The sequence below is a fragment of the Hakea prostrata genome, chromosome 4 (genome assembly GCF_041222555.1).
Source record: "Hakea prostrata isolate BN-2017 chromosome 4, UWA_Hpros_2, whole genome shotgun sequence".
Taxonomy (NCBI): domain Eukaryota; kingdom Viridiplantae; phylum Streptophyta; class Magnoliopsida; order Proteales; family Proteaceae; genus Hakea; species Hakea prostrata.
The window spans coordinates 44,698,850-44,770,938 of record NC_142603.1 but is presented as its reverse complement, the minus strand read 5'-3'; the positions used below and the strand labels follow the sequence as shown (position 1 = coordinate 44,770,938).

General features: G+C 37.2%; 3 protein-coding genes across 3 annotated transcripts; 1 reads left to right on the top strand and 2 right to left on the bottom strand.

Moving 5' to 3' along the window:
• The first annotated feature begins 20,877 nt into the window (after positions 1-20,877).
• Positions 20,878-23,729, top strand: LOC149019071 (putative auxin efflux carrier component 1d). Its single transcript, XM_089153155.1, has 6 exons — positions 20,878-21,974; positions 22,096-22,324; positions 22,450-22,535; positions 22,628-22,785; positions 22,877-22,953; positions 23,079-23,729. Exons 1-6 carry the CDS (start codon positions 21,185-21,187, stop codon positions 23,143-23,145), a joined length of 1,407 nt encoding a protein of 468 aa, XP_089009281.1. The 5' UTR covers positions 20,878-21,184; the 3' UTR covers positions 23,146-23,729.
• Positions 23,730-23,798: 69 nt separating this feature from the next.
• LOC149019070 (uncharacterized) lies at positions 23,799-40,037 on the bottom strand. The gene is made up of 15 exons (XM_089153156.1): positions 39,711-40,037; positions 37,961-38,080; positions 37,349-37,408; positions 37,144-37,245; positions 33,825-33,902; positions 33,618-33,736; positions 33,392-33,493; positions 29,004-29,120; positions 27,412-27,471; positions 27,230-27,296; positions 26,455-26,508; positions 26,281-26,370; positions 24,954-25,016; positions 24,824-24,862; positions 23,799-24,405 (listed from the first exon to the last, which is right to left on the bottom strand). Exons 1-15 carry the CDS (start codon positions 39,726-39,728, stop codon positions 24,295-24,297), a joined length of 1,200 nt encoding a protein of 399 aa, XP_089009282.1. The 5' UTR covers positions 39,729-40,037; the 3' UTR covers positions 23,799-24,294.
• An 8,774-nt stretch (positions 40,038-48,811) lies between these two features.
• On the bottom strand, positions 48,812-54,401 carry Z-ISO (15-cis-zeta-carotene isomerase). The gene is made up of 4 exons (XM_089153154.1): positions 53,867-54,401; positions 51,112-51,258; positions 50,705-50,914; positions 48,812-49,944 (listed from the first exon to the last, which is right to left on the bottom strand). The coding sequence occupies exons 1-4, from the start codon at positions 54,272-54,274 to the stop codon at positions 49,609-49,611; spliced, it is 1,101 nt and encodes a 366-aa protein (XP_089009280.1). The 5' UTR covers positions 54,275-54,401; the 3' UTR covers positions 48,812-49,608.
• Between the last annotated feature and the right edge of the window lie 17,688 nt (positions 54,402-72,089).

Below are 72,089 nucleotides of genomic sequence, written 5' to 3'. Positions count from 1 at the left end.
ATTTCTTTCTGAATGAAGGACACATGTCCATCAGTCGCATCCAAAAGTTCAAATTAAATTAAATTAAAATAAAATAAAAAATTATATCTTCTAAATCTTACATCAACCTTTGTATGTGACTGATGGACATGTATCATTCATTCAAAGGGAAATTGATGGTTCATTTCTTTTGTCAGAAATAGACGTGATAAAATTTTTGCCTTCAACCCTAATTTAGGAACAAAATCTTAAGACTAGACCCTACTTAAGCTTAGAATAAATCAGGGCTACCAAGTCCAAATTTACATCCCTACCTACTATTAATTAATTGGGAGTTGGCATGAATTGGAATCAAGAAACAAAGTCGATTTTTATTCGATGAATTCAAAGGAGCTTTATCTAAGCTGGGTGTCCATACGAGTTTAGGTTATTAGTGGGCTTCTAGTGGGCCGAACTGAATGTTCATGTAGGACGTTAAAAAATAGAAAAAAAAAATAAAAATTTAGTGTTCCTAACCTAACCTTCATTTATCAGTCATGGCCTTTATAGGAATTAGTCATAATCTTTTCCATTTTAATATGGAATTACTTGCAGTACAAATAAGTATTGACTTGACTCTGATATACTTAAATGACCTGTATTTTAAGATCTATGAAGAAGCAGAAGGCATGAATCTACCCGATGGATCAACCCGTTTATTTAAGAGTTGTGATTCTGTACAAATTTACCTTTGTTATGCCAAACAATGAATTATATCAAGACCTCTTCAGGAGAAGAGAAAAGAAGAATCTACAACAAATTAACCAGGGAGGAACCTGCCACCAAGTCCTAAATAGTGATAACTATTTAGCTCCGCAAGCTAGGAAATCCGCAAAACATTCAAGGATTATTTACAAAAGCAAAAGTGTAACTCCTAGATCTCTGGCCAAAAGGATTTCATCCCATATTGCTTCAAGTTCAACCAACATTGCTGAAGAACTCCTACATGGTGTTGCCTCTGCAGCCATAAAACTGCCCTTTGGATCCCAAAGAAGACATCCGTGACCTCCCTTGCCATCCTCTTTGCTCGAAGCCCCATCTGTATAAAGAAGAAAACAACCTTCGTGCTCATCAAATAACTCAACAATGTGCTACACTTCAAACTAACCCGAATCAGACTTCACATGATATTGGTTTCTGCGCCTAGAGGGTGACCATAATTTAGGACATAAATAGGAGCCCTTAATGTGCTTTCAATTATTTCGAATGCAACAACACAATGTGCTCCGTAAAGCATCCTCTACATGAATATCACCATAATCCTTAAGGTTTTACTTACAAGGGTAAAGGACTTACTCTCCTCACACCCTTCCACCATATATTTATAAGGAGGGTCTATTTTTAGTATACCTTGTCGATGCTCAAAGATAAGTCCCTCTTCTAAATATATGCCAAAGTGTAAGGAAAGTACAGACTTTTATTCATGTGGATAAAAGATTCGGACTTTTTACCTAGTTGAAGCTGTCTTCATATGTCTTGTTCTTTTCAAAGTCAATGTGAGACATAAGAACGTTTAACTTGGGTTTTTCTTGTGAAAATTTGCAAGTCATGTTTGCATGTGGTAATAGGAGTAGATTTTAATCTTGTTCTATACATAGATAAAGTTTCAGTTTTACCTATAAACACAGCTTGCATACCACTTCAGTATGTAAACTATGTCAAATGTCTGTATTACCTAGTTTTGTTTCTAAGTAATAGCATTATATCCCTGTGATCTTTCTAACAATTTTCAAATATTCTGAAGCAAGACATTCTCTCTCTCTCTCTTATCGTCTCAAATAATGTTATAAACTTCAACATGACTTTGTCTCTGACAGGTGACTAGGTGAGACGAAGAGGAGAAAACAGACATGATCGGGTGTTTTCTTCAAGCCCACATGCCCATTTGTTCTCCATGAATCCTCGTGTTCAAAATTAAGGAGGGGTGGCAAGTGGGGACTGGTTGTTGCTTATTAATTTCAATTTTCAACAGATAGTGTTGCACTTTTCCTTGTCAAGCTAGATCTGTGAGAATTAATGCTGAAGAACACAACAAAAAAGCGCAAGCAATTTATATTGGCGTTTCTTCGTTTTTCAAACTTCAGATTAAATTAAATACAAATCAAAGGAAAGCAAGTCTTCTTCCCTGCCACTGCCCCTCACACCCCCAAATTGGGATTACCTCGATCCGGATAAGAGAAAAAAAAAGTGGAGAGCCTCTTCACCTAATCTGTCTCTTTCACTCATACTCACATGAATGTAAAACTTACACTGATTCTTGACTCCTTCAAAGAAAAGGTCTTTCAACAGTCCTGGCATGCTTTCAATGGAAGATCATACGTGTAGTTTACTGAGCTCATCACTAACAGCAAAAGGTGTTAAAGCGCCAAAAGAGTAAGATACTGAGGAATATAATAGGTAATCAATACATATACAACACAATGTATTAAGTAACATGAGGGGTATTTTGGTCACTCCAGTTTGAAAATTGAATATATTTAATGGCGACTAAAAGCATTAGTAGAATTGGGACTCACACGTAGTATGTTACACTATGAGGATCCAACATTAGTTTATGGTCCACTAAATGAGGATCCAACATTAGTTTATGGTCCACTAAAGAGACTCACAGTTTAAAAACTCAACTTTAAAAGCACTAGAATTAGATTGGAGGACTCTTCCAAAAATCAAAAGTTTCATTAAAAGCACTAGAAGCATTAGCGGTCATGTATATCGTTTGTTTGCTTGGGAGCTTCTTCGGGCCAACTTGGCGCACCCTTGATTATATCCTCGGGGGCTTGTTATATTAATGCATTCTTTTGCTTCGACCTCCCCTTTGGGGAGCTTTGTTGTCCACAAGTGTGGAACCCATGATCTCTCCACTGAGAATTATGGATCTTACCACTCTAGTACTCTACCAACCATGCATCAACTAGCGGTGCACCACGATTACATCCTTAAGGGAACTTTTATATAATTAATGCAGCCGAATGAGTGCGAACCCAAGAGCTCTCCTAGAGAGTTGGGCCTTTAACCGCTTTACTAACCCATCATTAGCGGTGCCAATTGTTACTTCTACAATCTAGATTTGTGCAATCTAAAATATTGTGGATGTGCTGCCAACCATTGGATTGACATATTGGAACTAGACAATTGAGGGCATTCTTCCTAGGACATTTATAGGGATGTTCCAATTTTCCTAATGGTAGCTAAGGGAATGGAATAATGTACGATCAAATTGTCGACAACTGAGTCAACATTTATACTGGTTTGATGTACCTAAAGCCAATGGACACATAATGCAAGAACAAAGTGAGGAAGTAGACAAGCTCAATTCAATGGTTACTAAAATTTCAATCCCTTTCAGCAATGGGAAACCAAATTTCCAAGTGGTCTAGTGCCCCATGCGGCCATGCCAACTATGAGAATGCTTCTTCTTTTTCAAAAACATTGATGGTTCACATCTATATGGGCAGGCACCCTTCTCATGTCTCATGCGGGTGGAAGATCTGAACTCATTGTAGCATCACTAGGTCGAGTGAAAGATACAACTATGCTACACATATTCTCAAGAGAGACACGTAAAAGAGATAGCGTGTTGTGATGGTGCTTCTAAGCATTAAAAATTAACATGTACATATATTCTCAAGAGAGACACGTAAAAATAGCGTGTTGTGATGGTGCTTGTAAGTATTAAAATTAAGATGTGATTGTTCGTCTTATGTTTTAAATTTCATGAAAATCTAAGGTACACGGTTTCTGTCACATTGCCGCCCATGACAACTCTCTACTTTATTGGATTCTTCTTTTCGTGTTGCCAATTTTGGAAAGGAAATGTTGTCGGATGGGTGCGAACCTAAGACCTCTTCATGGGAATCGGGCTTTTCAACCGCTCTATTAACCCACCATTGACAAATTCTTACGATTTTTACTTCATTACTCTTCTTTAGTTGATCGACTTGAAGTAGTGAAGAATCTAGTCCATCTAAATATTTTAAAATTCACAATATCCTTTTAATCCATTACATCTTAATTTTATTGGAATAAATAATTAAAAAATGAGAATAATTTTTCTATTTTTTTGGAGTAAATTATTAAGAAATTTCTAAAACTTATAACAATATTTTATAATTTGAATTTTTGACAATATTTTTTTTATTTGTTATTTTTTCTTCTTAGTAAATTATCAAAAATTAAAAAAAAAAAAACGAAAAAAAAAAAAACATGAGGACCGGTAACAACATTGTAGGAATAAGTTATTAAAAAAATATATTTAAATAAAGCATGAGAACTAAAATTGTATGAATAAACTCCTTGAAAAATCTTTTTAAAAAGTTACTAAATTTAGGACTAAATTATTGAGGAGAAAAAACTTTAAAATGATATAAAGTAAAAACTATTTAAAACCAGGGGGAAGCCAGGATTCAACGTCAAGGGGAGGGGGGCGAATAATGATTATATAATTTGTGCGAGAGTGGAACTCGACGATCTTTGATTTCGCGAAAATCTTTAATGATTGATTTTGTATTAATTTTCTTTACAATTTTCCTTTCAATATATAAAATCATTGAATCTGTCAGAAAATCATCTTCCATCATGTTCCGTAGTTCAGTTTTAGTAATCCTCGTGACAAAAAATGTTCGTTCTGAAGTTGCAGTAGAAATGGGAAGAGTAATCAAGAGTGTAATTGAATATATAGCGTCAAATCTTGTTGTCTTCAAATTGGGTTCCCAGTCTACCAAATTTCAGAGTATCATCAGATAAACCCAGTTGGTGTTCTATTCAATGGGTAGCTGAGCTAATTGATCCCATCACAGGTTCTTGGAATAGGCCTTTACTATACCAATTGTTTACATCTCAAGAAGCTGTGGCTATTCAGAAAATTCAATTAGGGAGATTACCAACAGAAGATAAAATCGTTTGGGGTGGAGCTGCTAATGGAGTATTCTCAGTGAAGAGTGCATATCATCTGTTATGCAATAATAGGGATGCTCGAACTTCACTCTCTCCTTCAACATCTCGGAGGCATAAGTGGGAAGAGGTATATCCAAAGACTTGGAAGTTAATCTGGAAAGCTCAGTGCTATCCAAAAATACAAACCTTTGTATGGAAGGCATTGAATCAGGCGATTGCTACAGGGGAAAATTTGCAAATAAGACAGGTTAAGATTGATCCTACCTGTGGAAGATGTTGCAAAGGGATTGAATCTATTGATCACATTCTTTTTGATTGTGAGTCGTCGAGAGCAATCTGGTTTGGAATGGGTATTTCGAATATCATTGAAACCAACAATCAGAGGTCCCTGATTCAGATCTTGAACAGATGGGAGAACCTGAAATTTCCAGATAAAAAAACAAACAGGGAAGTTCTAAGTCTTTTCTTGTTTACCTGTTGGTCAATTTGGTTAGCAAGGAACGACCTTAGCTTTAAAGGTTCGCTATGGAAGCCGGATCGCATTGTTGAGAGAGCTTGGAAAACGTATACGGATTTCTGGAATTCTCTAGGGCCGATGTGCCTTCCCTTTGTGACCGTGCTCAGATACTGGACTCCTCCGATTGTAGGAAGGTTGAAGATGAACACTGATTTCTCTATGGCAGATGACGAAAGCACAGCTGGTTTGGGGTTCGTGCTCAGGGATTCAAACGGTTATTGCCTCTCTGCCATCTCAATCCCTGCTGAATGCTCCAACATCTTCACGGGTGAAGCTTTGGCTTTAAGGGAGGCGATCTCGTGGTGTTTAAATGCAGGGTTCAAGAATGTTGTGTTTGAATGTGATTCTCAGAGGCTCACGCATTGCTTTTTGGATCCTTTCATTCCTGTGGAGTCAGATGCTTATCGGGTGGTGGAGGACATTCGCCAACTTCTTTCCTGTGAACCGTCTTGGTCGGTTCATTTTGTTTCTAGATGGGCTAACTCGGTAGCCGATTATCTAGCTAGGAAGGCCCTGTCTTTGGCAAGTAGGACGGTCTGGCCTAATTCCATTCCTTGGCTTCTTGAAGCTTGTAATCAGGATGTCTTGGCTTTTTCTTGCCACTCTTCTAATTAAAGTTTCGGTTACCAAAAAAAAAAAATCTTGTTGTCTTCACCAACCACTGACACAAACTATTGATGGTTGACATATTCTAATAATATGAACTTTTGACTACATCAACCTCATAGTGTCACAGTTATACTTTCAAACGCTCCTTCTAGTGCTCTGTAAAATCTTGGGAATAATTTTTAGCCACAAATTTGCAAACGTCATCGATTTGAAAATTCTAACAACCACTTCTAGGATCCAAACAAGAACTAAGAGTAAGCAAATCCTTTGTATGCTCATTGAATCTACTATTTAGCTCATTCAATTGGCTATCAATTGTAACATAAAAAATATTTGTTCCATAGTATTTTTCAACTGTAAAATCATCTTGTTGATGGCGAGCTCGACATTTCCTTCCTACAAACTGAACACTCATGTTAGGGACATCAATGTTCCGATTTTGACAAAAAGCAATCACCTTAGCCAATAGCTCTTCTCATCTCATCCAAGAAATAAATAAGAAAAAATTTTCAACTAGGTCATTGTTTCTAAAAAGAATAACAAAAAAAATAGAGAAAGAGAAAAAACAACAATAATACATACAAACAGAGAAGCAGAGAGAAAAATATAAAAAAATACTAACGAAAAATTGATACAAAGAAGAAAGGGAAAAGATATATACCTTGCTCAAAAATAACCACCCCCCCCCCCCCCCAGAAAAAAAAAAGATATAAAACAAACAATACAACAAATAAATTGAGAAAGAAAGAACAACCAAATAAATAAATAAATTCAATTATGCCTTCAGAGTTTTTTGAAAATAAGATTAGAAAAATAGTGAGAGAGAGAGAGAGAGAGAGAGAGAGAGAGAGATAATTTGAGAAAGAAAGAGTGAATATCTAATAATTGTGAGAAGATTTAGGAAACTAATGCCTGCTAACTACTAACTACTCCAATGTCTACTAGACATTTGTGAGACATGCGAACACAAAAAAAAAAGAGGAAAAAATAAGGAATAAAAGAGAAGATTCATGAAAGAATAAATATAAATGAAAATATGAAAGGATAAATAAGGAGAAATTCATGGATCATGAGTTAGTTTTTAATTAGGATTTAACTTTTTCTTCTTTAAAACTAGGGGTTTAATTAATGGTAACCATTAGATATTGACTAAGAGTGACATCTATGCCCATCATCTTTACCTTAAAATTTTATTTTTAATATTGGGTTGGGGAGAAAATAGTGATATTTCATATATGAAGTGAGAGAAATAAGGAGAAAATATAGGGATATTAAAAAAAAATTAAAATCGGTAGCCCCCAGCCCAATGTGGCTCCACCACTATTTAAAACAAGCTTATGAAGTAGATATTTCTTAAATAAAATAAATCAAGGAAATCTTCCAAAGTAATGGCAAAAGATTAAGAGCAATATTATCAAGTCACAAAGTATTAAGAGCAACTTTGGAGTTATGAGATTATCTAATCATGATTTAACGAAATCTACTAATAAATTGTGCAAATTTAAGTGACATTTTGGAATGTCTCTACTAACTTGATATATTTTTTTGGGTGTCTATGCTTGTTACTATTTATTTTAGGATGTCCCTGAAATTTTCGTAATTACTAAAATGTCTTCAACTTAATCTAGAAGAATGCACATTTCCACTAGCAAATAATTGTTAGATATTTTTTTTCTCCTTAAATTTTTGCTAGAAAATGGACTCATGCATAGTAGAATTAAATTGTGTTTTCTCCTATGGAATGACTTGATAATCTATTGTTTGATTAAAGATTTAAAATATTTTAACTTATCATCAACGCATTTTTTTATGGCATTGGAAGCTTTTTATATTAGGGGCTTAAAGGTTATTATACCATCAGAAACAATCGAATGCATGACCTCTCACTGAGAGGTGTTAATCATTGCCAACTGAGCAACCTATGATGGTCATCAATAATATCTCTTTTTTAAGGCATCAATACAAGAGTATGGTTTTTTCATGTATATAAATGCATTTGTGCCATATTTTGACCCACCAATAGCAGAGTTTGTCGAGCCATTATCTACCTTCTTGTTCTTCTTCCACTTTTTTCCCATCACTAATACTTGCAATCATCAAACTGTACCTCTCAAAAAGGAATAGACCGATGACATCGAAGTATGTTGGATCAATAGATTTTGTAAACCAAAACAAGGGCCCCGGAGAAGATGGAATAGACTAATGGGTTGCTGGAAACAAGGGCACAACAAGGGTTAGGGCCAGGGTTTAGAATAAAAAATCTTGTTTTTGTGAACAGAAGAATGTTCATCTTATTTTGTGAACTTAGCATCTTAAAAGAGTTCTTAGAGAAAAGAGTAATGTTTTATGGAGGGGGTTTAATTTTAATCTAGAAAGGAAAAATTACAAACAGACCCCCTAGATCTACAGTCAATTACATCTACTATTCCTGAAAAGAAATCAATATTAAACACCCCCTTATTGTTAAATAGTAAAGTTGAATGATGATATCAACAGTAAGGGGTACTTGTAATTAATATCTTTTTATGGGTAGTAAATGTAATTGATTGCAAATTCAGGGGGTCTACAAAAAATAGTGAAATGAGAACGAAATTGCTTCAGTTATGCACATTTAATCCGCATGACTGTCAAGAGAAATTTCGGACCGTCGAATCGAAAAATTTGGTCAAGATTTCAATCTCAACTATTGAATCTCAATGGTCAAGATTTTGATCCGACAAACGGAGATTTATTGCATGACGGTCCAGTGCATTAAATGTGCAAGACTAAAGCAAGGTCCGAATTGAGAATCCCTTCATCATTCTACACCCAAAAAAAATCCCTTCATCATTTTGTAAGTGTATTTTGATGGTCTCTCGCTATATTTCTTCAACTCTACTAGTATTGAGCCTACCCAAAAAATAAAACACTCTACTAGCATAACGTAAAGGGTTACAATAAATAGTAAACACCCTTTACTCCTTTTTTTTCAATCTTACAGGCATTGTACAATATTGTCACCTTATGTGGACGAAAATTTATCCAATCCATATACTTGTCATAAATGGACCATTCATTTCCTTGCAGATGTATGACATGTGTCCCAACATCACATCAAATGGTTGAAATTCATTTATAAGTCACATCAAAGAGTTGTGATTATTTTTTTTTTAAATAATATTACTTGTAAATGGACCTCAACCTTTTGATGTGATGTTGGGACACATGTCACACATCTACAAGGAAATAGACAGGATATTACGTAGAGATTTTTCATGTATATAAATGCATTTGAGGCATCCTAGTAGAATCTAGTAAAAGTAGGTCGAGCGTCATGGATTCCATCTGAATACATCACATCTTCATGTATGCTCACATATGGTGATTCACTTGAATCTTAGTGTAATACCAATATGATACCTAAAAGACTCTATTGTACCACTGGGGGTGGGGCGGCCGCCCCCGGGGGCCCGTCCGGCCCCGCCCCCGCGGCGGCCTGGCCGGGCGACCCGCTTGGCGGGCCGGGGCGTGCGGTGCCCGAGTCCGCTGCGGGGGGCGCGGCGCCGCCCCCCTTTCTCGACTCTTAATTGTGTGAGGCCAACGTGTGACCTAATTCTTGATACTAATCAATTACTTGATTCATTTCTATCATAATACAACCCTTGCCTCCATTTAGACCCACACTAGGCATCCCCTCCTCTTTGACACAAGTACTTCTAGGTAGTTCAGTCTTCAGTGGTTCGTTGATTAGCAACATCAATGGCAAGCTAGTTTTGCCAGGTTAGAATGTAACCTATGCAGATGGTCTACCTCTTTAGATTTGATTCAACAAGCCATATGTAAATATGCTAGTTCATGTTCTATTGGTCATCCCCAAATCATTTATTGACTCTCCAAGAAACAAACATATTGTTGTTAAGTGGGGTGTAGTACTCTCTCGTCCATCCATTGGCTACCTTAGCTAATGTGCACCCTTCATTTCCTTCTTGTATCTTCTCTCGGCCCTGTCTCTCAGATCCCATCACCTTAAATCCCAACAGCTCTTCAGGAGTACTCCTCCATTTGCTCCTTCTTCCTTGTACTCCTCCCCATCTTTCAATATTTTGACCCACCAATAGCAGAGTTTGTCGAGCCATTATCCACCTTGTTCTTCTTTCACTTTTTTTCCGTCACTAATACTTGCGATCATCAAACTGTATCTCTCAAAAGGAATAGATTGATGACATTGGAGAATGTTGGATCAAAAGATTTTGTAGATCAAAACAAGAGCCCCAGAGAAGATGGATTGCCGGAAACAAGGGCAAAATAGGGGCTAGGGCCAATAATCTTGTTTTTGTAAACGGAAAAATGTTCATCTTATTTTGTGAACTTAACAACTTAAGAGAGTTCCTAGAGAAAAGAAGTGTTCTATGGATTGTAATTATAATCTACAAAACATTTCAAACGTAATTAATTATTGGATTTTCTAAATGACGCATGTCATAATCTAACACATGCGCCAACAAAAAAATCTCCCCCTCTCTCCATTCATCCCATATAATTGCACTTCATTGAAAAACAAAAAATAGTTAATTGACGGTCCTTCATCATCTTTGAGTCCGGATCTTCACCCCGTCGGGCTTTGTGCTCTCGGACGGCTTTCCAACCACACAAACACGTGGGGACAATAGGTGAAAATTTAAATTTTTTTATTTTTTCAAAAAGTGTTTTTCACTTATGGGCCCCACGTATTTGTGAGGATCCGGACTCTTCATCTTCATCATTCTACCAGAAAAACAAAACCCTTAATCATTTTGTAAGTCTTATTTGTTTGTCCCTCATTATATTTTCTTCAAATTTTCAATCCACCGGTAAATAAAATTAAGCATTTTCAAAGGAAGTTTGTTTAATTAGTAATGACTTAACAACTATGTCAATGTAAGATTGGTAGAGTGGTAAGATCTATACTTCTCAGTAGAGAGGTCATGGGTTCGACCTTTGTGGACGATAAACATCTCCCTGAGAATGTAATCAAGGTGCACGCAAGCAGATGAACCTCAAACAACAACAACAACAACAAACAACTATTAATGAGAAAGTCTTCAATTCTACTCTTTGCTGATATTTACATAATATCCCAGGCACTCATATCGTCATATGTATAAAAAACTCTTTCACTCCTCACTCTTAAAAATAAATAAATAAATAAACAAATAAACAAGGACGATGAGATTCTCTACTAATATCAAATATCGTTTACTCCTCTTTTTCAACCTTGCAGGCATTGTACGATGATGATTTTTCAAACTTGCAGGCTTTGCATGATGTTGCCTTACTCAGACCCTGCCACATTTCTCTTCACTTTCTGATGTTTATCTACCAAAAAGAAGAAAAGGAGGCCATAAAATGGGTTCTGTATAGAGAATCATTGTTCAATTGGCACCTGTAGCGGCTGATCCAACTGGGTATGTAACCAGAGAAGTCGAACCCCACCTCTTGAGATTTTCTACTACCTTTCTGTTTTTCTACTTCATAGACTTTCACTTGGACTTTGTAGATAGGAACCAATGATGTTAACATTCAACTGTGTGCTTTGAGAGTGAAGTCTTCATTATTTTCCACCTGCAAGAGTGAAAGAGTGTGAAGGACTGAAGGGAAAATAATCTCTGTATTGCCTGGTTTTGTTTCTATGTGCGACCATTATATCTCTCTCTCTTATCGTTTCAAATAATGTCATAATCTAGAACATCAGTTCGTCTTTGACAGGTGAGACGATCGAAGAGAGAAGACATGAGTGTTTTCTTCAAGCCCACATGCCCATTTCTTCTCCATGAATCCTCGTGTTCAAAATTAAGGGGGGGTGGCAAGTGGGGACTGGTTGTTGCTTGTTAATTTCAATTTTCAACGGATAGCGTTGCACTTTTCCTGGTCAAGCTCTGTGAAAAATGCTGAAGAACGCAACAAAAAGTGCAGGAAATTTATATTGGCGTCTCTTCATTTTTCAAACTTGAGATGAAAGTGAAGACAAATCAAAAGAAAGCAATCATTCTTCTCAAACACTCCCCACAAGACGAGTTAGGATCATATCTAGATAAGAGAAGAGAAAGTCACGTTCTCATCCTATGCTGCTGTCTATACTCTCTTTTCTCTTTTTTTTTTTTTTTTTTTTTTTTTTTTTTTTTTTTGCGTAGGAATGGTATTAGGGATACATCTTGAAAATCAACCAACATTCTAGCTGCCACTTCATCTCATGCATATGCAGCTAAGATTGCTTCCAAGAGTTTCACTGCTATTAGAAGTTCCACAGCTAATCAAACTTCATTCTAAGAGTTCTACTGCTGTTTGAAGTCTCACAACTGATCAAACACAGTTATTACATACAAGAAGAACTCTACAATTGGTACTCACAAAGACACTAGGCAATTCTAAGGAGAGTTTGACATTGATTGGTACAAACTCCTAATCAATATTTTATGTAATTTAAAACACTAGAGTCCTAGTACCACAGCCACAAGATTCTTAGATCTCTATAAAGAAGGACTCCAAGAACACTAAGAAGAATGACTCCAAGAACACTAAGAAGAATGACTTTGTTTCTATATAAAGTTATGTACTAAATCATTGTAAACTAATGTGAATAAGATAAATATCACTTACCTCCCCTCTTAGCTGGACAAATAGCACTTACACCCCCTCTTAATTGGATAATATCAATTACCTCCCCTCTTGCCTAGCAAATATATCAAACACCTCCCCCCTCTATTAACTTTCTCGATTAAATTTAACTTTTACCGTTCAATATTTTTCTAAAACCCCAAACTACCCTTGGCTAAAAATATTTTTTATTTTAAACCCTAAATTACCTTAATCACCTTAGCAGCTAAAATACTAAATTAGCCTCAATTAAAATAACTGTTAAAACCAAAACACCATATTTAATCCCAAATTATTTTTAATTATTAAAAAGCCCAACATACCCTTTTTTTCTAAAAAAGTTATCAAACAATTAAAAAAACCCAAAATAGTAGTACATGTTTAATTTTAATTGCATTTTTTATTTTACTTGATAGTAGTACGTGTTTTTTTAATTGTTTGATAATTTTTTTAAAAAAAAGGGGTATGTTGGGCTTTTAATAATTAAAGATAAATTAGGTTTTAACTATGGTGTTTTGGTTTTTAATAATTATTTTAAATTGAAAGTAATTTAATAGTTTAACTGTTAGATTGATTAGGGTTTAAAATATAAAAAATTAGCCAAGGGTGGTTTGGGGTTTTAGAAAAATATTTAACGGTAAAAGTTAAATTTAACCAAGAAAGTTAACAGAGAGGAGGAATTTGATATATTTGTTAAGTAAAAGGGGAGGTAAGTGATATTATCCAACTAAAAGGGGGATGTAAGTGCTATTTGTCCAGCTAAAAGGGGAGGTAAGTGATATTTACCCATGTGAATATTATTTTTGTGCTCTCTCACACGCACACACTCTCTCTCTCTCTCTTCTTCTTCTTCTTCTTTTCTCTTGCTCTCTTCAACTATTATTACTTTCAACATGGCATCAGAACACCAGGTTTTTTCTCCCCCCTGCTTTGCTTCCCTCCCTCAACATTTTACTAACCATCAAGCTCATGGACAATAAATTACTTACTATAGAGGTCGCAACTTTTTCCTCTCTTGAAGACTTATGACTTATTTTTTTTTTGTGGATGGATCCTCGATCCATCTGCCCTCCTACAACTACAGTCATTGAAGAAGACTCCATTCCTCTATGCAAACCGAATCTTGCCTATAATTCATGGATTTGTCAGGACCAACTTCTCATGTGTTGGCTTATTACTTCACTCACAGAATCCGTCTATGCTCAAATTGTTGGATGTTCTACAGCCAGAGCAGCCTGGCTTCATCTTGAATCTACCCATGCTACACCTTCTGCCGCAAAGATTATGCAACTTCACCTTCAGTTACAAAACATGAAACACGGTAATAATACGATTTATGATTATCTTCTTCATATTAAACATACTACCGATCAATTAGAGGTTGTGAAATCCAGCCCAAACCTAGCCTGGACACCCTATCTATTTTGGGTGAAGTAGGGCTTGTTTAATGTTTGACCTAGAGTTGGACCTTAAGTACAGAGTTGTTATCCTTGGAAAGTCTTAGGAAGACATGTCAAACATTCCCTTAGGGTAAATCCAAGGTCCCTAAGTGAAGGAAGAAGTCTTTGTGGGCCCTCTCGATAGAAGACATGGTGTGTGACCCAAAACCCATGGATATTATTGATGGTGCTCCATACTTTGAAGCATTGTCAGTGTTTAGTGAGAAACTACACATCGAAGAGGGGTGAATTATTTTAAGTACCTAATGAACTCCCGTGCTCAATCCAAAGGTATTTATGGAAACTGGACTTCTTGATTGACTTGTAGGAGAAAACCCCACTCAATTTGACCCTGTATAGCCCTCCGAATCCCTATCCGAAGTTGTTGAACTGTGCTTGGTCGACTGGTTGGTCGATTGGGGCCAGTAGACCAACCAATCGACCAATAGGGCCAGAAATCCGAGAAAATCCTTTGTTTAAGGTTTTTCACTTTCTATTTAAGCACACTTCGTGTTTCTTAGTATCCTCCGCCTCCAAACTCTTTGAGAATGTGGGAAGACTCTCTCAAAGCTTTCCTTGGTGTATTCGAAGAACTTTTGCAAGATCTCAAGCCTCTCAACTCCGATTCTTCAGATCCAAGGTTAGTAATCTCTCCTACGTATTCAGATCTACTTCTTCTATGGTTAATCTTTGTGATGAGACTATGAAGATGATGCTGCATTCTCTGTTAGCAACCATCACTTCATTGATCTCCTTCCAATCTTAAGGTTTTATGATCAACATAATGACCTTAATCCTAACCCTGGTAAATTCTGCAGGGAACCCTTGGGTAACCTCCCTTGTGAGAGTAACCACATTGGTTATATTTGTGTTAATCTAAACTCTTTCAATGACTTTCTTGTTATCAAATTGCTAAGCAAATTATTCCCTTTCATTTTGTGAACCTACCTTGGGTTATCTGGAGACCTAATCTAGGTTAACCTTCATGGGAGGATATTCAATTGGAAACCTTAACCCTTTATTGATTTTTGAATCATCCTCAAAGCTTTTCTTGATGTGATTACTTATTCTTTATTCCCTAGGGTGAATCCTTATTGCACCCTAGCCTTTCCATGAGAACCATGGTCAAGTATATGTGAAGACCCTAAATCTTCTTGGTTCAAATCAAGAACCTATCTTTTGACCTTGACTTGATGCTTTGACCTTCCTAGATAGTTCTAATATGTTCTAGGAAGCTCCCCTTTGAATTTGGGATCAATTGGACTTCAAATGAAGAAGTTATGACCGATTTGGTGTTTGCAGTTCCGTACTGATTCCATTGGTCGACTGGTTGGTCAATTGGGCCGGTAGATCAACCAAGCCAGTAGCCTCAGTTTTACTCTGTTTTGCTTCCGTTTCGTCTCCGATTATATTAGGGTTTGTTCCTTATGTTCAATACATGTTTGTTTAAGGTTATTTTGGTGATCTTGGACTTGCCCATTGATCTCTTTCTCGAAGTTTACAAAGTCGAATACGAGGTGAGTATTCCACTTACAATATGCATATTTACATACCTTGTTATGATATGATTCAAATGCATGATTTAGCTACTGTTGATTTACTTTCTTTATATTATGTTACCTCTACAATTATAGTAGGTTGTTAATATTGTGATTTACATATTGGAATGAATCATGAATGATGTTGAATGTGATTTGGACTATGGTGTAACATGTATGATTGTGATGTGATGTGATTGATTAAGTATGATTTGGGATTGGAAGTGTCCTTTTGACATTTCTGTCCTTGGACATCGGAGGGAATAGTATGGGATGTTCTCTGAAGTACCCATCGACGCTTTTTCGAATTATTAATTGTCATACCTAGGGCTGTCTAGCAGTGTTTGGCTAGGAATACCCCGTTATATCAGACCCGATTCGGAAGGGTATTGAGACCGAACGACCCGTGGCAGCAATAGGGATTCACGGGCGCTCAAGGCCGGTAACCAACCCGTGAGAGGACGTGAATCACATTGTGGGGGCCATTTATTGGTAGGGTTGCATTTGGATAGACTTTGGCTCATGGGCGCTCAAGACCTGTAACCAACCCGTGAGGGGACATGAGAGCTTCCCGTTTACTATATGTGGATGACCAATAGGGTTGATGAGTCCATAGTCAGGGACTATGAGGACTCTAGTGTGAAGGATACTGGAAAGGATCGCCAAGGGCGAGGAATGGACGTATCTGGAACTGAATTGATATGACTAAGCAGAAGACTTGCATTTGGCTAGGCTTAACCTTGACATGCGCCAATACTTATACCAAATGGTGATGTGAGAGAGTGGTGACTTGAACCCCAGCCAACGTTGTCCGGAAGGTGTTCCTACCCACTACCAAACGGCGTTGTGTGATGAGACCTACCCAAAGAAGTATGGTACTATGACTTAAAGCATGTCTGCCAATAGAGACCAACATACATATATAGAGTTAGAAGCATATTTGCATATATTGTTTCATATCATTGCATATATGTTTGCTTGTGAATGCATGTGAAGATGCTTATTGTGTTTGAATTACTTGCTAAGTTCTTTTGAGTTTACCCTTCTTGGGACTTGTTTTTAGATGACATTGCATGATCGAAAGAGAACTCGTGCCTCAGTACGGAGGACCTTTCCGTACATGGTACAGCTTTGGATGTCCTTGGACAAGGTAATGAACAGCGAGGCAGCCAACACCCGGATTTGCACTGCACTGACGGCTCTTATTGACGGTAGCCGGCATCATCTTATTCGCCGATGGGATCGTGCGCTAGATACTAATCTGAAGCTTCAAGAGCATAACCTAAAGGTGAAGAAGATGAATATTGAAGAAGAATAAGGGCCGACTAAAGATGTGGATTAGATTCTCTCATTTCTTCCAGACTTTTTATTTTGCTTATATTAGCTTAGAGCTTTACTTAGATTTCGATCTACCTTCCGCATATGTTTGTAGGGTATATTTCCACTATACTCTACAATTGTCTTTTGATTTGGTATCTTATTATTCCGCACTCTGATATTTTATAGTGATCCTTCTGAGATCCTTTCTTGACTATTATTATTAATTTATTAGAATACAATGATTTGTTCTTGCTTTTGATTATGTTATTGTGCTAAATGGATATGATAAGTCCTAAACTTGATCTTTGGGCTGTGGATCACTCTCCCGGGTAATTCAAATTAGGTATAGGCTGGGTGGATTTGGCGGGATGTGACAACGACTGCCGGTAAGTCTGTTTCAGATGATGATATTTGTCTTCATGTTTTCAATGAGAGCCCTGATTATTCAACATTTGTTACTTCTATTACAACTCGTGGCATCCTTGTCACTTTTGTTGAGTTAAAAGGAATGTTACTCACTCAAGAAATTTGTCTCAATGATGACTTAGCCTATGACTCATCTTTCCCTTTAGCTAATACATATACTATAGAGACTGTTGAATTCGTGACCTATTTACTAAGAGGCCAATGCCGATCATTACCTTTACTTCCTAGATATATGCAATATAATGTTATAATCTTTTATCTAGTATGGCCTCAAACAGAACTGATTGAAAAACAAGAATTCACGTAGCCAACCCCATTTAATTGGAATAAGACTTATTTTTATTGTTGTTGTTGTTATACGGGTGGTTGGTGTGTTGCTGACCATTGGATTAATTGGCATATTTTTAAAATGGTGCACCTATAGTCGGTGGACATAAAGAACTAAATAATAAAAGGCATTCTTCGTGGGACATTCAAGTAGTCTTCCACTAAATGGGGGCAAAGTTTTGTCTCTACACAGGGATGTTCTAATTGTCCTAATGGTAGCTAAGGGAATTGAATAATGTACGATTGTTGACAACTGGAGTCGATATTTATACTGATTTGATGCATTCATAGCAAATGGACACATGATATAGAAGAACAAAATGAGGAAGTAGATGAAGAGCTCAATCCAATAGTTAAAATTGCATTCACTTCTAGCAACATGAAATCAAATGTCTATCAAGCGGTCCTGTGCCCCCATGCCTACTATGAAAACGATTCTTCTTAGTTAAGAAGATGGATGGGGGACATCATATGAACATGCACCCTTGTCATGGCCCATGGGAGTGGAAGATTTGAACTCATTGTAGCATCACTATGGCAAGTGAAGGATATTTCTATGCTACGATGCATTTCTATGACCAAATTTGCACACGCACTAAGTTTTAGTAAAAATTTTAATACGACATCAATCTTAAGGAATAGAAAGCACATTTTCACTAGCAAATTATCGATAGGAAATCTTCTTCTTTTTTCCCCTTAAATTTTTGCTAGGAAATTGACTCGTGCATGGTAGGATTACATTGTATTTTCTTTGATGGAATGATTTGTTAATCTAGTGATGGAATGATTTGTTAATCTATTGACTTTTGACTATTTATCACTAAATACATATTTTTTTTCTTTTCTTTTTTTTTTTTTTTTTCGTTTGTTTTTGGAGGAACTAATAATTTTGTAAATTAAGGGATGAAAACTATTATATATATCATCAGAGAGTCAAACCCATGACGTCTCACTAAGAGGGGTTAGTTATTGAAAGCTGAAAAACCTTGTTATAGTCACTAATACATTTCTTATTTTTAAGGTATCAATATGAGAGTAGAGATTCTTTGTGTATATACATGCATATGAGGCATCCAAATGGAATCCACCAAAGGGAGGTCGAGCATTTTGGATTCTATCTAAATACACCACATGCATTCATGTATGCTCAGGTATGGATGATTCACCCTAATCTCAATGTAATACCAATATGATACCTAAAGGCCTGTTTGGTTACATGAATCAAGAGATTTCAAATCTCTAGATTCATGAATGCAAGATTTATACCCGTTTGGTTGTAAAAATCTCTAGATTCATGAAGTCTAGATATTCATTTTTTTACACTAAAAGTGTGAATCTGTATATTTATGAGTACGGGGTAAAATCCAAAGATTCCGTCTCTACTATAAAAATGCTAAACATTTGTGCATTCACAAAAATCACAGAGGAATCCACAGATTTCATTCCACATATTCAGTTAACCAAACAGTTAATTTTATAAATTATGACTCCATAGATTTGAAATCTATAAATTTGAAGTCTCTAAATATTTGAAATCTCAAAACTCATGTAATCAAACAGGCCCTAAAAGACTCTTAATTTTCTATGGCCAACATTTGACCTATATGCTCGACACAAATCAATTACTTGATCCATTTTTGCCAAAACATAGCCCTCGCCTCCATCTAGCGCCACATCATTCCCCTCCCCTTTGACCACGAGTACTCTTGTGTGGTATCAGTGTTTAGTGGTTTGTTGATTAGCGATATCACTGGCAAGCTAGTGTTTTTTCAAGCCACAATTTCTCACAGATGCAAGGTCAGAATGCAACCTATGTAGATGGTCTACCTCTTCAGATTTGATTCAACGAGCCCTATGTAAAGATGTCAATTTCATGCTTTCTTGGTCATCCCATCATTTATTGTCCATTCATTGGCTCCCTTAACTGAGGTGCACTCTCATTTTCCTCTTGTATCTTCTCTTCGCCTAATCTTTCAAATTTCACTGCCTTAAATCCCAGCAATCGTTCAAGACTACTCCATCTGCTCCCTCTTCCTTGTACCTTTCTTATCCTTCTTCCACTTCTCTTTCCAGTCACTGATAGTCTGATACTTGCAATCACAAAACCATGTCTCTCAGGAAAGATCAAATCGACATTAGAGAATGTCTATTAAAATTAATGTGGATGGCTCCTTTTTCAAAGACAAAAACTTAGGGGGCTTTGGCGGATTAGCTCGCGATTCCTCCTGAAAGATGCTGTTTGGTTTTGGGAGTGGCTCCCAATGTCACAATATTCTTACCTTGAAAGCCATGGCAATGCGTCAAGCTTTCATACGGGTGAAGGAGTTTGAATTAACAAATCTTGAAGTCGAAAGTGACAATCAAACATTGATTGCGATCTTAAACAAACCGCTTAATGAAGCGCCCTGGAAGATTCACCCCATCATTTCAGACATCTTACGGCTGCTTCAATCTTTTGCCTCTATATCTTTAGCACATGCACCCCGTGAAGCAAATATGTCGGCTGATTCCTTGGCCAAGAAAGGTGCTTTAACACAGGATACTTTCTTTCATCGTTAGATCCCCTGTTTTTTAGTTGGTTTTTGTTGTTTGATGTGTTGCAGTTTGGATGTAAGCGTGATTTTTCGTTTCAATAAAAATTTCTACTATTACCCAAAAAAAAAAAAGACATTAGAGAATGTTGGATCAAAAGATTTTGTAAATCAGCACTAGAGAAGATGGAATTGACTGATGGGTTGCCAGAGACACAAGAGCATAATGGGGCAATGATATTAGCTGTTGGATTTCTAGGTGACATGTGTCATAATCTAATGCCTGCGTGAATATCACGAACAAAAAATCCCTCTCTCTCTCCCTTCAGGGTTGTTTTCTATATAATTATTATTCATTGAAAAACAAAAATAGTGAAAACCCTTTCTCATTTTGTAAGATTATTTTGATTGTCCCTCTTTTTACATTTTCTTCAAATTTTCATCCCTATCACTGCCATCAGTCAGTAAAATTAAGGGCGAGACTCTCTACCAGTATATAAGTACAAGGTGCAATAAATGGTAACCACCCTTTACTCCTCTTTTTCAACCTTGCAGGCATTGTACAATGTTGTCGCCTTCCGCCGACACTGCTACATTCATCTTCACTTTCTGATGTTCTCTACCAAAAAGAACTAAAGAATTCCATAATGGGTTTGCATAGAGAATACTAGCAGGAGAGCCAACTTTTTAAACACAGTAGTAGAACCCCACCTCTTGAGAATTTCTAGTGACTTTTTGTTTCTCTACTTCAAAGCCTTTTACTTGGACTTTGTAGGTAGGATTAGGAACCAATATATCTACAGTCACCCGATGTGCTTTGACAGAGAAGTCTTCACTATTATAAGATCATGATCTATCTATCTTTTCAACCTCATCCATTCCACAGAACTTCACTTCTATTATAAAAACCAGAGAGAAACCAAGAAAACTTCTGAACAGAAAGGAAAGAAAACAATGATTTCCTTCAGTGATCTATACTGTGTCTTAACTGCAGTTGTCCCCCTCTATGTTACCATGTTCTTGGCATATTTCTCAGTAAAATGGTGGAAGATCTTCACACCTGAACAATGTTCTGGGATCAACAGGTTTGTTGCCATCTTTGCTGTCCCACTACTCTCATTCGAATTCATTTCTCGGATAAACCCATACAAGATGGATCTTCTCTTCATTGCTGCAGATGCAGTTTCAAAGCTTCTAATCCTCTTTGTGTTATTCTGCTGGGCTAAATTCTCTAAAAGAGGAAGCCTTGATTGGGCTATCACCTTGTTTTCACTCTCAACTCTCCCCAACACCCTCGTCATGGGTATCCCATTACTCAAGGCCATGTATGGAGATGATAAAGAAGCTCTGATGATTCAAGCTGTGGCTCTACAGTGTGTAGTTTGGTATACTTTGATGTTGTTCTTGTTTGAGTACAGAGCAGCAAGGAACATTCTGACACAGCAGTACTTCAATGGTACTAATACTGAAAACACTATGGACAACCATGGAGGAATTCAAATGCTTGGAGCTGGCAGTGGCGGTGGTGGTGGTGGTGGTGAAGATGAGGTTGTCCATGTGGTTGTAACTAGGCCGCTTTTGGATTCGGGAACATCAGATTCTGATTCACATTCATTTCAGAATTTCAATAAGGTGGCACCAGATTCCAAGAGGTTCAATCCCATAGTCGCAGCCGCAGCAGCTGAAGAAGATGGTAAAGAGTTTCACCTATTCATTTGGAGATGCAGGTGTTGCAATTCTGAAGGTAAGAAAAGGGGAGACGAGCTGACGCAATGAGTTTTATATCTAATGAGTTTTTCTCTTTTCTTTCTATAAATTGGTTTTCTGTGAGTTTTCTGAAATGGGTCTTCTGGGTCAACAAACAGGTGTTTGTGAGCAATCTGCACACAAAGAAGAAGAGCATAGAACAAAGAATATTGATGCAGAGGAAGAGGAAGAGAATTCGCCAGATTCAACAGAAGTTACTGAAATTTCTTCTTCAATCTCCTCAGAGATGGTGAAGCAGATCTTGAAAATAGTCTGGTCTAAGCTTATCAGGAACCCAAACTCCTATGCAAGCATACTTGGACTGACCTGGGCTCTTGCTTCTTGCAGGTAATTAGAATTTTGTGGCTGATAATCTCTATATTTGTTTTTTATACAACTGCAGATTAAGTCTGTCACTCTTGTTTTAATTTTAACCATCTCTCTAACTTACCCATTTTTTTTCTTTTGAAAAGGTGGGGCATTAAGAAGCCACAAATCCTGGAAAATTCAGTCACAATCTTGTCAAATGCAGGTCTTGGAATGGCAATGTTCAGCCTAGGTAAAAGTCAACAAAAAAGTTCTTATTGAATATCTATCTCTTAGTCTACAAATTTTGAACAGAATAGTTTCAATCACTTTCTCAAACTTCAGGTCTTTTCATGGCATTGCAACCTAAGATCATAGCCTGTGGGAACAGATTAGCAGCTTATGGAATGTTAGTAAGGTTTGTTGCTGGACCTGCCGTTATGGCAGTTGCTTCTGTTGGAGTTGGACTTAGAAGCACGGTGCTAAGAGTCTCCATTGTTCAGGTAAATCACCATTAACCTTCAAACAAACCCACACTTACAAAAATCACATTTTACAGATCTGAAGCTTCCAGTGATTTCCTTTCATCCACAGGCTGCCCTGCCACAGGGAATAGTCCCTTTCGTTTTCGCTAGGGAATATAATCTCCACCCAGATATGTTGAGCACAGCGTAAGTCCCAACTGCTTCAACTTCATGTGAATCTTTGCTTCAAGGAACCAATGGTTCCAAACTGATTTTCACATTAGTTCTTCTTTGGTATATAAATTAACCTGTTATGTCTGTATAAATTTCAGGGTGATCTTTGGAATGATTGTTTCCCTGCCCATCACTGTATTATACTACATCTTACTAGGCCTCTGAAACACCCCCAGAAGAGGCCAAAAAATTTGCAACCATGAGACCTCAGACAAATCAACTAAGAAGCAAAAGAGATGGAATCATTTTGGGTTCACTGTCAAGATTACCGCAACACTACTGGTCTCTGAATTTCTTGCTTGGTTTCGGCTGTAGTTGATCACAATCTGTATAGGGGTTTTCCTCAGAAAGAGAAACAGCCTATGGGTTTCTGAGTAAATGTAATGTGTAATATGTGACTTCCTTGGTTCCTCTAGAGTAGATAGGTAGAAGAAGAACCAGGTTTTCCACGTCATGTCTTGACAGTAAATCTATTTTGAATTGATTTTCTTGAGCAGGGAAATATAAGTTGAATGATTCATTGAATCCCCAAATAGCAGACAATCATCTTCTGGGAATTAACGAGTCTGAATATTTGATGGCTACGTATCATAAAATAATTTTTTTGCTGGGCCAAGGGAACATGTAGAGTTCTATCTTCATGGGTATGTCTGATTGGCAGGACCCAATGGAAACATCTTCTTCTCTGTTGGTTCATCAGTTCTAAATACAAGCACATGTGGTTGAATATCAATCATGATTTTCAATTTGGTCCCATCTGTTGCCTAAAATTTATGTCGCATACAGGCAAAAGTAACTCACTCTGCTAAGGGGTTTTGCTAATTTTTAGGGTAACATCACTTTGAATGAAATTTTCATGGAATAATCAATTTGTTTTCGATAGTATCATATGCATAAAAATCGTTCAGAGTAGAACTCAAGAGAGTCCTTGAAGAAAGTCCTGAATAAATAATAAGATATCTACAAGGCTTTCCAGGTTACATCACTGATATAAAACTTTCAGTAATGCTTTATTTTTAATGCAAAATGCATTTCAATATTTTAAATAATGGATCAAATAATTACAAAGATTGAATTGCAATATAAAAAGGGCTACAGGTAATGAGCTTGGTCAAGCAACCCTACCCCACTAAATACAACTCATGTATCAGCATTCCCTGTATCGTAATTGACAAGTATTCCACATCCTGAGCTCTATGATTTCATCAATGGATGTGCTTGGATTGTTTCTATGGTTTAGTTGATGAGTATATGTTTGTGTTATGATTGTACCTCAAGAATTCGAGAAGACCCTGTGCATGATGAACACTGGTCCTATTGCTTTGAAGGTTGCTGGAAAGGATCAGTCCAACATGTATCCTCCTCTGCTGCTCTTTTCCATCTGTTCTTGAATATCTCATATTCTACATAGGACCGCTTCCTTACCTGCCAATGAGTAAAATTCTTACAAAAAAACCTTATAGAGAGGAGTTGCACATAGGATGAACCAGAACCAGTAGCCACAAAACCTTTTGACCAAACTTGCAACAGGCAACAGAAACATGTCCAACAAGAAGGCCGGAGGACAGAGAGAGAGCGAGAGAGAGAGAGAGAGAGAGAGAAGGGAAGGAGGGATTTCAGGAGGCTTGAACAATCAGATGACAAGAACAGCATAAAATGCAAGCCTCTTCAGCCTCAACAACTAACCATCTGATCCCCAATCAGACAGCAATGGCAGGCTTTCAATAATGACACAACATATTCATAATTCCCAACATGAGAACAGGAATGACACGGAATAAACAGTGTAACCTAGAACACAGAACTAAAAAATTTCTCGTAAAGCGTATAATCATATACTTACCGCATATCTGTCCATATTCACATGTGAATGGGATGGATCCTGTAAATTCAAGTACTTAGAAAGTTAGAATCATCCTCAGTTTGCATGAACAGAAATGAAAAATAATGTACCTTTACTAAAGAAATTATACCTGTGCTTCCATGTCTGGTGAAAGTTTACTTGGAGAAGCCGGTGCCGGTGCATCAGCAGTTGTCTGCATGAATTAAACATGAATCTATTTAATCGATGCAAGCAAACATGATCAACATACATCAGCCAAAAGTTCAGCAGGAGTCATAATTTGCACTTGACATCAAAAGTTTGAAGGAAGAAGGGCTTTCATATCAGTTTCAAAACCTCTTTCACTCTCTCCAACAATTCCAAAACTTTTAGCCCAAGCAAAAAAGAAATAAAGTATATGCAACATCTAAGCACTTGGGTTTCTTGACAATCAGCCATCTGGATCAATTGATACTGTGGAGGCCAATCCCTCAAGTTTGAGTTCCATGTGAAACTAATACTCAAAATCTTCTCTCATGTCAGTGTCTTGACATACCAAGATGGTATAATAATGTACCATCTTTCGGCTGAGTGTTTTGGTGGGTTTTAGGTGGTTTTGCATTAGGTGGTTTTGCATTTGATTTTGCGTACAACAGAATTTTAGGCCAATAACCACAATTGCAACGTTATTTTTTACTAAAACCCAACACAAACTGGCCTTCTTGATTCATACATGCCTGGCTCTATGCAGATGAAACTAGATCATGTATTTCATAAATCTAAACAGGGATATATAAGACAACATTGAAACTTCCATTAAGCAAGACAAACACTGAGAAGTAGTCAAATCCTAATTATAATTTAAAAATTACAAATTACAAAGTATATTATACAACCCCTTAAAATTTTCAAAATTTCAGAAATTCTCTCCAAAATTTCATCAAGATCTCAAACAGATTTTGCTGAGATTCAGCCAGTTGACGGAATCTCATTTCAGACCATGTTTCGCCCCGCCAAGGTCAAGATGGCTGAGATTTTGAACCTTATATATAACCATAAGCTTTGCAATCTACCCGCACTCTTCATATTCTAAAGAATGCTTCGGGGCGGACACAATTAAAAGTATATTACCTGGCCTGAGTTATTTATGCATGACCAAGATGTGTTTCATAATATATCTGACGTCACAAAGAAATACAATTAGCTAGGGGCTAAAGTAATCCATACATTTTACTGTTTTAGCCCAATCTGGAATTTTCTAATTTAAATTTTTTTCTCAGTTCTGAAAGTTTATACAGTTAAAACCAAGTATACGTCAGATACTAAGCTGCACAGGAGATAAAGGAACCACTAAAGCACCAAGAGAAGTCTTAAACTAAAAAGTCCAAGCCAAGTGATGATTGATTAAGCCCAATATTTCTACTCAAACTTACCCACATTCTCGTAAATTTTTATATATGGGAAATCAATTTTCTTACAGTATTTTCTTCCAAGCCCCCAAGTGTAGGGAGGCCCTGATGAACTATGTATTCAGCATCAACAACCCCAATGTTTTTGGTCCGATCGCCCTGTCAAAAGAGGAGGTTTGAAATTAGTCAGATATGAATTAAGAGATCTTCAAACACAATGAAGACCTGGAATGGAGAACTAACCTGAGCGCAGTAGCCAAGTTGATAATCCAAGCCCCATCCGTGGATCAAGTCATTCTATGGCAAGAATCAGAGGCCAATTATTAAAAGCCCACAAGAAAAAAGAGGGTTCTTAAATGTGTGAAGCAAACTTGAAAGTGAGTAACAGGTTAAAATTAGAGTTAATAGGTCACTAATAAGTGAACCAAACTTGAGTCTTGAATCTAAGTTGGCAAAATGAGACATAAGGGTGGTCCAAATTTGACTCTTAAAATTTGAAACTCAAATAATCGAAATTAAATTTTCTAATATGCTCAACCAACAAGCTTCAAACTCTTCTCATCCACCCAATGATGTCCTATAACTCGCAAAAGCCCATTTAAGCCTTTGTTAGGACTCTGCAGGTTCAGCTCAAGTAAGATTTAACCGAGTGCCCATAAGTCTCTCAAACAAACCAACTGGTGCTTATAGGTCAAGCCCGATGAAACCACAGGTTTGAAATGAATAAAAACCTAAACAAAGGGAGAAAGATGAAGGGGGGGGGGGGGTGTGCTACTTGCTTGAGTTTTGGCCATTCATCAAGGATTTCCACCTTTACCACTACTCAAAGCCAATTCAAATTACAGGGTTGGAACAAGTAAAACCCTAAACATAAAGGGAGAAAGAGGGGGTGCCATTTGCTCAAGTTGTGGCCAGCTTGGTCAAGGACTGCCACCTTTACCTCTAACCAAATAGTCCCAAAACCCATCCTCATTTTGTTCCAAAAATAAACGATGGCTAAAATGCAGAGATTTCAAACCTGAATCATATACCATGTACATCTCCATGCTGCTCTCGAAAACACAGGAACCATCATTTCTACCCACCTGTAACAAGATTCCCTTTCTGAAATCTATGCATGGAGAAATTTCTTTTCTGTGTATAAGATAGAATTGTTGTAAATGAACTTAGCAGAATAAAACAGTAGATAACGAACTCTACCCAGTGCATGGAGGAGCTGTACTGTTTGCATCACACCCACCACCAACTTTGTAAGTCCTCCTATTGAGAGCAAGAACTAAAACCAATTAAACTGCAAATTCAAATGCATAGAACTATGATACAGTAAGATATCTTTTCACCGAATCCAATAAAGTAATCAGACAGAAATAAAAATCTGTTGCCTGCACTCAGAATTTAGTCTAACTACCGAGATATCTTAATCCCAAAAAAAAAAATCCAACCAGATCAGTTGATTGCAAAAATCCAAGTATCCATCATGTAAACAGTTCAGCGGGCCATTGCACAAAATGATGTTTTGAGCACCAAAGACTTGCAAATTGGGTAGATCTAATTAATGCTATTAGGATGGTAATGGGATCCTAACGTCCCATGGTAATTCAGCCTCTCTGCAAAAGCAGAAGCAAGGCTGCGTACAGTATGAATGTCCCAGACCCCATTGTGGATGGAGTCTCATGCACTGTGTAATGCCCTAATGGGATTCAAACCTCCTTGGACTAGGTTTTAGAAAACCAATTTTTTTCCAGAATAACAGTAAAAGAATCCAAACCAGAGTCAAAGACAACTCAAAAATGATGACAAAACAATTCTCAGGCTAAAATACTGGATGACAGATCTGCTCCAATAGTAGAACAGTTACACAAAATACTACCAAGATCCAACTGTTAGATGTCAACTCACAGAGATATCCTACACAGAATAGGACAGCTGAAACTGCAGATTTCTAACCAGGAAATTATGTGGAAATGAAAGCACAAGGTCCACAACTACAAAAGCAAAGAATGCTAGCTTCCATTTTCTCAGTTTAGGATAAAAATGGATTAGTCGATAAGTTATTGGAAGAAGATATGGGAAATCAGAATTAGGAGAAGCAGATTCTGAAATCCTGGATTTATAACTTCTAGCAGAAGTAAGAATTCAGGTATCAATTGGAGAGATCAAAATTTGAAATTGACACAAGACTCTTATAGTAAGGGTAACACAACTCGAAGGCAATAGCCAGTATCCTATTCATCATACCATTTAAAATGCTGGAACTGCTTACAAGCTTAAATAAAAGACTCAAAAATATAACCCAAAATAAGCTTAAAACTATAATGGTATAAAGGTAGTCTTAAGACTGTTAACTGGCCAAAATTCTGCACAAAATAAAGTGAAGTATCTTAAAACAAGGCTGGGCTCATAAAGCCCCGTCTCTTCTGCCAACTACTAACAGTTAACAACTATTAAAAATAACCTAGTAACATTTAATAACTATTCAAAATAGAAAAATGAAATCTAGAAATGAACGGTTACACATGAAGAGTGGTTTGAAACAGAGAGCTGGTTCACAAGTGACACAAACCAAACCCAACGGCAGGAAAGTTTATTTCTTACTTCTATCAGAAACCACATTGGATGCAATTGACACTCCTGGGTTGAACCATTATACTGCATCTATTCTCATCATGTTGTAGTCCAGTTACACATGTTCATTGCATTAGGTATCACAAAGCAGATATACAAAGCTGTATCCATCCCAAAAGAAAATACCCCAAAAAATATTTTAAAAAAGAAAAAGAAAAAAAAAAAACCTGTGCACATTTGATCTCCTCCCACGTGCAGTAATTTGATGATGCACCTCTGATTTAGCTATATCTAATGCAGGCTGGGATATTTCCAGCTTTTCTTCTCTAACAATTGACAGGTATCTGCAAATTCAAATAGAGAAAGAGATAAGAAGACCACACCCTGATTTCATGGAAATTAACATGCTCGATACTGGCAAGTGTTTTCAATCCTTTCCAAAAAGGTTACTTTTTTAAGTCTACAATTATCCAGTTTCCATGAAGAAATTAAGAATCCACGACAATCCACTGAGCCCAAAGGGATTCCAAATTATTATATCAGCTCTAGATTTTCTCAACATAGAAATGAGGTCTATGAAGGTGATGTGTCCATTACTCTAGCCAACATGGAAGTGGCTAGCTTCTAGTGGTGCAGTTTGTTTCCCTGTTTTTAATCTGTCCCTTTCAAAAGAATATTTTTTCTACTCTACCACCATTGTTCTAAACCCAGCCCCAGATCATAATGGAGAGTTGCAGGTTAGAAACAAGAAGAAATAAGATACAGAATCACATATAGAACAAGTTTAGTTGAGAAGAGTTTGTTAATAACAAGAAGCAATAAAAAGTAAGTGCATTAGATGATTTTGATGAATTTGCAAGGACTTAGGGTTAGCACCAATGGTATCAAAAGAATAAGGTAAGTAAATCGAAAGTTTTGTTACTTTCAGCCTCCAGGAAGGACAAATTAACCCGCACATGAGAATAATAATCCAATTTCATAAGGCTTTAAAAGAAAAGGTGAACTCTAGCAGGACATAAGCCAAAGTTGTGAAATCATTAAAGCAATGTCTAAAATATTGCCAAAACATGTCCAATGCAGTTGCATGTACATGGCTAGACAGACATAACCCAACATGGAAGCCCAGGTTGAGAAGAATCAAGTCCAATCCTAGGTTGCCCTTATCCCTTCTCATCTCACTATCCATCAGTGTACCCCCTTGTTGGACCAGATCAGGAAAAAGATCCAACTTTAGAGAGGAAGACTCCTGTCCTACGCTGCTAGACTTGTTCTAATTCAATATGTACTCCATTCTGCCTACATCCACTGGTGTGGACTTTCGCCCTTCCCAGATCCACCATTGGTGCTCTTGAATCCCTCTTTAGCAGCTTCTTTAAAATCATGTCTTGTGTCTGCAAACCCAGAGTTGAATGCTGGTTGCAAATCCATCAATCCAGGACCACAAAGCTGCTGTCCTGTGGAAATTCTTCTCCCAAAACAACTCCATTTAGGTCAATTGGGTCAATCCTTACCTACTCAAAAAGGACTCTCTTTGGACTATCTTCCTGCCCTCCAACCCTTCTTGGGTCTGGAAGAAGCTTCTCTCCCTCCGTCCCCTAGCTCTCTCTGCTTTCACCATCAAGGTTAGCAATGAGACCTCCACTTCCTTTTGGCTTGACCCTTGGCACCCTTTGGGGGTATTCTATCTCTAGTTAGACCCTCAGGTTGGCTACTCCTCAGCTATCCCAAAAGACTCCCCACTCTCCCTATTCGTCTCCTTCTGGGCCTAGAATTCCCCCATCAACCTTCCCCCTTGCTTTCGCCTATCCTATCCTCCCTCACCAGCCCATCCTGACACCCCTTATGGACCCCCTCCTGGATTGGATCTTTCTCTACCTCTTCTGCTCTCTCTTCTGCTTGGCATTTCATCAGGCCCCCTTCCCCTCAAGCTCCTTGGTCCGAACTTTCTAGTTAAAGGATCACATCCTAGACAATCCTTCTCTGTCTGAAGAGCCCTGAGCTCCTACCTCCCACAGAAGCATTTCTTATCCACGCCATATCCCAGCCCCTACCCTTTGCACCCTTGGTAATTCTGCTCTCGAAACTGTCCCACATCTCTTCATCTCCTACTCCAGTACCAAGGTCATTTGGTTCCTTGCCTTGTCCTCCATTAGGCACCACCACAGACGCCGGCGCCCCTTTGACTAGGAGTGCACTTGGATCATCTCTAACTTTGGTGGATCCTCAATTGTCAACACCATCAGCAAGCTGTCTACGGAGCTTCTCTCAGTCTCACTGTTGGTTAGAGTGTAACCTTCCAGGTGGTCCTCCAATTATTGCTCTTCTGATGTGGTTTAGAAGACCATCTGCAAGGATATTAGCCTTAAGCTTGTATCTCTTCACCAAAAGCCCCATCCCAAGGAACCAGCATGCTGTTGTTACCTTGGGACTAGATTCCTCTCATTTGTCTCAGCTGCATCTCTCCTAGCTACCTCCCCCCCCCCCTCTCTTCTGCATATATTTATTATTCATCCAAAAAGAAAAGTTCAATCCTAAGTTTTGGTCTAATAATGACAATTAGGGGTTAATTTAATTAGTTGTGATCCAAAAGTCCTCTCTCAGTTTTTTTATCATTTTATTTATGACAACCCCTCCCCTTATATATATCTTCTCTTTAGTTACTGTTTGCCATTACTTGTATTTCCTATCAATTTAAATATAGCTTCTCTGTGTTCCTGTAACTTGTGTTACGAACAAGTTAGAGAAAACCTGTTAAAACTCCCCAGTTACTAGTCATAGTTTTCAAGGCATCACCTAGAAGTCAACAAGATGTTCATAGGTGTCCATGCAAATTCCTGGGGTCCTAGGCAACTACTGCCTTTTGGGTACTAAATGCCTTGGCCTTATTTATGTAATTATGTCAAATAGCACTTGAATAGAAATTTTATATTTTTTTTGTTTCATTTACCAAAGATATTTATTCACGAATATGCAAATACCTCCCCCCCCCCCCCCTCTTTCTTTCTCCATCTGAATGCAAATAAAAATAATGAAAATATAAAGCTCCAAAAGGGTAAAATAGAGTTTTGATTAAATGAATTTGTCATTAACCAGTTGACCATGGATGAGAGAATTCTTGCACAAAATCCTTTCTGGTTAACAAAGTAGCTTATAAGCACAAGATCAATTCAAGATTTATCAAGTGACTTGGACCCATCACCCATTGGGAGCGGATATATTGGATGACAAACTCTTCAATAATTGGGAATCCCTCTCTAATTGGGACTCCTAACTTGACTAGGACTCTTAAATAACTGACCAAAATAAATCCAAACTTCAAAGAAAAGTCGAATTAGTTTCCCAATAGAATTTGGGCTAATACTAGAGGAATCCCTCTCCAATTAGGACTCATAGCTAGACTAGGTCTCTTTCATGACTTAACAAAGGACTCAAATAACAAAATCAGGATAGATTTGGACTCCTAACAAGATTTTGGTTCTCGCTGGATCAAATTGGGTTGGACTAGCGGTATCCAAAATGACCAAGATGCCCCTATGCTGCCCAAATTTCCCTGGGTTGCTGGCTGGGCCATAGGGCATTGGCAACCTCCCTGGGCTTTCTCTAGGTGGTGCTTGATCCGGTTCACATCAAAAGACTTCACCACAATCGGTTTGTTCTCTCTTAATTCTTATTTTCTCCTTAAGACTCTTCCCCTCCTAGTCTAAACTCTTTTCTTAGTATGTATATGATCATCTTTCCTTATATTTCTTTACCCGGTTATTTTCTGCTGCCATTGCATTCCCTATCATTCTTGTTACCACTTCACAGTTATTTACTTGTGTTACTGTTGGATTATTAAACATAGCTAATTCCCCTGTTATTAACCCATTTGCCCATCAGAAAATTTTGAGCTTGAATATGGTTAGGATTTGGGAGAACCTGTTTTCTACACTGGTTCTATTAACTTCACCCATAACAGTTTCAGACAAACTTTAATATCTAATAGTTGATTTTCTGGTGTGTCTATTGTTGGTTGCATCCAATGAGGTTGGGAATCATGAATTGCACTAAAATTTCACGCTGATTGAGTTTGATACAGATAATATCTCCGCTGAAACAAGAATGTCCTACCGCCAATTTGTTTCGGTCGAGAGGTTGAAGAAGCTGATCTCTATTATTCTAAACAAAGGGCAGTTATTTAGAATTTCACAAGAACTCATGCTTCTCTGAATTTTCTTCTACTTTATCCCTAGACTTTACTGAAATTCCAGTTTAGTCCATTTTTTTAAATTATAACTCTCATTAGGTCTATGTTCTGATCTGCAATACCCAAAGGAGTCCTGAAGGGTTCTAAATATTTATGAAAATCACGTTAATGATGCTATTCTGGGTTTACTAACTTTAGTGGGCCCACAATAACAGAATTCTTGTAAGCCAGGGCTGCAATAATATCAGCCTAACTGGAGTAGAACTGCAGAATATGACTTGTTGTATGAATTAAGTTTTTAGGTAGTGTCAAGATGAGTAGTAATGAAAGCAGGTCCAACCAATACTGAGAACCACACAATAAGCATTTTTATGTTTAAAACACAAAATGAGAAGTTGCATGCAGCAATCACAGTCAGTTCTCACATACCTTCCAGGGTTGAAGTCTTCAACTCCAACGTCTTCATCCCAGAGGAAAACGTAATCATATTCAGCAACTGTAGCTGGATGAAGGAAGCGCTTGGCAAACCACCTAATTCATCATACAGATAACATTACACCATTTTTAATTCAGTCAAAAGAAAATAATTAAAGAGGTAGAAGAGGCTCCACAACTAATTATTGGTAAAGATACAACTGATGTATCATAATATTACCATTTGGTTTGATTAACCGCAGATATATGTATAGCATGAGAACTCCACTCTAGATTACTCCATTCATCCACCATGCCATCATAATGGAAAAGCATCACAACAAAATCACTAGCTGGGAACTGCCATGAGCAATATAGCACAAAAGTTGACCACAGATGAACAAGTAAAAATTTATAAAGCGAGTGACATTAAGGAGAAATCTGTTACCTTTTTTACCATCTTATCAACATTATCTTTTTGCTTTACTCCAACTGGAATGGCCAATAAACTCTTTGACTTCAAGTTCTGGTTCAAGAAAATTGCAGAAAAAAATATTGTGGTTGAGATCTGATCCAGACAAGCCTTTGGTAATATATGTAGGAAACTAGAAATACATGCTTTTTAAAATTTTATGCATTATGTATTTATAAATTCATGTCATGTCACCAGAAAAGTAACAAAGTTACTTCTCGCACAGTATGAATTCAGATAATGGAGCCATTTCTCAAATAGACCTAAGATAACCTTAAGAGAAGTGGTGAGAAAGGATATGCATATTTAGGCCTTGTATCTAGCATAGACTCAAACAGAGCTGATTGGAATGCAAGAATCCATGTAGCCGACCCCATTTAGTTGGGACAAGGCTTAGTGTCATTGTTGTTTTTGTTGTTGTTGTTGGAGCCATTTCTCAATATTAGTATGGAAGCACTGGTAGTATTGACATCGATTTGTACATTCAAAGAGAATCTATGATACTATACTGGGTTTTTGCAAGAGATAATTTAGAAGTCACTTGGTACAATGGAACCCACTAAAAGTACCAGTAAGGACTGATACAGGCTATAGGAACTTGAGCATCCAGTTGAAAACCAAAAATTTCCCGGGGGTTGGAGAAAAGCGACATGAATGGCCGTGGGTAAATAAAAGAAATATAACTTCAGACATGGTTATGAAAAGGATTCATATATCTGTTACCCCATTTAGATGGGATAAGGCTTAGCTGACTGAAGTTATCATCACAATAGGAAGAGCACAAAACAATTGGTTCATCTAGCCCAGCAATAATGATAAAGACACCATTCAATATATGAATGTTTATGATCCCTGTTGCTCAGTTTCTGCCCTAATAGATCATTCAAAGCCACCACATGTCACAAAGAAAAAGAATAGAACCCCAATAAGAACAACTACAAGAAATATGAAGCGTCAAGCTTTCAGTATGTTATCATACATTTGTTGTTTAATAAAAAATGAAACAAATATTTAAAAAATAATAATAATTAAGATGCAAATCAAGATGGGAATGTGTTCCCCAATATGAACGCCTGGTCTATTTGGTATTTATCAAAGCAATAGTTAAACCAGATGCCATGAAGCAGTTTCCGGCTATATAAATAGACGATGTATGAGCTAACAAATACCATAATGCCAGAAATCTCATAAGCAGTGGCCATCTCCAGATGATTCTCCATACTCCCTGCTCCTGATTCAATACTAGTTACAGATAAACATATCAATTTCAGTGCCTTCACCCAAATAGGGATCAAAGCTAGGGAAATACAATTGAAGCCCCAAGAGCCTTTTATCTTGAAACTATCACAAAAATGGACACCTTCATGGGCTCATGTTTCCTAAACCCATTCTTGAGCCTATCAAAAAATCCTTAATCAGTGTTCCAGCTCAAATCTAGTAGTTTTTTATCTTGTAGTCCAAACCCCACTGTTTCGAGATTTGATTCCTGGTTAATCTACCGTTGTGTAAACCACTTCAAAAGAATTTTTGGATTTGGGCCTGGTTCAGTTTTTTGGGTCAAGCTGAAACCGCACTTTAATGGGTTATGCCACACTCAAACACCCCCCCCCCCCCCCCCAAAAAAAAAAAAAAAAAAAGGGTTATATGGATCATGGATTACATGATTTAGGTTTTCTATTGTAACTGGCCCAATTTGTAAGCCCAAATCTTAGAGACTAATGCTTATGCGTGATGTACATGCTAAGCTGTTTGGCAAGAAATATAACAGAACAGTTAGGAAGAATAGGGTTGGTTCACTTTTGAACCAACCTCTTGGGCCATAGGGCCAATTGGTTGTATCACTGGGCTCCTAGAAGAACCAAACCACTGCCATTACTATTCACATGAACAGTGTCAGTCTATTTTGTCTTACTGTGAAAGCACTTTTTGAGGATTTGTAAAGTCCATAGCTTTTGGGAAAAGTGAAGACTGATTTGAGTTTATTTACTTTCTAATTCATTAGTTTCCATCTTAGTATTCAAGCATGAGGCTTATTGATAAAGCCTACTTTCTAATTTTTAATTCTCGTAAGTTTCTATTTATGTTATTGCTAAGAATATTAGCTAGCTCAGCAAGGTCTAGTAGTTTCTATCTTCTATGAATTGTAAGTATTAGCACTCTACAGATATGTAATAGGCTGTTCTCAGCTCACAGATTCTTATAAACTGATTAATGAAGCTCTTGCTTTGAGTTTATTCTCCTGTCTCTTTGCTTGACTGATAAGACAGGTGAAGACCTAGCTGTTGACAGCTAAACACCTAGGGCTGAAGGAGCCTTGCTGCAAGAGCTAAATCCACCTGTACCCATCTCTATTCTCTTATTAGATGCCTGTTGCTGCTCCTTCAATTAAACCAGGTGTGTAACTTGAAAGTTAAGTTGGTTGAATCCTCCATCTCACAAACACTCCTGGGTTTATAGCCTCCCATTACATCTCATATTCCAATTAATCCAATCCACAATTTCATCCATCCATCACTTCATTCTACTATTCAACCTAAACTTTTTATATTTTATCCATTCCAAAAATAAAAAGTCAGAGAATCAGGCACTCAAATTCATTTCAAATTTGTAAGGATAGAAGGTCAGTTTGTGGTACAGGCCTACAGCCCAAAAGTTTCAGAATCAAGTTTCTGCTTTGGTGATTGAAACCGTAGCTCTTAATCCAACCATTGGATTTATGTGAAGCTTACAACAGTTTCTTGCTTCCACACGAGTTCAGCTTAAACTCAGGCAAATCGTATTTTTTAGAACTGTTTTCTTTCAGATCCTAAACTGATTATTATGGTCCTTTAAAACGGTAGCTAAAATTAACATGGTTTTGAAAAGTGAGATGGATCCACTCCCTTTTCTCTTTTGTGATGAACAATTATAGACACATTCTGAAATTAATCTGCAATTGAATTTGATTTTGAATGATGATAGCTCACCTGCGGTTATTCAAGGCTTGACTGCTATTTATTTTAAAACTTTGAAGAAGATGTGATCTAGTTCCAAATTCCTAGTACCCTGGGACTGAGTGAATCAGCTAGATTATACTGAGCTACGATGAACTAGAAAACTTCCCATGCATCAGAAGATTCATCAAGTAATCAGGATGTTTGTAAGCCACTTTGGCAATTGTCAACATATTCATTATATGATTACACATCTAAAGTGACATGATTGATTAGCACTGAACAGTCTGTGGTAATCCAATCTTGAAATTTGAAGTTTCATTCTATCATCAATTAAGATTTTTCTGAGTGATTCCACATACCATTTTCTTTGGGGAACCCCATAATGGTCGCAATTCCAAGTTAGTTGTGCTGACAACAATCCCGTTCGGTAATGCCTCACTGCCATGAGGCCGACATTGAATCTAAAGCAACATCCCATATAAGTTCCAATTTGACTTTTACACCACAGACCAAGTAAAGATACTGACAATTTTAAGTAGAAAGGCACCATTAGAGGAAACAGACCTTGCATGGATCAGATTCTATAGTCAGCACATTATCAACCACTCTCCATCTTGTAAACCTCTGCATAATAGGCTTCAAAATTAATCATCACTTGGAATAGCTTCTCACACAACAGCTACCCCAAAGGAGGGGGAGCAGAATAAGTACTGCCAAGCTATCACTTGAAATACATGCAATGAATTCAAAAAAAAACAAATACACAAAATTTTCTTAAATTTTAAATCACATACAAAACAATGTTGAAGGGTAATAACAGAAAACACAACTGTACATGTTTTACTTCTTTTTCAAGGCTGGGGCTCAAGAGAGAATTAATTAAGATCAGTCTGAATAAGAATGGAACCATAAAATCAAAACAAATCTATGACAACTAAATTTGATACATATCTTCTTATGCCAGAATGCAAATCAAAGCATCCCAGTTAGAGGTATCCATAGGGCCACCTCGTACAAGGTACAATTTGAATAATAGACATTATATTCGAAAGATATAATCCATCCCAGTAAATGGTCAGGAAAAGTCCTTACACAAAGTCCTTGCATTGAAACATTCCCCACCCCCCCCCCCCCCCAAAAAAAAAAAAAAAGGGAGACAAAGAAGGGAACTCATACCTCTTTAAAATCTGTTATGACATACAAACTTCCTACAAAGAGAACTATACAAAACAAAGAAGCTGTACGAAGATTGCAAACGCATGATCTCCTACTCTTTGAATCCCCAGGCAGAGAGAGCTGAAAGACATGGATAACAAAGAATATGAGGCTGAATCAATCAGACATTAAAATGAAGAAGGAAAACAAATCCACTCTTATGACAGTAATTTGGGAAACCAAAGCAAAAACTGAAAGAACATATATACTCATCACAGAGATCATTTCATAAGTATCTGCAAATTGAAGAAAATATTCGTACAAGTACATATGCGTATACAGAGCAGTGAGCAGGTATAAGTATATCCAATGGAAAGCGGTCTTAGGTTTACATGAAACAAGAAACTTTAACGGCATCCTCAGGATATGGCTGTTGAGAAGCTGATAACTAAGAAAAAAACATGAATGAGGGGTCATTACAAGCAAGTTACCTGCAATCAGTGTCACTCTAAAGGGAGGAATCTTAAACAAGTGGTTATCTGAAATAAGTATATCCAGTTAGTGTTGCATCAGCAAATTAATTTCATGAATTTCCACAAGCCACACTTATTTCCTTCATATTCATGACCCATGGATTTCTTGCAAAACTTGATATTTGGTTGATGCGATACCCTTGCGTAGTAGGTAGTCAAATTTGAACTCACTGTACCCAAGCTCTTCCCTTAAGTTTTAAATAGGGTATATGGTTGATGAAGATCACACCATCAGTTGATGCCTGCAAAAGCCTTCACACTGAAGCCAAAAGATGGTACAGGTGTACTATGATCAAAAGTTTGGAATTCAGCCAACATTGGCATGGTTAAGCAATTGCCCCCCCCCCCCCCTCCTTTTCAGGTTTGGGGAAAGGGGAGCACAGTTTCAGTGAAGACTTTGATCAAAGTTTGAAAACTTTTCATGTTTCTACTACAGGGAGTCTAGCATAAGATCTCCAAGACTGAAGTGATGATGGAGAGTATCTTCCTCCCCAAGAAGATCTATCTGTGTGAATTTTTGGACAGTGATAAATACAGTCAAGAGTTCAACAATTTATGTCTCATTTCTTACTACTAGAAATTGACAGCTTCAACCAAAGATATAAAATTCTTCCCATTCATCACTCATTATTCACGACGAATCTCTATGATTCTGTTTTCCATTTCCAATTCTAGAGCCCTCCTACAACCTGATGAACTAAGAAGCCCAATATTCCCATGCTTTCTTGAAAATTTTGTGCTTGTTCACTACAGTAGTGTACAATATTACAGTCTCCTCAATGAGTACTCAGAGAACAAATTCCCAACATTAGAAAATCCTCCCATTCAACTTCTTAGATAGAAAATCATCATTTAAAGTTCAAACAACAAAAAAAGAACCACAAGGAGAAATTATTGCCTCCATATGCAGAATCGGCAAATCTTAAAAAGACACGAAGCATTGATACTGAACACGCTTGAACTTGAACATCCAAAACATGAACTCCAGAACCCAAGTACTTCAAAATCTCTAATTCATCCTCATTATCAATCCAGAAAAGATATTAATAGAACAGAAAATTTCTAAAGCCATCACCCTGCAAACAAACATTCTCCCGCAGGCAACAAACACAACCCAAATAAAAACAGAACAAAAAGCGATTCTGAAGCACAAAGTAGACGACTTTACTAATTTTGATTAACAAAATTAAGGTGAGGGGAAAAAATCATAACCGACGAGGAGAGACCCAGAAGCTTACACGACTAGACATCTTCATCTTCCGTTAAACTCTGAAGCATCAACCAAATGAACAAAATGAAGTACCCCAGAAAACATATGAGACAACCCAAAAAAAAAAAAAGCTGAGAATCAGATCGTCAAGGAACCCAATAAGAATCAAGAATTCGACGACTTCAATGTGTGTTCAAAGAAGAATGAAACAAAACCCAGAAGCAGAAGAGGTTGGATTTATCACTTTACAACTCATCCAAAGAGGAAAAGCTGTTCTTCAAGACTGAAGAACTTCAAAAAAAAAACCATTATAGAGAATGAGAGAAGTAAACCCGAATTAAACGGTGAATGCAGAGCATCGTGGGGGGAAGACTCCCACTTTCAGAATTTAATCGTTTATTATAATCTTAATTTAATTATTAAATTATTCCACGTAATACAATAAAATCTAATTAAAACATAACAAAGATCCTCTCCACGCCTAAAAGAGCGTTACTTTGAAGTTTGAGTCATTGATATTTACTATAATGCCCTTGACCTTAATTGGGTTATAAGGACGTGTTTGGTTTCTGAAATAGCTAAATGGATTCTTTGGTAAAACCACTTTTCAAATTTCATTGGTGGAGCCTTCCCTTTTTGATTTGTGATTTTGCCCCTCCATGTAAGAAATTATTTTCCTTTCTATTTTTCAAAATTCCATCTTCTCTTCTTTAGATTAGATTTCTTCTTTTCTATTCCATTATTTTTGTTGTTTTCAAAATCCATTCTCTATAGATGGGGATGGCTTGAGAATATGCTTTTGATTGAAGTTCAATCATTTTCATTACCCATTAGTGCATTATAGTGGGTATAACTAAGGCTATGATTTTTCCCACATTTGCTAATTGTAAAGAGAACTTTTAATGGAGAATATATTATTTACATACAACTATAAACAAGAATAAAAGTTTCACTTCATCTCTCATTATGTTAACCTAAACATTTTAATTTGCCAAACACGTGTAGTGTTTTCACGTCTCTATCAATTGATTAATGATATATTAAAAAAATTTATAATTTGTTAAGTAGATTTCTTTTCATACATAAACAAGGTCAAAAGACCAAAAATAAATAAATAAATAAATAACAGAAAAATTAGCTAGCTTACAAAAAAGGGTGAGTAGGGTTTTCTATCCTTTCCTTATAGTTGTTTAGACTATAATATTTTATTATTTGTCATATGATTAATTTCATATTTTTTATATTTTTTGCTTCAAAAATTCAACATTTATTCCTTATTTGGTGTGAAAGAGGATCACGTTGTTCTGGTTTTTCTGTTTGAGTAGAGATCACGTACTTCGTAATAAACATCTAACAAGGCATATCTATTGAAGACTTATTTGAATGGATAAAGAGCGAAAGTTAAAGAAATACATCTTTATTTTACAAAAAAATGCAAGTTTCTTTCTCAAATCGCAAGAAGTATACTTATTTTGTAACGCAGGATTGGTAGGGGGTAGAGATCCATGCTTCTCAGTGGAGATGTCGTGGGTTTGATCCTTGCAGATAGCGTCTCCTCCCTGAGGATGTAATCTAGGTGAGCGCAAGCTGGCCCAGATGAACCTCAGCTTCCTAAAAAATAAAAATAAAAGTATACTTATTTCGAAGTAAAAGTTTGATCCTTCAAATATATATGGGGTCAGCCACTCGAGCTTGCTTATGGTTTAATATTTAGTCATTTAGATGATTGTTTCATCAAGCATCATGACTTCTAAAAAGACCCTTTGAACAAGCATCAACTAGCATAGAGTACCAAACCTAGATATGGTGGGATTGCGAGGGATTATAGGGGCAAAATGCTATTTGGTTTTGGGCATGGCTCTACAACTCAAAATGTTCTTACGCTTGAGGCTCTTGCTTTAAGGCAGGCTATTCTTTGGGCACAAGCTTTCAACTTGTCTAAAATAGTACTGAAAAGTGATAATCAAGCTCTAATCTCCATCCTGCATTAACACCCTATGGAGGACCCATGGAAGATTTTTCCAGTTATATCGGATATTAACAGACTAACAGGGTATTTTGACTATCTCTCAATTGCCCATGTACCTAGGGAAGCAAATTTTGTGATAGATGCTTTGGCAAAGGAATGAGCATTAATGCAATAAGCTTTTTCCCCTTTCTTATGTTAGGCACTTACTGCTATTTGATGTTGTATCACTAGGATGTAATCGTGGTTTCTTCTTTTAATGAAGAATCCCTTTTACCAAAAAATCCAAACCTAATCTATGTTATTTTAAGAACTTTTTTTTCTTTTTCTAGTGAAGTTTTAATGTAAAGGATAAATCCAAAAGAATCTTCTTGGAATTTGAAGTGAAGTCTCATCAAATATTGAAGTTATAATAAAAAAAATAAAAACTAAAAAACAAAAAACTATGCTAAGAATGTAATGAAATACATAAAAACTGCCGAGATGAATCTCTGGATTGAAAAATTATGTCAAAGCTTAGAATCTGCACTTCTCGACCATTATTTTCCCAAAAATTAATAAATAAATATCTTGTGAAAGGACTGGAATACCTAAATTTGCCCAATTGAATAATGTTAATGACGTGACAATCACTCACCTAACATCATCAATCCATATTCAACATCAATCAACATATCATATATTATAATTATTCCATTAAAAGTTATTATTTCATTATTAACATTATCAGTCCATATTCAACATCATTCAACATATCAAAGAAATAATAATTGATAAAATTAAAATAAACGTCCTCTTTCCGTTGTGTTGTCAAGCAAATGCAAGGTTGCTAAGTTCTCTTGAAGTAGCCACAACAGGGGCTTCTTAACCAAAGGCTTATGATTTGCATTCATTTCTTAATTAATGAAGGACAAAGTGGACATTAGATATTCAAACTTAACGGCACTTACACCGTTATAAGGAAGGGGGCAACGTTTTTGTAGCGGGGTTGTGTAATAAAATTCAAGTCGGGGGTAATTATCCCATTAATATATCATGTATTATAATTATTCCATTAAAAGTTATTATTTCATTATTAACATTATCAGTCCATATTCAACATCATTCAACATATCAGTGACCAGTCGAAAGCACAACGGGGCTAGTTCTGAAGGGGCCTCAACAAGGCTTATGATTTGCATTCACCTAGACCTACACTCCTAGCGGCTGAAAAAACAAGGGCTCCTAGGCTGAAAAACAGGAGTGGGATAGGATGTATAATTATTCTATAAACGATTATTATTTCATTATTATTATTATTATCATCATCATAATCAAGGGTTATTTTGACAACTAGCATCTTATTTTTATAACAAAAAAAATTGCATTTATGTGGTTGAAGCAAAACTCTTGAACACCTACTTTCCAATAGGTGAAAGATACATCAGTCAATCAAGAGGTATTAATGAGGATTGATTAATAATTCGATCTTCCTCTTCCTGACCCTTTTGGAAATAGTAGGTGCAGTAGTTCAATATTATTGGGGATATGTGTTGTTTAGTGGGACCCCTTTTTTAGCTCCTTGTCTAGATCCTTATAAGCTTTTGTCTTGCCCTTAGGGGATTTATCTCAAAAGAACTAGAAAACTTACACTCAAGTAAAATACTTTTAACTTTGCATATTGATTTAGTAATATCACAAGGATGGATTTCATTATTCTCTTGTTTTGGGTATCTGTTGAATCTAGAATAAAACATCAAAATCAAAAAGCTTTTGATAGAAGTGTTTTATTTCTGGTGATCTTTGAAACATAAATTGAGATTTGAAAATTTTTTGCCTTAAGAAATAATTTTGACAGAACAACTATTTGTTATTGTGTTTGTTTCTTGATGCAAAAGTTGGATACATATAAATATAAGCAAAAGATAAAGGATATTCATGAATTTTAGCATTTTAAATACAAGAAGTCCAGTTGTTCTGTCAAAATTGTTTCATAAAGTAAAAGTTGAGTACGAAATAAATTTAAGTGAAAGAGTTTAAAGGAAGGATATTCCTGGACATTAACATTCTAAATATATGAAATCTGCTAAAATCCTACTGAAAGTGTTTTTGCTTCTAAACATTTTTACCAAACATTTGAAGAAAAAAAATTACTTCCAAAAAAATCAAAACTGCTTTTGATATTTTTCAAAGCAAAAATAGTTAATGGGCTTGGGGTGAATGAAGAAAATTTTAATATTTTTTTTTTATGTTGGGTAGATTTTGTCAAGAAGAGATGGCTCAAGAATCAATCACTCATTGTGGTCTCTTCTTGTTGCTCCTCTTTTGAAGCCATCCTAAGCATACAACAAGTGGCAGTAAATTGTATTAGGTACCTAATACATGATGGTTCGGATCTACTATTTTATGACACGATTTGTGGTTACCAAGGGGCATATTTAAGTGTGATAGCTTAGTGATTACACCAACAGTGGGTAGAGACCTTATTATCAGGATCAGTGACAAACCCATTAAGCGACGATCTGCTTCATTCTAGGTGGGAGGGGATATCTCAGGTTCGTTGTTTGCAAAGAGTCGATGGTGACTGTGTTGTTTGGATTGCTATCCCAAATGGTCAATTTTCACTAAAAAGGGTTTTGTTGGCCATTTTTTGTCTAGCTTTTTGTTTCTGAATGATTTCTTGGTCGGCAATTCATAGAAGGCTAGACAATGAAGGATCACTTATTAGCAAACATTTTTGGAGTTGGTAATGAGAGTTGTGAGCATTTATTTTTTTATTGTGATTTTTTGCAAAAAAGGTGTGGTCAATTTGTTGAATGGTCATCCCAGCCACTTAATTAGCTGTTGAAGTGATGAGATTAAATGGGTTGCAACCCATTTTTCAAGAGGAAAAGCAATCAAATGCTCAAGCTTTAATGCCATGGTCTATTATTTATGGAGGGAAAGAAATAATCGCCTTCATAACAATGGTGTGCAGAGACGGTGGAGTAGGTGCGGACGGTGGAGTAGGTGACTCATAGAATCATTAGACTGGTTCAACATCGGTTTATGGAGGATCCCTTAATGATGAAATACTTGGTGGCTATGATCGCTGGAACATTACTTGTTTCTTTGTGAATTACTTAGCTTCAATCCATTATTGGTTGTGACCTCCTGATGGCTGATTGGCTGTGAATAGTGAAGGGTCAGTGTCAAACAACTAGGGAGGGTATGGAGATATTGGAAGGGATCAAGCAGGGAAGGTCATCTTTGCACTTGCAGTTGGTTCATTGGAAGACAACATTCTCATATATGAGCTGCAGGGGATGAGAGCAAGCTTGTTAGAGACCTTGAGGTGTGGCTTTAGCACGATGGAGCTTTAGTGTGACTCTCTCAATGCTGTTTAGGTTATGAATGGAGAGACCAACCTTCCCTGGCATGTTATGGGAATTGTGGAAGATATTTGGAGGTTGAGAGACGGGTTGGCCCATTTTCGGATGTTTCATCGATTTCATGAGATCAATCGTTGTGTTGATTATTTAGTGATATTGATTTCGGTTCCTATGGTGATTTGGTTAGACACGAGCAGTTTGTCCGATAAACTTCACAAAATGGTTTGTGAAGAAATAAAAGATAAATGGTTATTCCATTATTAGCTTTGTATTAACTTAATGATTTATTATTATAATATTCTCGCCTTTGAGGAAAAAAAAAATAAAAATAAATGATTTATTAAATGGGTCATTTTGCCCATCCTAAACATCATGGTTTTGTCTTCTTTAAGCATGGGATGACATCTTTTCCAAGAATATTTTAAAATAATACTAATGATTAAAAAGATGAAAGTAGACCCAATCATCCCTTATCCACATGGGTCACGTCAATTGGATAAAAGTGAGAAGTGGTGTAAGAGTAAAAAATTCCAAAAACTAAGTCAAAGCAAATATAGATGCAGTGATGGAATGCTTCACCGCCGCCGCCACCAAAGACGGAGGTGAAGGATTTAATCAAACACTTTACCTTAAATAAATTATTGAACCTTAGACTCTCAAGTAGTTCTTTGATAATGGGGGCACTATGACTTGGTCCACAAAGACCAAACCACCCTAAATGAGTTTCAATATTGATAATGGGGCACTACTACCTGGTCCACAAAGACCACACCACCCTAAATGAATTTCATTAAAGAGAGGATAGACCTTGGTTCAACTCTAATGTTGTCTTGTTGCTATTTAGTGGTCATCAGTTTGAATCAAGAAACAATTAATTTCAATGGGAATAAAATCTCTTGTGTTGCATCCAATTCATGTCCCAATAACTAATCCTGTAATCACAGTTAGTTCAGGGCCGGCTAGTATTCCAGGAAGTCACCTCCGAATTAAGTTAAGTTGGTCGGGGAATCAGAAGAAAGCTCCAAGCGAAGCTTGCTCGGGGATTATTAAAAAGATTAAATCCAATTGTCCCTTACCTCACGGGTGTGACCCCCTATTTATATCATGTATGTTACCTTCTTGGTCACTGACGGGATCCTAAGGGTACGCCTTATTGTCTCCTTGATTGGGACCCTTAATGGAAGGTTTCCCTTTGAGCAGATTGGTTTTCTTGTTTTCGTTATTGTAAGTGTGTACAGAAATAAATGCCTTTTGACAATTATGACAACTTTTTGATCCAGTTGTCAAATTAGTTCGCCTTATGGACCGAGTGATGAACCAAATGTGGTCTCAAGTGAACCATATCCATAGCACTATGCTTTATGATTTTTTGTTTTATGATAAGTGTTTCATCTTAGAAAATTTTTAACTGGTGGTTGGTAGATTCATCATTGAGTTGGCATACTATTGAAATGACATATCCACACCATTGAAATGTTGCTTAGTTGGTAATAAACGATAACTTTTAGTGAAGATGTCACATGTTTGACGTTGTGGTATCTGTAATAGTCTTCACTCTCTAATATAAAGCTATCAATTTCACAAAAACAAAAAAGACATTCTCTTTTTTTTTTTTTGGTAAAACAAAAAAGACATTCTCACAACCACAAAGCATCCAAGATTAAAAAATGAAAGATGTGTATTGCCTAAAGAGGGATAAGAGGAGTCTGGATCACCTCCCTATCATGGAAGAACAATGTGCTTCCCAGACATTTCTCCACCACATAATAGTAGTGGGCCCTACCTATAGATATTGAAAAAAAAAAAAAATCAAAGGTGAGAATCTCAATGAATCCAATATGGACCTCATCATTATTGTGTGAGTCAAAACTTTCGGGAAAATACATTGTTCTTCCCTGACGAGAAGCTGATCTATATCTATTAAGTGAGAAGAAAATACAGTCTTAGACAAAATGGTCAGCATGTAAGTGTAGTCTTACATTATTTTCTTTCAAAGGCATGAGGGTATTTTGGTCATTGTACAAGTAGACACACTAGAAATCCAGAATATCCAAGTCTTTAGGTGTTGTCGGATTTTGGGTGTGGAATGTCTCAAATAGTGTATTGGGATTTTCGTTAGCTTTTGTGTGTAACTACCAACCGAAATAAATGAAGAAAAGTGGCCGGACCCCGGAGAGCTTCAAAGTTAGCAAACTTCAAACACACTCCACCTTTAAATCTTTAATGTCACTCTGACCTTTTACCAACACCTCAAGTTAAAAGCTGCACATATTACACTTGTCAGACACACTTCTTTCTTTTGGTGACTAGAGTAACAAATGAAGGGAATGAGAAGAAAAACGAGAAATTAATTAATTTTTTATTTATTTTTATATTAAATTTGAAAAGACAATTGTAATTTTAGTTTCATCCATAACAGATAAAGATACTTTGAGGGGTGGCTGGTTTGCTTTTCAAAAAGATGCAACAACCACATAACTAAAACTTTTCACTGAAATTTTAATGGTGTAAGTTTTGTAATTTTAACTGAAAGTTTTGGCCGGTACACCAAAATCCATCATCTTTGGTGATCATTCAATGTGATGCATTCCTTTCTCTTGACTCAGACAAGGGGGTAGTTGGCTTCGCAGCGCATAGACAGAAAAAGCTCATCGCTGCCATGTCTATACCAGTGACTATATCCTCTGCACTTGCAAGTAAAGCCATAGGTGTTCTTGAGGCTTTGAAGTGGGCACAGGAGCAAGGTTATGCGAATGTAGAAGTCCAAATGGACCGTGTGGAGTTACACAACTGGATGTTGGGCCTGAATACAGGGGCGGAGCCAGGATTGAACATTGGGGGGGGGGCCGAATGTATGTGGGCCAATGTGGGACCCGCTGTAGGTCCCATCTCATAATATATTATTATATTTTAATGTGGAGTCTATATTAAAAATTAGGTAAGTTAATAGAAAATTCGTGAGAGGGAGAGAAAGGAATAATTTGAGAGGAGGTGAATACCGGGAAGATTTAGGAAAATTCCAAGTTTGCTTACTATTTCAATATTTTGTGAGCGTGTGAGAAAAAAAAAGAGAAAAAATAGGAATAAAAGAGGAGATTCATGAGAGAATAAATAGAAATGAAAATAGGAGATAATATATAAGGAGAAATTCATGGATCATGAGCTAGTTTTTAATTAGAATTTAACATTTTATTCCTTAAAACTAGGGATTTAATGATGACCATTAGATAAAGATTATGAATGACATTTATACCCATCATTTTTATCCTAAATTTTTATTTTTAATTTTTGGAGGGGGGCCAAATAGTGGTATTTCACAATTAAAGATAGAAAAATAAGGAAGAAAAACAACGATATTTACAATTTCAAAAAATCCGGGGGGGGGGCGCCATGGCCCCCTCCGGTCCCAACGTGGCTCCGCCACTGCCTGAATATGAATTGGCCAAGTAAAATTGCATGTTCACTGAGAGGCATAACGGAGTTGGAGATGGGCTTCATATAACTTTTTTGGTATTCCTAGCGAGGAGAACTCGTTTGCTCATTCCCTAGCTCGATAGGCCTTGTCTATTACAAGTTGAACTAGCTAGTCCATTTCCGATTGCTGGATAGTTTCTTGTAATCGGGTTCGGTGTGCTTTTCTTGTGTTGAATGAGGTATGGTTAACAAAAATAAAATCAGTTTTGGAAAAGCTAAATGAAAGAAATGATTTTTAAGGGTGCCTCGTACTTAATATGTTTTTTCAGAAGGTGCATGGAAAAGACTTTACTATTTTTTGAAAAAGTGACACGTGGACCACCAACCTGATCAACTGCCCCTTCAGATAAAGGGGGCAGCTTTAGTTAACCAAAAAGAATATAAGATTCAGCTTGAAGTCTATTACAACTACAATTCAAAAGAAATAATTTATCAACAAAAAAAATTAAAAATAAAAATAATAATTTAAATCTGGGACCAATCTTTGGTTCGCTGATGATGTTCCACAAAATAAGGAACTAATGAAGGTTAATAATGGCGTTTCCTCACACGGGCAAGGGTGGAACCCACCCAGGCAGGCTTTTCAAACAGGGGAAGGGCAGTAAAAGCATCACTGCCTGTGAGGATGGAGGGAGAAGAGTTTGAACTAAGGAATGCCTTTTGAGAACATCATCATCAGCTGGCGAAAATAAATGGATAGATGCCATACAGTTTCTCTATCAGCTTCTGTTATGTGGTTTCACAGATCAGCTTTGACAACATGAGAATGTGGCAGGACAAACAACATGATTTCACACTATCTGGTGCATATATTCTATTGAATTGATCACCCTGAGAGAGCACATTTTGGATGTGTTTAGTGGAACACCCAATTCTAAACAAAAGCTTTTCCTTTAATGTTTCCTTCTCCTTCTAAGACAAATTGTATCCATATGTAAGAGCAGACAACTGGAAAACTGTTAGAAGCATAATATAAAATGGTTGCTTGTACAGTCGTACCTCTCACCTGAAAAGCATTTCTAATTGCTTCAGTTCATGTGAACCTGCAAAACATCTTCATTGAATGCACAAGATAGAAATATACAACTTCAAAGTTTTATTTGAGGTATAGATATGAGGAATGAGCCACTCACATCCTACCAATGCAGCCGAAAACTTGCAGCCTGCATAAGTGGATGAGCCCAGTATAAACCTAGTGTAAATGCTGTTATTGTTAGGTATGGCAACCGAATGAATTCCTTGTAATAATCTTTTGGCAACTTTTGACGGCCATCAAGGATAGCTGCAAAGGGTAAAATACTTGTTCGACGCTTCACAACCTCAAAAGCTTCTCCATAACGCAAAGCCAACCTCCTGTCACCATTCCACACACCAAATAGATGGTGTCCAATCAAACCAATAGATGTTGCCACAACTACAGAGTTGCCAATCCAGAGTGTGTGAGCCAAGCACCAGATCACCTGCCCAACCATCTGAAAGAAAAACACCAAGTTTGGCAAAACTGACCAGGAAATCCACCCGCCACCCGCCAACCAAAAAAAAAAAAAAAAAAGCCACTCTGCTCCAAAGAAACAAAAATCCAACAAAGACAGATTATTTGAGTTTTTTCAGTGCTTCCACGATGTTTGTCCATTTCAGAAACCAAGACATGAAGATGAATTGGATTCCCAATGATAACTCAGTCTAATCTACACATTATTTTATTCACTAATCAAAATTGTTATTCATTATTACAAAATCCAGACTAAGAGGGATAATGCTCATTCAAAAGGTTTAAATTAGTGGCTGGGTAATGTGAAAATTAATCACCACCTTAAAATGTGGGTTTTTCAAACAAGTCTTTCCAGAAAAGAGATTATAAAAGCTAGAAGACAGAAGTGGCTGTGATTAAGCCCTGCAGAGTGTTAAGTGTCTCCCACCTATGCGATTTATACCATAAAAATTAAACCCAGATGATACAAACTTCTTCAAGAGAAGAGCCCCCCCCCTTCCGGACAGTGGAACTCATGATCTCCTAGCTGTAAGGCACAATCCTTGCCAAATGAACCATACTCTTGGGGTTTAAAGAAGTACGGCTATTGCTTGGAAATGGTACCCGTAGTTTCTATTAAGATTTTCAGTTGGGCAGCATATTCAGCCTACAGAAAATAACTATTTAAGCCCAACAAAGATGCAGACAACCAAAGAAGCAACCATATGCATGAATTCAGCCAAACCAAGAAAAATATATACCTGTGGGTGCCTGGTGATTCGCATGACCCCAGTTTCCCAAAGATGCATTTTAGGCTTATCTACAGCTGCTACCTCTAACAAGTTGAATGTTGAAGGATAAAGGAGGTAGAAAGAGATGAAGGATGATATCCACACTAGTTGATGGACAAAAGGAACACTGTGGAGATCCCACAACTGCACTCCATCATACCGATGATTAATGAAGTACACCTGATAATCATACTAGCCTTCAGAAAGTTATAGGAAAGTTCAAACATGGCTACCAACTCATTGCTATAAGTTCACATTTTTTTTTATCTAAAAAATCTAAGAGATCATGAAAGAAAGCATTAGTAACAGAATACCAAATGGAAAAACACAAGTAGGTTTATCTGTTCTTAGGGAAGGGTAAACAATTAATAACTCACAACAGTGCTAACTGCCAACGGTAGAGAGATCCCTGCAAACAGGACACGGTAGGCACGTTCTCCAATTAGTTTCTCTCCTAAATCTCGAAGACTAGCCATACCACTGTGGATGGTAGCAAAAATGAGAATAAGAATCAACATTACTACCTGCAAAAGAAGGCTGGAAGTCAAATGAAGTATTATGTGTGTATGCACCATTTCGTGCAGATGATAGCAAAAACTGAGTTGATTTGGGATTTGAAATATTTTCAAGAACATGCAGATGCATTCAGCATGTGTTCACATATGGACAGGGGGAATCAGCAATGAGCTATGCAGATAGCCAGTTTGGCAACCAGGTTGAGAAAGCTGGCCCAATCCTAATCAAATTGTTTAGAATCCATCAATTAGAAACCAACAAATATTTGTCTTATTGGTGCCAAGACAGCACAAGGTCAGCAAGGGCAATTGCCAGTAATCTTAAGGCCTAGATGAAGCCAAGGTGCCAATTCAAGAACATAATGGTCCAGTATTTAATACCAATACCAACAATGTTGGTCAGTTCGAAGTATTGCTTCTCTTTTCTCCCTTTTCTTTTAGTTCTTCATTTTTCTTACTTCACTTCTTTTCCTTTTTCTCCCTTTTTCCCCTGAGACTACTCTGGGACCTTGACACTCGGTGACCAGTCATCCATGGCATATCATGCAGCCTGGTAGCTTAGGCAAGAACTTAAAAACCACAACAAAGATGCTAATGCATTCATCTATTGATCCTGTCATTTTCAGAATACAAACTCCTGAGGCTGAGGGACACAATAATATGATCTCTTAAACAATTATACTGTTGATTAGGCATATTTAAGAACCTTTCAGCAGTCATGATACTTAATACAACACAATTTTTGTAAAATGTGCCTACTAAGATAAATTTGAAAAAGAAACCAAAAAAGAAAAAGAAAAACATAGCACATAATTGTAACCCATAAAAGATGATATTAACATGTGATCAAGTCATGGATGCTTTTGATTCACAGGAGAGGGGGGATACCAAATTATGTTGGGGACCAAATGACCAACCTCAACTTGTACACATGAGAAATGTAGGACAGAGGCTGTAGGGGATCCTAAGAGCAACCTCAGAAGAGGACTTGAGCAGGAAGCATTGAAAATCCATCTGCAATATGGATTCCAAAACTTGAGAAGCATTGAGAAGGCTGGCCAGCTTTGGAATCTAAACCAATAATGCTTGGATGATAATTGGGTCTTGCCAATCTGTCCACCACAAGCTCCAACAATGTTTGTATTGCTCTCCCACAAACTGTGAAATCAAGCCATTCTTGCTTCCTTATCATCTGCCATGCCATGTGATACAAAAGTGCAAAATCAAACCTCAGTGGCAAACCCCCATGCTGTAAAGGCTCCATTGTTTCTCCCCAGAACCCAAAGAAAACCCCATACATTACACACAATGTTCCACTCTTGTTGTAAGGTACTCAAATTGTGAAGTATATTCAGCATTTCCTGTCACATTCCTCATAGAGTTCCCCTTCCTTCATCTTCTTCAGATCTTGATCCTTCTAGTGTTGTTCGTAAAGATAGGTGTTTTTGTCCTGTTTCTAAAGTGTTTACTACCTAATTTATGCTTGTTTTCAACATTTCTCTTCAGCTCATCATCATTTTTCTTGTCCTTATCTTATCTCTCCTGTTCCCATATGGAAGCTCTTACTATTGTAATGAATTCTCTAACCAAGTGGAATACTTGGAACTTACTTCCTAAACAAAAGGAAAAGAACTTGAGAACTCTAATAGGAATTTTCTATATCTATCATCAAAATGATACTACTAAGCATTTGAAGGCTAGACTTGTCACCATAGAGTACTTAGGGTGAAGTGTTCTGTCATGGTTCAATACTGAATAGGATGGGTACAAGGTGAGTTGGTATTATCTACAATTAGGATGGGTACTACCTATTGACCTTAATTGCAGCAGCTATCCAACTGAATAGGACCTATGGATTCGTTTTCTGCATCTTCTCATGGCCTTTTTTCACTTCCAAGCGACTTAACATGACATTCTGCAAAACAGTCACATACATTGCTCCACAATGTGCCGTGAGCATAAGGTGTGAAAAATATCTTGTGCTCAAAACTCAAAAACAAATCTTTAGTCAACCCAAAGCTCCTTTCCAGGGCTTTAGATATCTTCCAATTCCAAAGATCGGCTGACAGTTAAAAACTAATTTCCACAATTGTTCAGATTATTTTATATTGGTGTAGAAACCATATTAGAGGGATTATCAGAGATTTTGAACTTCTTAACCCAAAAGTGGCCTAATTTGCATTCAAGCAGTACCAGCACCTAAATAGGTTCATGACTAGCACAAAGCTTCCTTCACTAAAAAGTTTGACCCATGCATTAGAATTCCCATGAAACTCATAACGACAAAAATAAATCCAGCCCTACTTCTATCATTTCCACCAATTACGGTGACAGCTATAACTACTAGATACAAAACTTCTAACTGCATCACTAGTAAATAAGAAAGCACCAGGGAATTTGAGCTCTTCTCAGTCCAAAACTGGTTTAATTTGCATTTAGATATGCCAGTAGCAAACAAGCTTAATTTTCATGAGTAGAACACAGCTTCTTTCTGTAAAAATCAGACTAACACATAAGCATCCTTATAACATCCCGATACCACCACTATTTCAAGGAAGTTTGGTCACAGATTTAATTCAAAATTTGTTTTCCCTAAAAGAAATTAACGACATCCCACCTCATGACTCTCCGAGAGGCTTTCAACAGCATCAATGAATGCCCTCCCATACCCAGTAGATGAATCCAACCAAACCACATCAAGAACAAAAAGAACAACTCCTAAAATTCCAGAAAAGTAAAGCCAAGAAGAGATCTTTTGGCTCCCAACGTCGAACGCAGCTGCATCCTCACCGACTAAAGTCTCATCCGAGACTTGATTCTCAGAGGCTCCAACGAGAATCTTAGTGGATAAGCGACAGGAATTTAGGAAAAGATTAGGGCTTTTCCTTGTGGGCCTATCGAAAGTAGAACTTCTTATGGATTGTGAAGGAGTAAAGCTTGAGGTCTGTCTGAAAACGAGATTTCTGCAATTACGATGGTAGGAGTAGAAGGGAAGGTTCGAGAAGAGGAGTGTAGAAGCCATCATCAGATGAAATTGAACAGCAAGAAAAGATCAATCCGCTTCCCAGTTTGCAACGCATTACTCTTTGCAGTGTGAGAGAATTTGGAGGGAGCAACAGAGCTCCTCATCTGAAATTCGTTACCTTTCTCTTTCAAGTAAATAATATCACAAATTCACAACTCACCCTGGTCTATGGTCCATTTACATTCTTCTCCTTAGATTTCTTAAATTAAATATACACCCCTGTGTTTGCAAATTTCTATGTTAATACCTTAGACATTTTTTTTTATTAGGTTTACAGTTTACACTGCAGCATTACTTATCATATTTTAAGGTGAAGACCAACAACTGATTTTTTATTTATTTATTTATTCACAATTTCTTGAAGATTATTGTAGTGTGAAGGTAAACTTTTCTCTCTTCAATCCATTCATTTCTTGTCATTAATTTTAGTTACCAAGTTCATGGGTTTCAAATGTACTTTGGTTAACTAAAAATCTTACCCTCTAGTTTTTCTACAATCTTTCTCGCTAATCCATAATATAATATTCAAAGTCAAGTTTTTAGTCTCACACGAGGTGGATATGGAAGTTATATTACAAGAAAGAAAGAAATATACAAGTGATAAATAACTCCGAGAGGTGGCTCAGTTACTAAAAGACCAACGCTTCCACATAAGAGGTTAGAGTTCAAATCCCTTTGGGGCCAGGGGCGAAGTCTTGCTATATTAATTATATAAAGCTTTTCTAAGGATTAGATGAGATATGCGCAAGCTGGCCTAGATGTACCTCAAATCCAAAAAAATATGGCTTCATAGGTATTCTCATAGTGTAGTTGAAGCCCATTTTAAATTAGTTATATCCTTCCAAAAAAGTTCTGATTTCCCACCGACTAAAGAGTCATTTAAATTAAAAGCAAAATAAAAGAACAACAATTAAAATACCATGTTGAAATAGGGAATCAAAAATCCCAACCCACAATAACAGTGCACCCTATGCACCTAACCCACTGGTTCCACTCTCAATATTTTGTAAAGACAAATTTATGAGGTATAACGAAGTACCAGGAACAAATCATTTAGCAACCAACATATGCCTACTTAAAGTTGAAATCTAGGTTTTCTTGAAGCATACCATTCAAACTCTTTAGCCATCAATTGAGGCCAATGAATATCCGCCTCTAAAGTTTCTGTTTTCGCTGCCAACCTTGCAAGGTAGTTTGTGACTTGTGAGCAAGTTGGTTTCCTTGTAACACTGCGAAATCATCCATCGGATAGCAAGTAGATATGCACTCAACTCTCTCAATCTTTGCAACCTCCACCATGGGATCTTCTCACCTTGAAGCAAGACTACAGCTGCCAACCGCTGATGTTCATGTTGTTATACACTTATGTATAACCTAAAAGATTCACCCCCACAATGAGGTTTAAAAATCATTTGATGGTTTATTGATCTCAAAATTTCTTTGAATTACCTACTTTTGGATTAGGAACAATGGAAAAAAATCGTCTGCTGTGCACATCTCTCTGCTGTGCACAGTAGTGCAACTTCACAAAAGGACACGTGTAATATACCAAATTAATGATTCAGATAGAAACCATTCAAAATGCAAGTTTAAATGGAACCCATCCTCTACCCGTTAGAAAACCCGATTTAACTCTGACATTTCCTCTCTCACCTCCTTCTTTCGTTCCTTCGTCAAGAAAACTTGAACTGTCTTCTTCATCGCCGTCAAAGGAAATTGATCTCTATTGTTCGTTTTTCTTCTCTCCAGCGTTGTGAATGAAAAATCAAACAGAATTCCAGGAAATTGTAGAGATTATTCTAATGGAATTTGAACTTTCTCTATTTGTTTATTCTCCCCAAATATCTTGTCTCATAAACAGTTTCTTGCCCTTTTTTTTTGCGTAAGATAAATGCTTGTTGCTTCGAGTCTTTAGCAAATGACATCATACCAGAATTGCTTGGGGTCTTGTAGCAATTATCATTGGAGGTGGGTTGGGGCTTAAAAGGTAAACCCAAAAATAGAGATGTGCAGTTGTGCTTCTTCAAGATTCGGTTTCCAGATTCAAGTCTTTGAGCGACGAATACTCATCTAATTCCTGCATAGCTGATTCTTTATCAGTCATGGTTGTAGCAATTTAGATCGAAAGAATCCAGATACGAAACCTCCTCTGTTGTAACCAGAAGAATCAGTGAAAGATCAAATACATTGTCGATCAAGGGTTAAAAACCTTAGAGTTCTGATCTGGATTGTAAAACATTGTCATTCTCAAACGTACTGATTCATTAGATGATTTCTAATATCAACAAAGGCGGTAGATTTGTATGACTATTCATCAACGGGAAGACCAAAGAGAAAATTCGCACGCTTCCATGCTCCAATCAGTTCTTCAGCTTTTGATGACACGATCATTTTCTTATTCTCTGGATGAACAAGATCCTTTGACGAAGAACGAGCAGCAAACAATGGAGCCGTAGTTTTCTCTACTTCGCGGAAATGACAGAGACAATTATTTTTCTTTGACGGAAGAATGAGGAGGTGAGACCGTGAAAGAGGAAACGTCAGAGTTGAATCAGGTTTTCTAACGGGTAGAGGATGGATTCCATTTAAACTTGCATTTTGAATAGGTTTTTAATCTGAATCATTAATTTGGTATATTACACGTGTCCTTTTGTGAGCTGTGCACAGCAGACGATTTTTTTCCAGGAACAATTGAAAAAGAGAAATTTAAAGGATTTCTTTTGGGGTCATCAATCAACCCATGCATGGGAAGGGGGAGGGGAAAGGTGTAGAGAGATGGAGCTCAAACTAAGAGCTCCTTAGTCTAACTGCCTCTACATAAGAGATCAACTACCACCAACGTGCCCGAATTGACCTATCATCAGCAAGCCTACACTAACATCAAATCTACCATCCTATAAAAAGGGGAAAACATCATCCACTATACATAGCTCTCTCTGTGCACAACAGTGCACTTAGATGCCAAACATTAGGCTGAAAAACAAAAAAATTACAAGTCTATTTTGAACTTTTTAAATTTGAAATCATGCTTTAAATTTCAGCCTATTGTTTGGCATCTAAGTGCACTACTGTGCACAACAGAGGATTTTTTTTTCCTATAAAAAGAGAGAAAAGTGAAATCAACAATTTAGTCTTCTATATTTTGCTATTTATCAGCTTGCATTAACAATCAAATCTAGCATCCTATGGAAAGGAAGAAGAGTGAAATCAACAGGTCAATTTTCTATATTTGAAATGGAAAATATAGAAGATTGAAGTCCCAAGTTTTTTAACAGACCAAACCCTAATGGGTCACCAACTATAACTTGGATGTAGCTGATGGAATCGAGGTATGATCTCCACACCTTTGAAGTGTTAAGTATCTGGTTCATTTTCAAATAAGGAGATTTCCTCATTGAACAAGTAAAACTTCTGATCATTAAACATGATCCTTGCTTCCAAATAAAGATGGAATAATGTTTTGGAAGTTCGAATACTTCAACCATCATAGTTCTGCAGAAGAACTCTTACCAGTAAAAATGGTCTTTGTAATATTGGCACTGAGAGAGATTCATTAGAAGTTCTACTAGAAGCCACCACTAAGTGAGTCGTCATCTCTGCCGGACCTTGAAATACCCAGCTAAGAAAATCTATCAAAATGCAAGTTATCCAGAAAGAAAACGATAAACAAAAATTAGAATTCTGAGACATCCAATGACATGTCTCACTAAGTCTGAATTTACGCACAAGCTCATTGTTTTGTTTTATCAATATTCTGAATTTGTGGGGATTGTTGGAAATTTAATTTGTTTCTTAAAGAGTAAGATTAAAATATTTTGTGTTTTACTGAGAAGCTTTAGAGGTGACACCTGAATAGCCATTGGGTTTTTTGGAAAGATTTGTTTAAATGGCTAACAAAACGAACCTTAAGGAAAAAGACATGGTTTACGACATATTTTTTGGAGATATCTCTTTGGAGGTGTCTCTTCCTCTTCTAAATAAAGAGACAAGGAAGAGACACTTTGATTGAGAATTGGTTCCTAATTCTATTCTAACAACAATTTTAAACCGATCTTACCCTCTTTGTTTTTCTATTAAAATGAGTGTGCTTTGTTGACGAGCTTGTGAATATTACCTTCGGACCTTCTTTGCAAGTAGTCGCCATGGCCTACTCGTCTGCACAATAAGTGGGCGTTCAAATACCTAAAGAGAGTATGTTTTCATCTAACTCAACTCATGTACATGTTCATATTGGAAGATGCAAGATGGTGAGCCGATCTCTTCTTCAATTTTCACAAAGATATTATATATCGCTCCAATCATACAAATCTAATACTTTTTGTTTTTCATTACCGCCCCTATGCTATTTTCAAAAGTTTTTTTTTTTAAGAGTTGGGGGTGGGGGGAGGAAGGTGTGACTGGATGGATGTTTGAATTCAAAACCCCCTTGGACTTACTACCTCTACACTGCAACCACTATGTCTAAAGCACATTCACACATTTCCTTCCCTTGTTACTTGATTTAATGTCAATCTCACTCCCTCTTTGTTTGAAAATCACTAAAGTTCCACCATATGCATCAAACATGACAATCAAATCCATTTCATACGAGGAAAAAATAAACAAGGAGATGACTTCACAATAAATTTTCTTTAGTCCACAAATTCCTTCATTCATCCTCTTTTTTTTTTTTGCAAAATAAAATACATAAGAGTATGTTTTGTGATTTGATGACTACATAAGAAATAGTAGACACGAAAAAACAACGATTCCTTTACCGTTACACAAAGATCTAGGTTCAATTAATATATTAAATAACTGACACCTCAAGAACCAAATCACAATAAAATGCTAACCACAAGACTTGTGTTTGATGTTGTATTATTTTTAATATAATAAAATATGTTTCATTTTATTGGATTTGTAAGTATGGAAAACTTTCCTTGATTTATTTTAAGAAAATGTTTTATTATATAGTCTCACATTGGAAACCGAGGTGTCGGAATCCAGGTTAATTAATAGGTACCACCTATTAACTTTAATTTATAATAATGAGACAAGCCAGTGCGTGTGCAATGTATGAAAGAGGACGGTGTACCGTCCGAGCGCACACGCACGCGCGACGTGGGCTGTTAGGCGTTTGTGGCACACTTAGCACTTAGCACGCTTCGAGCGAGATCAGATCTGAACCGTGTGTTTTGATCAACGGTAGATCTAGGGCGATGGAAGTAAATCCATGAATATCTGTTTGAAGGTTCAATATGGGCTGTTAGATCGTGCGGCCGAACGATCCGACGGCTCATATTTGAACGTCAGCATTCGTATCCCTACAGAAAGGTGCACCCATACGAACATAATCATGAATTGTTCAGAAGAGGCACCTCAATGCCTATAAATACCTTCTAGCTTCACAACAGCAAGATATACAAAAATCCCGAAGTCTTCTTTGTTCTTGAGTTTTGTGAATACTTAACAAAACTTGAGATATTCAATTCAAAGTTGAGTTTCTTTGTATTCTGGGAGACGGTTCGCAGTACCTCATCGTACCTTGATATGATGGCAAATTACGTCTTAAGGAAATCGATGTTGTAACACGCCTAGAAGTTCTTACTTTCATTCTATGATCTCTTGTTCCATTGATTCTCAGTTGCCATCTTCAGCATTAGTCAAAAGATATTTAAGGTCAGAAAAGCAACCATTAATTAGTCATGTGCATTCACGGGAGACCTTTTACCTAAAAGTTCACACTAATAGCTGTAGCAACCAAGTACAACGTTTGAGCACAAAGCCCCCTTGGTCCTTTCATCATCTATTACAAAAGCAATATCTCGCGTGATTGGAGCTGTACCCCAACAGAAGGAATTCTTCTCTCTGCATTAGCTTCCACTTCATGGCTCAAATGGCTACAGACAAGTAAAAGTTTGTTCTAAGCTTTTAAGTTTTCACTAATGCTGACAATCACTTTTATAACAGAAAGGATCAGGTTTGACTATGGTCTTGAGTTCAATTCCCTCATATGCATGCCTCATCTTAGATCTCAAATGAAGAGAACATCTTTCTCTTATCTTATGAGCCCTGCAACATTGCCTACCAGGAATGCCCACCACATGCTTGTTACCCTGTTCAAGAGGGCATTAGCATCTGCAACATCCAGTAGATTGATGGACACAGCAGATTACCCATACACTGAATAAATGATCTTTCAATTGAAATAATGTGCAAGAAGGAACAGTAGATAAGGGTTGTTGTGTTAGCCAAAAGCTTTTACCCCACCATTGACCAACCATGCTTTTAAGAATCTTTAAACTTGCTCCCTCCCTAATAAAATAATACCCAGACTTTAATATAAAAGGAAAAGCTAAGACTATAAGACTGAGATCTGTAGTCCAGCTGTGTAGCAAATTGAGATGACTATAAAGGTTTCTGTTTCACACTATTCACAGGAAAAAAACAGGAGGAAGCCGTATCAATTCTTGTCCTGGCTTGGATCAGGAAAAATGAATTGAAAAACAGGGAAAGGGGAGAAAAGAAGCACAAGTAATGAATTGACAATTCACAGACAGAGATAATACACCCACCTCACCTCCCCTTCCAGTCTCAACATGCAAAACCCTACCCACTGCACATCATAATACTGAAGAAAAATGAGCAAGTGAAGTTAATGGCTACTACCCAACATCCACCCACCTTTGATAGACTCTCCAAGATTAGTTCAGCGGCTTCAGCCATTATCCATCCATGGCCAAATCAAACCAAGCATCATCATTCACCACAGTGGAAACCAAGGAAATGTTAAAAGGACTGGCTACATCTTAGATGGGATGCTTTATTACTTCCACCACCCCCAACAAAAAAATTGTAATCAAATGACTGACACAGAGAGAGAGAGAGAAAGAAAGAGAGGGGAGCCTGGGAGGGGAGGGGAGGGAGGAGACAAATGTTTCATTTTTACCCCTTATTTTATTCTACAATCCAGTAACATTACCAATAAATCTTTGATGTATCAACGTAGTAATGGATTACACTGGGAAGGGCAGCAGACACAGTCACGGACACCAAGACAGCATTAAGACATAAGCAATTATAATAACTATGAGAATAATAATAAACAAATAAGAAAGAACAGATATTCCTTTTTCATCCTTTCTTCATTAAGACCTACAGAGCTACAACCCCTAAACTTCAAAAAAAAAAACCCCAAAATGAAAGGTAGAGATTTCGAAGAATAAGCTGGAAGAGAGATCAAAGATGACATCCAAAGCAATTACAGGTCTTGGGTGTGAAGGAGCAGAAACCAAATGGCCTGTTTGGGATGTTGCAGTTGATGGCATAGCAGCAAGGAGAGAGCAAGCAGAGCCCTTTCGGCCCACCACAGCAAGTACACAGAGAACATATCTGAAAGGTTCCCAAACGCCGCCTAGTCTCATTTAGCACCAAAGACCCAACCATTCCAGGCTTGATCAAAGGCTTCATTGTAGAGCTACTGTTTTGCTCCATCAAACCCTTCAACCTCGCAAAATAAAAACCCATTTAGAAAGCCATTACATCAAAACCCACCATGGGAAAAAGCAAAATTGAAGTGAAAAAAGAGGGTTTTTTAGCTAAGCATTTGAGAGACTTACATGGGCAAACCTTGCTTGATTGATATTGATGATAAAAGCAGCGACTCCCAGTAAGAGGAAATGGTAGAAGATAAGCCGATAACCAGGCATTCCCATCTCTGTCTCTCTCTCTCTGTGGCTTTCTTCCGAGAAAGTGAAAAGGAAGGAGGAGGAAATTTTTGAGAAGGGAGAAAGAAAGGTTTTGGGATTTTACTTTCTGGGGGTTCTCTGCTTCTTCATAGTATGTCAAACAGTTTTACATGTAAATGTGGGTGGTACCTACATATTTAATGGGGAAACCAAAAGGTGAGGAAATTAGGTGTAAGAGGACTGTGATTTGAAATGGGTTTTTGTATTTGTGGGGGAAGATGAAGTCCAGAGAGAGAACAAGGAAACAAACGAGAATGGTACTTGGGACAAAAGAGGTGGAGCTTGGGAGGGAATAGAGTAGCTATTTTCCACTATTAAGCGTTCACACACACACGCTTCACGGGACAAAGAGAAAAATAGAAAGCTATCTGCTTTCCCTAATTAAGGCAAATGGAATTTTTTTCATTAAACAGCGTCCAATTAAAAACATGGTGGCAACACAAAATTTTACCAAAAAAAGAAGAAATTTTTCAGTAACCTTTAAGCCCTTCGAATTTTGATTGTTTAAGTTTACATTCTTATCCTCTCCAACAAATGGAAAAGCTAATATTTGTAGAACAGTAGAACTGAGAAGTACAATTTCAATGCTATAGTTTTTCTTTTTTCTTCTTAGAATTGAGGTTTGCTCAGATTTGCTCACTTGCACCGTGATTAAGTGGATTAACACCTCTCATTGGTCAGGTCGTGGGTTTCATTCTCTTCCATGATATATTATGTAATACCTCCATCCCAAATATATAATAATCGTCTGTAGACATTAACCTTAATTGACAGGCTTTACTCTAACTGATCTACCTAGCCCAAGGCACCAACACACTGAATCAACCCATCAAACCTAACCTACCTCTACATTCCCCAAGCCCTAGCCCAACCTACTTTATTTCTAGCACTAACCGAACCCTGCAGTTACAGTCTATTGGTCCATCATACACAACCACACTTGAACATATCCACACCAAGCATCTCTTCACCCAACCTTACCGCGGAGACCACCCCCTAGCCTGTTGATTGCACCCAACCTACAACCAAACCTACCCAGCAAAAACAACCCAATGCAAAGTGGCCTAGATCTTCCACAAACACTGAAACTATCACCAACAACCCAGCACCCATGGAGCAAGAAATTGGAGGGGTGAAAGGTAAGATTGCTCTACCATGCTGGTAAGAATATGATCTGCGGTGTTTTCCTTACCTCAATATGTTATTTTTCACTTCAAACTACCTAAGGCAATTCAAAATCACATCAAGAAAGTCTCGGCAAATTTCTTTTGGGGGCAAGTGGGAAATTAATCTAAGACACATTATATAACTTATGATAGAATGTGTAGATCCAAGTCCAAAAGGGGCCTTCGTTTCAAAGATCTTATCTTCAAAATATGGCCCTACTTTCCAAGGTAGCATTTACCAAGACTCTTGGGCATGGAGAGGTATTTATGAAGGCATGAAGATCCTGAGCAAGCACTTGGTATATATGGAGGACAGAGTTGGGAACACACATTGATACCTAGAAGGCAAAGTGCTAGCTTTGGCTAGTGGCTATAAAGTCCACTATATATACAAGGCCGAATAGTGATGAATTAAAATGGATATCTCAGATCATTGATGAAGATAATAGGGCATGGAAGAGGGAGTATATTCAGCAAAATTTCCATCATAAAGATACTAATAAAGCAATACTGAACATCCAGCTTGGTATAATATTCCCTAATGCATGAAGACAACAATGTTTAGGAACGAAAAATTGGAGTTTCTGTTCAATAATAGCTACGAGTACTCCAACCTCAACAGCCTCCTCTTTGTTTTTTCTTCCAACAATAGCTATGGTAATTCCATCCAAACACAATGTCCCAGTTACTTTTATGGCCAATACTATTGCAAAGGTGATGCCAACAACAATGTCAGACATGATTGTGTCAACTTCACCAGCAGATGCCTATCTCATGTCGTTTCTTATGTCTTGAGCGCTCTAGCAGCGCATAAGGTGGGAGGATTTTCAATGCGAATTGTGGCATTAGGTTTGAATTCTACTCTTTTTCAATACCGTTTCACCACCTAAAATATCCTCTGCTGTATATATATATATATACCAAATGATTGGCTGAAAAAAGTAAATAAATATGATACTATTGAGGATTTTTAAATTTTAAATCAGCCAATCATTTGGTACAAAAATGTACTGTTGCAACAGAGAATTTTTTTCCGTTTCACCACCACAGCCCCACCTCCTCGTATAAACAAAGTACCAATCCTCGTGAGTTATTACTACTTTTAGAAAATCATACAAGGAATTTTTTTTTTTTGGCCAAAATGAAATTTATATTAAACTCTCCAATCTCAGACTGGAGGTTGAAAGATCAGCATGAACAAGAAAGGGAGGTGGGGACAGCCACCAAACACGACTCAACATAAATTTTCTAGCCCCTCTAGCTAGAAAATCGGCAAAGCTATTGTTTAACCTATTTACATGACAAAATTGAATAATACGAAAGTGTGTTTTTAAGCTTATTACATCTCCCAAAATACCTGCACTAACCCAATCTAATGATTGAGCAAACCCATTAAGGGAAGAAATCGCAACTTGGCAATCTGAAAAAATCACCACATGGGAGAGATGAAGAGAAATAGCTAAATAAACACATGGGAGTCTCTAATGGCCTCACACTCTAATGCCAAAGCCAAAAAACCAAAACTTGCAACAGATTTTGCCATCACAAAGTTACCACCAGGATCCCACATCAAACAGCCTCGACCACCGAACTTTGTGCTAGCATCCCATGCACCATCGCAAAATATTTGGTGACACATTTGTAGTGAATGAGGAGGTGACACAGAAACCGATTGCATCTTTGTGGATGAGGCCTGCACCAAGTGAATAGACATACTATCAATGTCATTCAACAGTTTAGACAACATGGTAATTGATTTAGTCAAAGATGGATATATTCCCTTTAAATAAAAAGTAATTCCTATCATTCCAAATAGTCCAAAGTAAAGCGCTCCAAATGGAGTGAATCCAACCTGATTGGTCAGAATTACCAAACTTGGTATTTACAAATTGCATCCAATCTTGTAGAGTTTCCCCATGAAAATCCCTACTATCATGTCTCAAAACTGATGCTTTCCAACAAGCCATAGCATGATCACAATGAAAAAACATATGTGAAATAGATTCAACATGATTCATACATAGAAAACACATAAGAGAAGGGGAGCAATTCCTTAAAAAAAGATTTTGGTTTGATGGTAACGCATCATGGGCCATTCTCCAAAGAAAAGATTTTATTTTTGGAAGAGTGTTAATTGACCACATTTTTTTTGGGAGATGAATGAGCTTATGTTAGTGTTAAAGAAATAACAAGAAATAACATAGTATTTTCTATAAGCCACATGGCAGTACCTTAGTGGTTGTAAATATATTTGTTGTGATCGCTCTTTTGTATAAATAACAGTAAATCAACTTTACATTTGATATTTGAAGGTTCTTAACATTGTATTAGAGCAAAAACCCCAATAGTCGAACCTTTTCGATGATACCATGTTAAGGCTTGGTGTCCTCATTTGCTTCCATTGTTTAGTTTTTTTAAGGCTTGGTGCTTCTTTGGTTACTTTTTCACTGGGTTCTACAATTTGATCGTTGTTGTTTGTCAGCTTTGTAATCTTGCTGGACATGTATGCTCTCAGTGTCCTCACCGTTTTGATCAAGCTTTCCTTGGTACGTATCCATTCTCTGTTTTTCATTCTTCTTCTTTCTCTTCTTCTTTATGGCTTTTGGATTTAGGGTCTAACAATCATGTGACTGCAGACATATCTAATCTTGCCATTTCTATTCATTTTCTGGATTTGATAGTGTCTTTGTTGGAGATGGTAATGGTCTTCACATCTCTCATGTTGGTTCTTCAATTTTTCATAATTCTGGCCATTCTTTTTCTCTTACTAATATTCTCTGTGTTCCTGGAATTAAATATAATCTACTTTATGTTTCTCGTTTTTGTTTAAATAATCATGTGTATTTTTCTTTTGATTCCTCTTCTTTCTTTGTGAAGGATTCCACCACGCATCGCACACTTTGCTCCGGCCAGAGTAGTAATGGACTCTTTTTCCTATCACTACCTTCTCTTGTATCCATTCCTGCTTCAGTTACATCTTCTTTTGCATCTCCTGCTGTCAGCAATATAGCTTATCTTTCGGTCACTGATTGGCATCATCGTCTCGGGCATCCTCTTGATCGTCGTCTTTCTTCTCTACTTAAGCATCTATCTCTACCTGTTTTTGGTAAGTCTGAACCCTGTGATGGTTGTTGCAAATCTAAAGCTTGTCTTCCTTTTCTTCCTTCCCTATCCACCACTTCTGCTCCTCTTGAGCTTATTCACAGTGACCTATGGGGTCTTGCTCTTGTTTCTTCTTTTGATTCTTTCACATATTACATATTGTTCATTGATGATTACTCTCGTTATAGTTGGTTATATCCCATTAAAAATAAATCTGATGTGCTTGCTGTTTTTCTTTGTTTCAAAGCATTGGTAGAAAATTTCTTTCAGTTGTCCATTAAATCTTTTCGTTCTGATGGTGGTGGTGAATTTTTAAAATTAGCCTCTTCTGTTTTTACCACTTTTGGCATTTCACATCAAATTTCTTCTCCTTATACTCAAGAACAAAATGGCACTTCTGAGAGGAAACACCAACATATTGTGGAATCTGCTCTATGTCTTCTTTTTCAGGCTAATCTTCCTGATAAATTTTGGTCTGTTGCTTGTCAAGCTAGTGTTTATCTTCTTAATAGACTTCCTTTATCTTCTCTTGGTAATGTTTTTCCATTTCATTTTCTTTTTGGTACTACTCCTGACTATTCATATCTGCATAATTTTGGATGTCTCTGTTATCCATGGTTGCGGCCCTATTCTGCTCATAAAATCTCTCCTCGCTCTCTTCCTTGCATTTTCTTGGGGTATTCTCTCCATCATAAGGGATATAAGTGTTTTGATCCTTCTACTCAACGGCTCTATATTTCTAGACATGTTAAATTTTTTGACAATGTTTTCCCTTTTGCTACTTTGTCTTCCTCCAATCTGCCTTCATCCTCTCTCTCCAACTGGCATCTTTTTGTCCCTTCTATTATTTTTCCTTGTTCCCAACCCTCTACAGGTGTTTCATCTATTGAACGTGTGCTTGGTCCTACCACTAATGTGCCGGTTATTCAACATGTTGATGCTGTGTCTACAGTTCCAACACATAATATTGTTGCTGATCCTATTTCAAAATAATAGAGTTGTTTCGGGATCTACTGCTGAAGGATGTTCTACTGCTTTTTCTCCTTCATTTGGGCTTTCAGGATCTCATCATTGTAATAATTTTGACACTTTATGTACACGGACTGCTAATGACACTTACAATGCTGTTGATAATTTTTTGGATGCATCTGCTCCTATTGATGTTGTTGGGCCTGCAACACTTGATAAAAATAATCCTTTTAGTTCTCAACAACCCACTTGTGTTTTAGTTGTTAATGGGCCTGCATCTGGTTATCCAACTCAGCCCATTCATCACATGCTTACTAGGTCCAAGACTGGTTCTCTAAAGCCTAATTGTAAATTTACTTTTGTGGCCTCAACAAATGATGTTTCTCTTGATCCTCACACTTATGCCCAAGCTGCTCGTTACCCTCAATGGCGACGTGCTATGGATGATGAGATTAATGCACTTCTACAAAATGGAACATGGGTATTAGTTCCATCCTCTTCTTCCCAAAACGTGATTGGGTGTAAATGGGTTTGTCGGAATCAAACAAAACCCCGATGGATCTATCTCTCAATATAAAGCCCGCTTGGTTGCATAGGGTTACCATCAACGCCCTGATTTTGATTTCAACGAAACCTTTAGTCCGGTTGTTAAGCCCACCACCATTCGTCTTGTTCTTTCTATACCCGTGATGCAATCATGGACCATACGGCAATTAGATGTTTCAAATGCTTTTCTTTATGGTGATTTGGATGAGTTTGTCTATATGACTCAACCACCAGGGTACATTGATGCTTCTCATCCTTCTCATGTTTGTCATCTTCGGAAATCGCTATATGGACTTCGTCAGGCTCCTCGTGCTTGGTTTCTTAAGCTTAGTACCTTTGTGATTTCCTATGGCTTTATTGCATCCAAAACCGATACTTCTCTTTTCATTTATCGGTCTTCTACAGTGGTTCTCTATTTTCTCATCTATGTTGATGACATTATCATTACTGATAATGATCCAGATGCGATTCATGGATTCATTCGAGCTTTAGGAGGCTCTTTTGCTATCAAAGGATTAGGTGACTTACACTACTTTCTTGACATCGAAGCTCACCGTTCCAAGACTGACATACAGTTGACTCAACATAAATATATTTTGGATTTATTAGTCAAAACCAACATGCAATCTGCAAAGCTGGTCTACACCTATGACCACTGAGGCACTTTCTACTACATCTGGTTCTCCTTTGGTTGATGGTACCTTGTATTGCCAAACAGTTGGTGCTCTTCAATATCTTGCCATTACTAGACTTGATCTCTCCTATGCTGTTGGTCGTGTTGCACAGTTTATGCACAATCCAACTGACGTGCATTAGTCGGCTGTAAAACACATTTTGCATTATCTAGGTGGCACGTCTCATCATGGTCTTTTTCTACGGGCTGATTCTTCCATGCTCCTTAATGCTTATTCTAATGCCGATTGGGCCAGTAACTTGGATGACCGGCGATCTACCGATTGGGCTAGTAACTTGGATGACCGGCGATCTACTTTAGGGTGCCAATCTTATTTCTTGGTGTTCTCGCAAGCAGAAAACTGTTTCTCGTTCTTCTATGAAGGCAGAGTATCGAGCGGTTGCTACCACTACTATAGAGTTAGTTTGGTTCCGCTCCTTATTGGGTGAACTTGGTGTCTCTCTTCCACTTCCGCCTACTATCTGGTGTGATAATGTGGGTGCTACCTATCTTACGGTCAACCTTGTTTTTCACTCTCATACGAAGCATTTAAAGATTGATTTTCATTACGTTTGCGAATTGGTAGCCTCACGGCAACTTCATGTGCGTTTCATCTCTACTCATTCTCAACTTGTTGATTTACTCACCAAAGCACTCTCTCGCTCTCGCTTCTTATTACTTCATGCCAAGCTCACAATTATGGACCTGCTTCGCTTGAGGGGGCGTGATAAGGATACCGTAGTACAATAAATCTTTTGATGTATTTCCCTTTGTGTCCTTCTATATACATTATATATACATGTAATCTATCTAAAGTCAATATACAACTTTACAGTATTATCAATCGCCATGTTTTCTTTCCTCCCCGGCCTTTCTCTTTTTCCCTTTGGTAATGAATCTTTTTATTCATTAAAGAAATAAAAATATTTTCTCATTTATCTAAATCTAAAGGTATTCAAATAAACCATTAGAGGCTATTTAGGATTGTGCTTTTATGTCATAAAGTCAGTATATCACCAAATGAAGATTGCTAATAGACACAATGATTTTAACTCAACCAACATTTGAAGGGAAAATTACATGGCCCCCATTATTTTTGGGGTGAAACTAGGGATCTAACCATCTCCAAAATTACATGGCATCCACATGTATAATTACAAGTTGGCCACAAATAAATTTTGCTGCTAAATGCGGGTAAAATTACTTAAATGCCCTTACTCGTGTTTTGAGTAATTTAAAAGTTAAATTGTAAATTACTCAAATGCCCTCTAGGCAAGAAAATAATAATAATAATGCCCCCAATTTAATATATTCTCATACCCAACCTTTAGGTGGTTTCACCCATCTTCTACCTATAACCCCAAAGCAAACTGAGCTACTTTACCATATTCTGAATTCAATGGTTTCAATAACCCCCAAACCTGTTTGCTTTGGGCGAGCTTTAGAAGATGGGTGTCGCAATGGCTCTATTTGCGATATTCCTATGTATTATTTTGGAGATTTATAATTCTTCCGTTTCTTGGATGGAATTTCAATGAATTAGGTCTATAAGAACCATGAAGTCTTAATCTTTCAACCCAAAAACATTAGACTTATTTGTGGCAACAAAGGTATAACCAAATTGCCCATTACCCAACAACTTCCCCGTTGTATACTTCTTATCGAAATCCTTGGCATACCCAAAATCCATTCACTCCCCACAAGGAAGAACCCCATTAGTATGCCCTCAATTGGCCTTTACCCTTCAGTTGTAGTGTTGTTGAAGAGGGTGGAGTAATTTAATCAAACAGCGATCACTCCATCATCATCGGCGAGTCCGGTTGCTTCTGAGAGATTTCCAAATACAATTTCGGATTCCAAATTCCTCTAGAAGAAACTAGATATCAAAAGCAAAAAGTTAGATTCCTCCGCCTAACTTCTCCCTGAACTTATGTTTTCTTCACTGTTTGCTTGAGATTTACCCATCGATTCATCTGTTGAGCAATATTTTCACTTTCTCATTGTTATTGAACACTGTGTTTGGGGTTTCTGGTCTAATTGTCATTTACATTTCAGATCGGTAAAAGTTAAACTGTCATTTTACTGGTCTGTAGTAGTTAGAGTGGCGATGAATGGATGTAAGTGCTAGGTTTGGTTTCTCAAACTACAGAGGTGAAGGGGTTTTACTTTAATGGGATTTTTGGGATTTGAGGTTCCTAGGGTATTTGGGAACTAGAACTGGAGGTAGCATTGGATTGGGTTAATTAACAGTGGGTGATTGAAGAAGGTAGCAACATACTCTAAAAACCTAATCAGCTCTTTCATGGTTCCCACCTAAATATACCTATTGGGTCTTTAAGAAAGAATGACTCATCTGGACCTGGAATCACCGGAGTTGCTAGACATTAATAGCGGCAGTGGTGTCATTTCAATGCTCCATCCCTTTTTCTCTTTGTGGCTAACAGAGAGGAAGAAAGAGAGAGAAGTGGATATTGTGGACATAACAATAGTTGGGGGGGGGGGGAGAGAGAGAGAGAGAGAGAGAGAGAGAGAGAGAGAGAGAAATTGGGGTAATTGCAGAGTAAAAATGGGGGTGGGGTGGTTGCCGACAAGAGAAGGTGGAGGCAGTTGATTGCCGGCAGGGGAGGGCATGGGGGTGTAGGTAGAAGATGATGAAGGGATAATCATCTTCACCCACCTAAGGGTTGGGTATGGGAGGGTATTAAATTGGGGGCATTATTGTCATTTTTTTACCCAAAGGCATTTGGATAATTTTAAATGATTTAAATAAGGGTAAGGGCATTTTATAATTTTATCCCCATTTAATAGAAAAATAATTGTGGATAACTTGTAATTATGCATGTGGGTGCCATGTAATTCTAGAGATAATAATGGGTGGTCACCAATTTCACCCCAAAAGAAATGGGTGCCGTGTAAATTTTTCAAAATGTATTCAATAAGTGAAGCCATGAGATGCATTCATATTGGCTTATTGTGTGTTCAATAAAATGTAGATGACAAGCCCACTATGGTGAACATAGTCCTTATGTTGAGAAACTACTTAATTACTCCACCATCACCCTCACAACAAGCATTTTTTGTGTGAAGTAGAACAAAACTAGAAAAGTTTATTGAAGGACAAAATATGCAGGATGCTATATCAAGTCAATATATAAATTTATAAATAAAGTGTCAATCACTAGGTTAGAGCCATGAAAGAATGAGAGGTTCAAGGTGATGTAGAATACAAATGAGTGCATGCCAGTCATCAAGCTATAAATATGTCATTGACATCAAAAGGACACATTCTACCCAAAAAAAAAAAAAGGACAAGGTATGGAATTTGGTTTATTCTTTTGACGAAAAAAAAGAGAGGTGAAAACCTTATAGCCAAAGGTTAACAAGAAAAAAAGAATTACAAAATCGGCTTATGCAAGAAATCTTTTTAATCAAAATGTACATACTCCTGACATGCCTTAAGGAAGTTCCATGCTTTGTGAAATTTGATGGATCAATGTCATGCACCAAACATGGAATTTGGATCCTCTCCACCTAGTTTGCCTGTATAGCCATACACCCCACACTCAAAGGCATGCCCATGTCCATGCTTTATGGTTTCATGCATCAATGTCATGCACATGGACCAAACA

Coding starts and splice junctions, on each gene's coding strand:
- Z-ISO (XM_089153154.1), bottom strand. CDS start 54,274: ATGATGGCTTCTACACTCCTCTTCTCGAACCTTCCCTTCTACTCCTAC. Junction 50,915..51,111: donor CGTTGGCAGTTAGCACTGTT/GTGAGTTATTAA, acceptor TATGATTATCAG/GTGTACTTCATTAATCATCG. Junction 49,945..50,704: donor GAATCACCAGGCACCCACAG/GTATATATTTTT, acceptor TTTTTCTTTCAG/ATGGTTGGGCAGGTGATCTG.
- LOC149019071 (XM_089153155.1), top strand. CDS start 21,185: ATGATTTCCTTCAGTGATCTATACTGTGTCTTAACTGCAGTTGTCCCC. Junction 22,536..22,627: donor AATGGCAATGTTCAGCCTAG/GTAAAAGTCAAC, acceptor CTCAAACTTCAG/GTCTTTTCATGGCATTGCAA. Junction 22,954..23,078: donor CCAGATATGTTGAGCACAGC/GTAAGTCCCAAC, acceptor TATAAATTTCAG/GGTGATCTTTGGAATGATTG.
- LOC149019070 (XM_089153156.1), bottom strand. Junction 26,509..27,229: donor GTACATGGTATATGATTCAG/GTTTGAAATCTC, acceptor TTCTTGCCATAG/AATGACTTGATCCACGGATG. Junction 24,406..24,823: donor TGAATATGGACAGATATGCG/GTAAGTATATGA, acceptor ACTCATTGGCAG/GTAAGGAAGCGGTCCTATGT.